This window comes from Emydura macquarii, unplaced genomic scaffold (genome assembly GCF_026122565.2).
Source record: "Emydura macquarii macquarii isolate MOO-44397 ecotype Brisbane River unplaced genomic scaffold, CSIRO-AGI_Emac_v2 contig_3114, whole genome shotgun sequence".
NCBI lineage: Eukaryota > Metazoa > Chordata > Testudines > Chelidae > Emydura > Emydura macquarii.
In genome coordinates this window covers 3,329,148-3,401,236 of record NW_027133251.1, presented here as the reverse complement: position 1 = coordinate 3,401,236, position 72,089 = coordinate 3,329,148, and positions in this window count along the sequence as shown.

The window sequence follows — 72,089 nt, the reverse complement described above, 5'->3', positions numbered from 1 at the left end:
ATCAGCCAATCCTATTCTCACACTAGTTTTCTATCAGTTTAACTCCATTGTAATCAAGTTGGGGTATGTGAACTCAGAACCACGTTTCATGGTTCTTACCCAGGGCAAGATGGGTGTGTGTTTTAGTGACGGGGAAGGTAAGGGGGCAGGTGATTGTTAGATTTATTAAAAATTATTTAAACCATTTCAGTCAGGTGCTCTTTTTAGCTCTTTTTGCCTTAATGTTAGCTGTTTTGTGGAGTTTAGTATCTTCTCCTTTCAGAGGGTATTGAAGTGTGCAGCACCGTCAGCTAAAAACCAAAAACAAAACAGACACACACACACAAATATAACTTGAAAACAGTATTTGTTTCCCCATAGATCATGGGCTCCAGGAGTTAAAACCACTCTTTTGAATGCTTCCAATTACTACTATTTTGTAGGATTTGAAGAGAGGCTTTCACTCGGGGGGGGGGGGAATTCATGATCTGATTCAGATTTCCACCAGAATCATCCTAATCTTTGTGTCTTAGCACAGATGAGCCTGAGATACGCGTTTGGATCTGGCTCAACCACCTACCCATGGCTCATATCCATTCATAGAAATAGGTACCCCAAATGACTTGTGCAGCCGGATCTGGATTTTAATTGTGTGTATTGTCATGGCACAGGGAATCACAGTCTTCCTTATGCAGGAGGTGCTTATTAAAGAAACCCACTACAGACACAAACAAACTCATTCCCACACTATTTGAATTCCAGCTTTGTCTCCCTCGTTTACCAGAAGCCACTCCCTGTCTGGATCTCTTTATAGCACACAGAGACACACAATAAATTATATACTATAAGTAAACATATCATTGCTGGTTATTGGCAAATGCTGTCCCCAAGGGAACAATCTGGTAGAACCTTTACCAGAGGAAACAGTTTCCTATCCCCCAAATAGTGGGGGTTGTTCCAGTGTGTAAGGGAGGGACTCAGGCTCAGCAAGATACATCAGTCAGTGAAATGGCTGCTTAGGAGAAGTGATGGAACCCCTAGTTTTTGAGTCATTTAAAAATTGGCTGGACGATGCACTGCAGTATGTAGGGGTTAATTTTGCCCTGGCTGAGGAGAAGAGTGAGCGTATGGCCTAGATGAACTAAGATGTCTTTTCCATCTCTAATTGCTCTGATTCTGTGAAAGGAACTGGGACAAGGCCACTGCAGCAGGAGACCTGGGAAACCCACTGATGGGGAGGGTTAACACTTGTCAGTCTTAATCATACTGTTAGAATCCTGTGACACATGGGCTACAAACGATACAGCTACAGACAGCTCACGTGATTCTAGTTTTCCCCATTGGCACAATCTCTTTATGACTTTTTGTGTTAATTAGCTCTCCTGCCCCACTCCTCGGCAGAGCTAAATCTGTGATGATTGTCACTGAAGGAGCAGAGACGGGCTTGTGACTGGCCCCAGTGACTTTGCTCTTCTTCAAAAGACTGGCTTTCTAGGCAGCAGCCTTCTAGTTATCCTTGGATGAACAGAGGCTTCGCTGCACATGGGACAGAAAAGGGTTCTCCTCTCTTTGGACCAGATCCTGGGAGTACTGAACACCACAGAAACTGATTGAATAAGGCCGTCTGTCTCTTTATGTTGAAGAATGAAAAACTGGTCCAGTCTTTATGATAATCAAAATAGGTAAATAAAATTAATGATATAAAAATAGACAGAACAGGGATTAGTTATTTCTAGTGCTACTTTCAGTTCTTCAGGCCACTAAGCACAAGGCTTAAACCATAGCAAAATTCAGGGTAACTATTCAAAAACAAATCTTATCATTGCCAGAAGAGTCTGGGCAACAGGACAAGCTCCCAAGGAGAAATGTGAAATCACTTTCTCTGAAGATACTCAGTTCTGGACTGGACAGCTATGCATCAGGGTGATGTAGACAGAGATCAATTAATACCCACACAATGGGACCACAGGTCCTGGCTTTTTTACCTTCTTCCTGACTAGAGCTGGTCAGAAAAAAAAGTTTTGTTTGGTTTTTCCCTGTGAAAACATACAACTTTTTTGGGTGAAAAATCAAAAGCCAAAAACTGAAAATTTCAGTTTGGAAATACTGTAACTCTGAGTCCTGGGAGTTGTAGTCTAGATATCTCTCATGCTTCCATTCTCCTTTACGGTCTTTCTTTCTGGGTAGACTGCATCTCCCACAAAGCACTATGGTCTCCCATTTTGCTGAGTCACGGCAGTGCATCAAAATCCCTAGCCAGGGTGCATCATGGGAGACGTAGTCTTGTTGGGGAACATAGTCCTTGGAGGAGAATAGGGGTATAAGGTACCTGAACTGCAACTCCCCTGAGGCACTGGCATTATTTTCAAACCAACAATATTCAGTTTTCAGCTGATTTTTGGGGGGGAGGAGTTGAGGGTGTTTGGGGGTGGAGGTATGAAAAGTTGAAAATTTCCAGAGGAAAACAGCCACTTTTTGCAAAAGAATAATTTAGCATAAAACGCAATTTCTCCTCCAAAAATATTTTCAATAGAAAATTTTCAACCAGCCCTCTTTCTGTCCTGCAGGGAGTGGGGAGCATGTCTCTGTATTACAAGAACTCAGTGTTATGCAGCAGACATCTTCCACAGGCAAGGAGCGATGATTCAGTGACAGGACTAAAGGAACTCACACAAATGACTCCATTATTATTCATATTGTAGTAGCATTCAAGGGTCCCATTCTGCTGGGTGCACTACAAGAACATAGAAAGAAGAGTCCCTGCCCTGAAGATCTTACAATCTAAATAAGTAAATTAGAAAAGAGGGGGTGAAAAAGAAAGATTATCACCCTATTTTGCAGATTGGGGAGCTGAGCACCAGAGAGAGATTACAAAGAGCTGATATTCAGATTGCTGTGCATCAACAAGTCTCATTAACTTCAGTTTGACTTTTGGACATTCAGCATAAGAGTGCCTTGAAATTTTTGACTGGAAAGTAAGGAGAGGCAGGAAATGTAGTTTCAGCAAAACTAACTCAATTTTATTGAAATGTTCTCTTTTTCAGTGGAAATTCAAAGCAAAGAATCTCAGTATAATTTTTCAACAGGTTTTGGCTTCCTTTTTAATAGGAAAAAAAATCCTACTTCCTCTGGTCCTTAGGTGTCCCTCTTTTTTCCCCAGTGGAAAGAAAGGTTTGGATTTTTTTTCAAAGGAAATCAAACATCATTGAAAAATTAAAAAATTTCAACCCCCCAGTTTTTCCTTTTTTTTCTAAATTTGTCATGAAATATACTTCCGTTTTGTTGAGTAGTTCTGTAAAACACTTCTGCAAATCTCTGGGCCAAACGACTTTGCATAGGTCACAGTGGGAGACTGGGTAGAAAAAAGAAATGAACCCATGTCCTTGGTCCAGTCCAGTGCCTTACCCATGAACCCATTCTTCTTCTCTAACAAGTCTATTATTAAACTATATGACTCAGTTTACCTTGCTTTAAAAACAGGAAGAAGTAGTAGTAATATATTGAATTAACATCCACCATAAAACTATAAACAGAGAGAAAAAGCAACCTACAGCAACTTCTCCCAGTCCCAAACCAACCCTATTACAAGGAAATGGGACATTCAGGCAAAGATTATTAAAAAATAATCCATTGTGTAATAATGGCAAACATTTCACACCTCACATGGCAGAAGCAATAAATCCCATTGATTCCTCCAAGGCAATTTACAATTAAACACTGATTTGCAAAAAATAAATAAATAAAAGCGAAATTCATTGTACCGCCTTACACCAGCGAATCAAAGCAATTGGAGTGGAATTGAGAATAATTGCCAGATGTGTTGCTTAGTGCTCAAACCGATGCTGGTTATTTACAACCACCACTGATGTTCCTTATTTATGCCTCCTTCTGGCCTAATGTCTATTGCCATTCAGTTTTCTATTATTTAATCATCACCATCTGAAAAAAGAAGTTTCCCTTTTTTTTTCGAGGGGGAGGGTGGAAGGCAACATTTTTTAAGCCCAAACATTAGCCCATTGCTCCTGAGTGACATGTTATTTTGAGGTTCATCAGACGATATCAATATGAGCATTGCCTTCAATATATTGACCTTTTACATATGTGCAATTGATTTGATACTGCTTTAACTCCTAGTATAATGAATATTTGTTTTCCCCTCTCCTCTTGTGCCTCTCTTCTGTGGCCGATAATTCTGGATGGAAATTGACCTTCAGTCTTCAGCATTAAAAGGGTTCGACACTTCCCAGGGGGACCCAGAACAGTCACAAAGTTGCAGTTCATGTAGGGAAGCACAAACACACAGAATGTTTCCAGGTGAAAGGACCCATGGATGATGATTTTTTGGTTGGGTTGTTATTTTCAGTCCCATTGTAATCCGAGTGCTCTGTGCTTTCACTGGAGGTAAGGACAAAGTGGGGAATATCACCAGAGGGACTGGTATCAGAAGTGGGGTAGACAAATTAGGACATCTAATCCATCCCCTAGAGTAGTATATTATGTTATCTGTTCTAGTGTTTAAATGTGCCACTCTATGAAACATCCACTGCTTCCCTTATTGCACGTGCTGGTAAAGCTCAGTGTTGAGAAGCTTTTCCTGATATCCATCCTAAGAAGCAGAGGAGGAGATATATTGATTTACATCAGCTGAGGTTCTGGCCCTTTAATTTTTCCCCGCACTCAGTGTCATCCCAATACTCCTGGTTGTGACCTCCTTGAACCACCCTAAGCAATTCCTCTCCCTTCTTGGTGTTGCTCCCTTCAAAGAGTCGTTGGTTCCTTTTACCATTCAGTGCTGATTACTGTAGCATAGAAGGGAAAAGACCCCTTGTGCCATCATGTCCTGAGGGAAGATACCAAGTGGGAAAGAGTTAGAAGATTAGGAGAGTGGATGAGAAGGGGACACAACGCATGAAGCTTTTAAAGATGAAAATTTTGCCCCTCTTCTTCCCTCAGGGGAGGGGAAGAGACTGATGATTGCGCTCAAAAGGATGGACCCAGCCGCACCAGATGAGCCGGTCCGCTCCCTCCCCCAGGTGTAAATTGGCATAGCTCTATTGACTCAATGGCGCCGCACTGCATTATACAGGCTGAGCCTCTGACCCACTGCTAGGGCATGAGGGTGTCACAGCAGCCAGCAAATCTGCACGTGCATAACATCAGGGTTAGAAACCAGAAATCCCAGTCTCCCTGACGTCAGTGGATGCTTTGCCGCTGCCTACGCTGGAGCTAGGATCTCCCTCCAGAAACACAGAACTAAAGGAGAACCCTGGAGAGAGGCAGGGGTTAAAGGCCAGCCACTAGAGGGTGACATGGCCGCACACGCTTGAGCAGCTCTCACATACTCCAGTACATGACGGCGGTGCTGTTGGATTTCTTAAGAGCCAAAGGCACTCGGTGCCTCACTGGATCAGTGCCCTTTGCTGGTCTGTTACACACACATGCAGGGAGAGATGCTGTGCAGTTGCTGCCTAAAAACTGCAGCGCAGCTTTCAATAAACACACCGTGTACAACTCCCTGAATACCTCAGGCCCCACTGCCTGACCGCTCACCGTCATGTGCCCACAACAAACTAGGACACTCAGCTCCTTCTATCACTTTAATCTCTTGTTTCATTCATTCTGCTTTTTAAGCATTCAGCGTTTCATGACAGTAAACGTGCTGGCTTCCTGCTCATTCGGTTATAAATGTATCCTGGGTGTGTCAGAGTTTATTCGGGCACAGTGGTTATTACCTCCTAAAAGGGAATCACTTTCAAGTTATCTACATATCTCTAGGAGCTATTCTCCACTTGTCACAGACATTAAAGCGCCCATAATTCTTTTCGTAAGTGTGTTAAACACAGTGTCTTGGCCAAACCCGAACTCTGTTCCTTGTGTTCTGCCTCCTAGATTTACCCTTTGTGTTTTCAGTGGGAGAGAGCATTTGTTTATTTCAGGTCCTAAACTGGTGTGTAGAAGTATTGGAGTGCATTGTTAAACAGGAGCCACCCCTCCACCCCAGAGATGGCAGCATTTCCATGGTGGACAAGTGATACTTATCTCTCCAGCCCAGAGTGCCATGCATTGGTACAATACTGAGTTGGAGGACTGTAGTGGAATAGGAGGGGTGTTATTTTGTTGGTTAATTATTTGCACTTTCGGTCAAGCGACCTTAACTATTTATAGTTACTCATCAAAACCAAAAACTGAAATGAAATGGACTGGAATGGAAAGGTGGCCTCTGGGTCACTTTCCAGATTCTGTTTCACAAGATGCAATCTTCCTCGATTTCCAAAACCAATTTTCTCCCATCATCTTATAAAAGTAAAGGTCATCCTGTGAAACATGATATCTCGCCAGCCGTTGTAAAGGAATGTGCCCTTCCCCAAGAAAGGAGGGTTCATTAAATCATACAGCTGACCTGATTGTTGAAGCCTTGATTGGCTGACAGCCAAAGCCAAGAAATCCATGGGGAAGGGGTGAGTGCCACCCTTGAAATAATACGCTGCAATGTCTGGGGCTGAGAGAGGGCATTGGAGTCACAATGTGATCTGAAGTAACACGAATCTGAGTTGTGGGGGTGTGGATGCTTTATTTTGCCATCAGGGAGAACAGGAGAAAGATAGCCCTGAATTTCCTAATTTTGCATCCATTCTGGGACACCGCTTCATTATTAATCACCACCCACAGTATTATTTAATGACATCTCTTTGCACTTACCTAATTCCTTCCTCCCCTCACATGATCCCAAAGCACTTTGCAAACTATGAGCCAAGCTATCTTCACCTACTGTCCAATTGCAGCCACTTCTGAGGTGGAACATAGCAGCTGTGTGAAACAATTGCAAAAGGATTTAAAGCCTGTTGAGTTCTGTTTCAAACCCCAACTGCAAAGTCCATAATCTGCACCAAGAGGCAAGGGAACTGGGCTCTAGGAATAAGCCAATATTTTCCTAGGAGTTGGAGCCACATAAAATATGGAGGTTACATTTGGTTTCATGTTCCACCCTCAGATCAGGCCAAGCTCAGTGACTTGGATGCAGATGGTTTGCTTTGGGATGGCGGGTTCATTAACCCCCAAGCTCAGCATGGAGAAGAGTGTGACAGAGGAGTCAAAGATCAAACCTATGCAGTTCATTGCTACTGAGCCCGCCTAGGAGCCAAACCTGCAGTTTCACACCGCTTCAGGGCCGGATGCTGCAAACACTGAAATACGTGGGTAACTTGACTAATGCAAACATACCCATTGGCTTCGATGACGTTACACACGTGACTAAGGTTAAATATGTGCACAGGCATGTGGGGCCTTAGCAGTAATTTTCCATGGCACTGATATCAGCACTAGGCTCATTCTCCAAACTCTTGCAGGTCTGGTTTTAAACCTTCCACTTCTGCTATCAAAGGGCAGAATGTATAGATAAATCTATCTATCTATTTACCTATCTGTTTTTAAACATTTTTTCCACCTTGCACTGATTTAAATTTTCACAATTGCAAGAAATTCTGGGGGGCATCAGACATAGATGGGAATCACACAATAATTATTTAATGACCATAGATCTTGAGATTCCAAAAGTTAAAGCTTTATAAGTGATAAAACGCAAGTTGTCAACATCATGTCAAAATAGGTGTCCTGAAATCAGACACTATTAAATCCTCACACAGCATTTTTCTTCGTTTGCCTATCTGTAAATTTTGACAAGCATCCATGGAAATATTTTTTTCATCAGTTTGTATATGTGCAGGGAAATGGATGTTTACTGACAATTAGCAATAAAAATCCTGCATCTGACGAAGTGGGTTGCAGCCCACGAAAGCTTATGCCTGCAGAAATTTGTTAGTCTTTAAGGTGCTACAGGACTTTCGTTGTTTTTGCTGTATACAGACTAACACGGCTACCCCTCTGGAATAAAAATCGAATCCTTCCAAGGCTACAAATGGGCCAACCAGTCATTCCCTGGGATTTTGATTTTGCCCTTTTGGTAAAAAGTGAGAATGAATCCAGGTTTTGGGAATCTGAAACCACATCCCGGTGTATTTTATACCACCACCTCTCACCACCATATCTGGGTGCAGTGTCTCAGTGCTCGGAGAAAGGGCAACGTTGACTAATATATGCTATCTATCATACACATACATTAAGCATTAAGTACACATATTAAGTATTAAGATAGCAATTATATAGCTCCGATTAGCCTGTACCTTTATTATAATCCTGTTCACTTATACTAAGTATCCCAAACCACCTTGCATTAGTTGAAGTAAGATTTGGCTTAAGTAGATAGGAAAAGTATCAGTATCTGGACATAGTTTTATCCTCATAGCAACGGAAAGAGAGTTACCTTCACAATCCTATTTATCCTAGTACAGACCTCAGAAGTGTCTTCACACCTCTTTAGTATCTGAAATGCTGGTACCCAGAGCTAAAATAAGGAACCAAACAACAAGTTAGGGAACTGGGACCAACCGATGGGTTGGATTTTAGTGGTGTGTAAAGAGATGTGTCACTTCTAAAATCATATCAGTAATACCAGCTGCATAGGACTGCTCTTCGGAGACTGCTAGCATCCAGAATCTTTTTCCTGTACCGTATCAATGAATTTGACCAACGTTGGGTATTTGGCAGTTTTGACTGAGATATTCCCATTCCAGTTCTGCAGGTCCAAGAGGTTTGCCTTTTCTGATGAGCAGTCTAACTTTTGGCTACCTATCTGAAGCAAACCCATGGCACGGCACCTCTTTTCCCTTCCCCGTGGGCTATAAGGGACAATATGCTTTGGCAAGGAGCTGGCTAAAGGATCTCACTCATAGCTCTCTTCCACCTCTACCTGCCACGACTTTATGGTAGAATACCTTTATGAAAGAAGCCAGTTTTAAATTACTTGCATATTTGGGAGAGGATATCTCCAGTCTCATTTTCTTTAAACACCTCCACAGAGAAACAGTCTCTTGGAAAGGTGGGTGGAAAGCCCCACCGGATTACAAATGCGCTGACATTTGCTGCCCGGTTCAATCTATGTCAGCAAACATGGGCTGAAGGACACTGTTTCATCAGCCAAAACAAAGCCTTTCTGAAGTGCAATTTATATTCCTTTGTTTTGATTCTGCTAATCCATTTAAACCAATGTATTGAGCTTCCGCTTTACAAACATCCTAATGAGAGGAACACAAATACTGACTCACCTAGCTCAGGAATAGCAATAGCAGCAGTGCACATTTTGTTCTGGATTTATTTTTTCCCCTTATATTTTTCGTGGAACATTTTAGGCTGGGATGTGTTTTGTAATCCCCTGCAGGAAGGGTTCCGAAAGGGCATCTGATCTTACAAAGGGCACTGGGTTTTCCACCCAGCGAACTTAAATTCCTTCGCAGACATTGTGTAGAGTCCTCCAGACTCGCACGCCTCAACTTAGGCACCAACATCCATATCTAGACACTTAAGTAAATGCTGGGATTCCTAGATGTGCTGAGCACCTATAGCGCACTTGCTGAGTGGCTGTTGCATCCCTCCTCTAGTGGCGGGTTTACAGAGGAAAACAGCGTGTCGCTGCTGCCAGCCTGGGGAATCAAGCCGTAGAAATCAGTGTTGAAGGCCCCAGGTTCAAATCCTAATGACGACTTGGTGTGAGAGGTTGTTATCCACACACCGATCCTGTTGACTTCATGCGCTCTCTCATTAATTTAAATAGGCCACTTACTTTGGTGCTTAAATATATATTTAGGCACCTAAGTTTGAGCAACCAACTTTGAAAACTTTGGCTGAATGAATTAAATGTCATTAACCAATGAATTCATCAGTTACAGGTGGGAATTTGGTGCACAGAAAGTATAACTGACCTAAGATGGCATTTGCAGCAACCCCATTGGAAATGGGAATGTAGCCCCTTCCCTGATCCATCCAGGACTCCCTGATCCATCCAGGACTCTCCTAGTTGCATCACTGGGCATGGCTAATGGTGCTAGCGACATTCCCGAGCTAAGTGAGCTGAGAACACTAAACTCCGTCTCCGAATAGCAGAGCAGAAACATGCACTTCCAGATTGGATGTGGGTGTTGGAATTTGATTCCTGCACCCACCCTGTTGAGTAAATCAAAGCCACACACATGCCTCCTGCTATTTTATGCAGACTTTGGGAACTTTGGAGAATATTGATTGTGGAAAACAAGAGTTAATCTGGAGAGACAGACAAACACACACAAATAAAATGCATTTGAGTTCTAAAAAAAAAGTTAGCCTCATCCCATTGAACTATTGACAAGGCTGTCACAAATATCTCCTTGTCTCACTGTAAATAAACAAGCTTAGTGCTGTTATTTTAGAATAAAAGGCTGAAATAGGTTTTGTATTGACTTTCTAATACTCGCTCCAGAGTTGGAAGAGGAAAATTAAAGCTAATAAAGTAAAAGTGCAAACCATAAAAGTGGAGACAGCTGGTGCATAGTAAACTGCAAGCCCGACTCCTCTCTGGTCGGCGCAGGGAGCCAATAGCAGAATGTGGTAAAGGCTAGCAGAAGAGAGAAGAATTTGAGGCTGCCAGTGAATCCCCGTCTACACTTGGAATGATAGCCTCAGGATGATACATCTCGGCCTGCGATGGTTCAAATCCCAGTGCTCGTGTCCTGGTCTCGGTGGGTGCACTCGACAGCCTGCTGGTAGTTCTAGGCTGTTCAAAGGGACGTTGTTGACTTAGTTGAAGATCCACAGCTCATGGGGTGTTCCTCTTGTTGGGGCAAATTGGGCCTTTCCTGCCCTCTCCAAGTGTCCACCTCAGGCAGAGGTGTAGCTGGCAGTGTGAATTCAGTGCAGGGTCCTAGCCAGGTCTGGTCTCTTCTCTTCCCAGAGAGTGCATCGTCTGTCTCTGCTACAGTCATGCTGCTTGTCTCTCAGGACTGGTCTTTTGGATCTTGGTCAAAAGACACCCCCTCCTTAGGGTGCATTAGGAAGCCACCCAGCTGTCTCTATACACCTCTTCCCAAAGCTCTTCCTCCAGCATCTTGTAAAACCTCTCTTGGGCACTCTCCTTGGCCCTTTTGTTTCCTTCTAGTGCCTTCACTAGAAAGACTCATTAGTTACCCCACGCTGAGGAAAGGTTGCTGCTTATATCCTTGTCCCATTTCCCAGCCTGCTTTGCCTCTAGGTAGGTTTCTGAACTACAAATCCCAGCAAGCCTTGGTATAGCAACAAGTTAATGCCCTGCAGTCAGGAGCCAGCACACCTCTTACACACCTATTAGCGTTACTAAAACGCTGGGTGAAACTAGCTTAGACAGCCCTAAGAGTAGGCCTGTGACGAGCCAGACCCTGCCGGCATTCTTATTTCTTGAGCATTGTCCGCATGTTTGGCGCTGGACCAGAGATAGGATAAGATACGCTCCATGCCCCAAGAAGCGAAATAGTTGAAATAGGCAGGCCTCACAGCTCAGATGTGCTGAAAGAGTATGATTTAGAGTCTTTTTCTTTTTTTTAAAAAAAACCAAAGCAGTATTGGGTAGTTGCTGAGGGGTTCTCGTGGAGTAGGAATAGGAGAGAAGGTGGGTACTTGGTTCGATTTCCAGGTGTAAGCAGCACATGTGACGGAAGGCAAGAAATGAGATTTGGAGGTGATGAAGGGAGTAGCAGGGGTAGGGGGGAATGCCAAAGGCAGAATGAAGAGAGTGAGGGATGCCGGGGTGGGAGAGAACTGCAGAGTTGTAGGCATGGAACAATGCGGCGAAGAATCTTGAAAGCACAGCTGAGGAGCTTGAACTTGAGGTAGAAGATGAGGGGAAGCCAGTGGAGGGATTTGTACAGACCTGATCTGAGCAGAAGGTGAGGAAGGTGGATTGTACCAGGAACCAACAGCACTAAGCTTGGAAGAACCGATGCTCTAGGGAATTAAAAGCCATGCGTCATGACATACATGACATGGGCCAGCCTGTATCCATGCCACTATAGGTCGTCCCAGGAACTAACCTTTGCTGCTGCTGACCAACCTACATCAGTTTGAATCAAATCAAAGTATCCTCTAGACTCAGGGTTGTTCAGATGTCCAGTCCTTCCTTGTTCAGCTACCCCATCTCCCAATAGCACTGCCTCACAACAGCCAGAATGCTCTGCTCAAGCAGTTAGAAGGTGCAACATTGGAAACATGCAAATTATTCATGCAATTGCTTCATTTGAATCAGCTTGGTTATTCTGGCCAAATAACATTTGAATAAGTTTTTGCCTTTTCTTTGTGTTTTCCTTGGGAGAGGGATGTTAGATAAATCGAAACAAAGGGGCACATGGGCAGAACAATTCAGAGGCCCAAGAAAGAGTATTATAAAAAAGGCGTTTCAGTGAGCTGCAGCCCTTCACCTAGTGGAGATGGATTGGTGCCCATGGGCTGATATTACCCTGAACACATCCTGCTTTAATGGAAGACACCATCTCTCCAATGCGTAGTAAAAAGATGGAACTGAGTCTGGATGAAAAGGCTCCAAGTGCCTGGAATGGTAACATGGGGGGAGTCCGGGCACAGTGTGGTGAGTAACACAAAGAATTGGTTTCCCCTTCCCCAAGTTAGGTGCGTTACATATAACTCCTCGCCCCATTTGTCCAAAAGCACTAAAGGCACCTCACACTGAAACAGACAGGCGCTGCAAATCAGATGTATGGAGCAACTGTGTTTTAGAGCATCTTCTAAAAAAAAGAAATCGTAACAAGTAAGTACTGAGGGGTCTCACTGAGTAGGAATAGAAAAGAAGGTGGGCACCTGGTGAACTAGGACCAGGAGAGACTTCCAGGGATAGGGAGTATAATGGCCACAGTTCCCAGCAGGTACCAGAGGGAAGAATGTGGCTTTACGTCTCCGAAAAGCCGCCTCTCCACAGTGCCGGGGTAATTGAATAGTTGGTCAAAATAAGTTGCATTGATGCATGTCCAAAAAAATTCATAAATGATAAGGCCGGAAGGAACCACTGTGATCATTTAGTCTGACTTTCTGAAATATACATCTATACACAATAAAGGTAATTGATCTAGGATGTTCAAAGGCACCTATGGGAGTTAGGCACCCAACTCCTATTGAAAGTCCATGGGATTTAGGAAGCTCACTCCCATAGACTCCTTTGATAACCCCAGGCTTCATCTCTCTATATTATTGGTAGACTGGACGCAAAAGCCCTAACTGTGACATTGCCTGTGAAACAATGTAAGCCCATTATCCCTGCAGCACTGGGCTAAAAGTGCTTCACCAAATAAACCAAAGGGTGAGGATTGGTATCATTCACAGCAAGCCATTTTTCTTGGGCTGAAATCACATGCCAGGGTTGAGAAGACGGGTACTTGAAAGAGTATTGATCTGACTCTTTACATTTACACTTAAGGCTTAATGAGATCCTTGCTTCTGGCCTGCTCTTTATACTCCGCCCCAGTTGTGTGTATTTACTACCAGTTTGCAACACCAAGAAATGTTGTCCGAAGTCCTGTGTCTATTTGGGATGTTTTTGGTTTCCCAGCAGGAAGCAAGGGTTATTGTTTTGGCTCCCCCCCCCCCCCCTTCCCTTCTCCAGGTTGCTCCACCTGGTCTTAAACCCTGCACCAAATGTTGATCTTTGAGATTAAGGTCAGTGAAAATCCTCTGAGAGGTTTCGTTTTGTTTTTATTTGAGCAAATGTAAAACATGAATTAGCATCATGACTTCCATGACCACATGTAACACACACACACGGGAAGTTTGGCATTGTTATTTGTGTTAGAATAGCATCTAGAGGCTGTAATTTAGGTTGGGGACCCATTGCACTAGGTGCTATATATAAGCATAGTAAGAGATAGCTCCAGTCCTGAAGAGTTTACAATCTGAATAGACAAGACAAGAGTGAAAACAAAAGCATAGAGATGTGGTGACTTGCCCAAGGGCATAATGTAGATCAGTCACAGGTAAGGAATAGAATCCCGAGTCCCCATTTAGCGTACGATTCGCTAGACCACACTGCCTCCCTTAGCACAAATAAATCTAAAAATATATTATTTTAACCAGCCTCATGGCCTAGCTTTCTTATGCATCAGTTCCCAACCACTGGCAAGCTTGTTCTTCAAACTGTGATGACTAACACCTGGAGTTCCCTACCCGTAACCCAACCCATTCAATGCATTTTTATTTTGTATAACATCTGTTATGCAAACTGAATCCCCCAAATCCTAGGATTAAAATAGAAAAGGTGAGATCTGAAAACAGATGGAGATTTGATCATGTGGAGAATTCAGATAGGCCCTCCATCTGGATCAGGGTAAATAAGACAACTTTCTTGAAGTGAAGGCAAGGTGGCTCTATAATTGGTGGCCTGCCACAATTTTTGTAGCTTCCGCTGGACTGGGTCTAGTTACCCCCAAAGGATTCCAGGGTCATGCTGGGAAAATGGCTCTTTCTAGGGTTTACAGATGGCTCAATTCGCAGCACTAGTCTGGAGAGAAAAGAGAATTTATGTTTGCAGGTCAGGTCAGGATTCTTGCATGGAGGATTCCCAAACCATCCTGCATACTTTGCTGCCAGAAATTGCCCCAATCCCTGGCATGTTATGCCTAGGCCATTGGTAGTCCTTAGCATAACGTGGGTTAGGAACTAGGGGGAAGGGAGTACATACCAGTGGGATTCAACTGCATAGGCATGTAGCAATGGGAGAGGCACAGACCAGGAGCTAAGAAGGAAAGATAACCTTACCACACTGTGCACTGCTCGTGATGCACTAGCGCTCACTGCCCACATAGGCAAGGCCACCCCTGGCCCATGACCAATACGGCCCCTCAGGCACACGGCGAATTTACATTGGAGACCGTTCACTCTGACAGTCTGGGCTCCTGATGGCACCAGCTCCTGGAATGCTTTTGAAATTTCCCTGCTGCCCTCCTCCCTCCAACTAATAAATCTCTTCTTCTTGCATTTGTTTAATCAGCCGGATGGAGTGATTAAAAGCCAGGATATATGACAAGCCTGTCTGCTTTTTTTAAAAAAAAGTTTCTCTTATAGGCTGATTTGGCAGGTTAGTGGAATGTATTAACTTCCACATGAAGTCGAGTATCTCCTTTGGATAAGAAGGTGTCCGTGAATGCTATTTTTTTTAAAATTATTATTACAAATTGAACTGGCCGCCTGTTGTCATCGGTATTTTAAGTATGAATTGGAGTGAAATTTTGATCACACTGCATGTAATGAGAAAGCACCAGGAACTGGAATTTTAAATACCCAATGACTTTTTTATTAGTGTAAAGCCATCTTCTCCAAAAGGCAGTGATGTGTTTTGTCTGTCTCTCATCCCATCTGTCCTTTCCAGACAGGCGGTCATCAGAAGGAATTTGACGCCGGACTCCTGTTTTGATAACACTTAAAACTATTTAAAAAAGAATCCCAACAGACAAGAGCTACTAAGTAAGTGGTTGACTACTTACGAAGGACAGATCTGAGTCTGGCTGGGTTACAGGGGAGCTCTGCTAACATAAGCTCTTTAGAGGCAGGCTTTGCTGAGATGCGGTGGCATTTGCACGTTCATTTAAATAATTTGAACAATCCAAGAGCCCCAGATATTTAAAATCTTTGGGCGCCCTGGTTTGAAAGCAGAATGTTCTGTATCTGCAAAGCACGAAAGCCTGGCTATTAATAATTCATGTAGACAGCAATATGCTGTAGGCTAAAGTCTTGATACGGGTTTTGGCCAGGCGTGTGTGGAGTGGGGGTGGGAGTTTGGTTGATGTACAATAAACTCTCGTTTATCCAAAGCCCTAGTAGCCAAACCTCTGCATTACCCGAAGCCTCCCTTGCTCCCCGCTGTGAGATACGTGCCCTCTGCAGCCGCTATCTCATGCTGGGGGGCCAGATGCATTTGGATCATGCAGGGGTTAGGATAATAGAGCAGAGATCCTCCCCAGCCAGGAGTGCTAGAAGAACAACCCTGGCCACGCAAGAGATCACCCTGCCATGCATGGCTCTGGTGACACCCCATCCCTGCAGGCGCAAGGTGCAGAGAAGGCTGCGCTCTTGATGGAGCAAAGCAGACTCCTAGCCGAGGGTTGCTTCTGTGCCCAACCAGGACCACAGCCTCCTCCCCGCACTTTGCGCCTGCAGGGATGGGAGTTGCCAGTCGTGCTGCCAAAGAAATGAGTGAGCAGAGCTGAGCAGAGACCACCCGGACCACAGGGGAGGCTTTCCCGGTGCTGAACAGCTGAATGACTCCCTGCTCTCCCTCCGGTTATCCAAACGCCTGATTATATTGTGTATATATATACATACATATGTTATTATGTATTCATTATACACCTGAATATATGTGTACATACACACACACACGCAATATGTGTACATACACACACACACGCAATAAGAAAATAACTGTCTCTCTTTGCAGCAAGAAGTACTCAGTTTTATTCCTATTTCTGACTCTGCCACTGATCAAACCCCATGGCCTTATTCAAGTCATTTAACCTCTCTGATATCAATTTGTAAAGAAGACGGTCTTGTGGTTAAGGCCCTAGACTGGGTTCTACTGTCAGATCTGCCACAAGCTCATTGGAGCTGGGACAAATCATGTAGGCTCTCTGTGACTCAGTTTCCTTGTCTCTAAAGCTCTGAGGATACTATTCTGGACCCAGCTGGTAGGGCTGTTACGAGGGTTAGTGCAATAAATTTTGGCTGAGTGCTTTGACATGGACAATACTGTAGAACTTCTCATTATGTTTAGATCCAGGCAGGAAGGCTTTGTTGCTTATGGAGCTTTAACCTTCACTGTAAATTTCTTTGCTTTTGTCCTTTTCTATCCCAACTTTAAGGCCTGATTTTGCCACCTTTACTTGCAAGAGTAACCCTGGATCATGCTAATGGTCTCTTTGGATGCCATGGGAAAGCTCCTGTGACTTTGGGCAACATGAGTGAGTGTGGGTTGTAGGATCAGACTCTCTAAGGCCAGAGTCGATATGGGTCATTTTGAGGTCTCTGTTCCACCTCCCTAACAGAGCATTGACACTGCAATGCTGACCCAGAGCAGGTGCTGTATGCTCGAAGCAAGCGTCTTTCAGATGAACTGTGCGCCCCCTCCCCACCCACCACCACCAGCTCCCTTCTGCCCTTCTCTGGTGGCTGCTGCCTAAGAAGTTAAAAGGTCCCGTGAAACTTACCCAAAAGAAATGTCACCTTGGCGTCTTTGCCAATGTTTCCCTCTCAGTGTAACACAGGGCCTGATATCCAGAGCTGAGTGAATGAGAGCTGCCCAGTTTAACTACGCACACAGCTAGACTGTGTCCTTGGCTTGTTCAAATGAATAGATGAATAAGGGCCCAAACAAGCATTAATTTTGGATAAGTTCTCTGGTCTGTTTAGGAGGAGCTTAGACTAGATGATCCCAGTGGTCCATTGTGGCTTTAGACTATGAATCCAGACACACACACACACACACTTTCTTGAGTTGTGTGTTCCAATATAGCAATGTCTCGGTACAGTTGTGTAGCCTTCACACCCTGCTGCAATGGGGCTTTACAGGAACTCATTGTTTTTCAATGGAAGTGGAGAACCCACTGCAGGGAGGAATTTTAAGGCTCCAAGATGATAGGAACTTCTATAATTCTTGCAGCCTTTTCACAGAATTCCTGCTGCTGCTCCAGGGTACAGCTGGCTGTCTTATTGCTATTCTGATTCATTTCCCCATTTCATTCCATGCTTACACAGCCTGAATAGTAGGTGTGTCAGCATGCTTTGCTCACAGCCCTATTTTTAGGAATTTGGAAGTTGCACAACAAGTTCCCTGCTGGACTTCCCCTCCCCAGAGCCACCCCCTCTCACACACTGATCAAAAGGCCAATCCAGACACTCCCTGATTGCTTTCCAGCCCCCAGATTTATATCTGCAATTTTGTATCCTAAATGGAAACTTGGTGGAATTCAAGTCTTCAGATCCTGCCCTTAGTGCCTGCCTGCAGCTGTTTACCTGGATGAGAGAAGAAGAGCCTGTGGCCATCAAGGTAGCATGAAAAGTGACAACATCTAAATACTTCCACACATGATTTTTTTCCTCTGACTTTGATTCAAAACCCCTCAAAACCTCAGAAGCATTAATGTAGTTAGTGGGTTGTGAGTGTGACATGTGGGGGCCACTGGATTTGATTCTTTCACACAACTGGCTGGTAAGTAATTTAGTGCCAGTTTTGCTTTGAATGGGACTGGAAAGAACCACACGGAAAATAGCTGGTCTGCTTGCAGCTTCCAGAATGGGGCTGCTTTCCTGCTCCGTCTTTCATGGGAGGGAGAAGATTTTAAATAGGGAGGAGTCTGGCTGTTCATTTGTGCAAACCACACAGCTTGGTGGAAGCTGCCATTTTATGTGCTGGAATTTCATACCTTCCGTGCTCAGCAAAAGGACCTTCCCCCCCCCTTCTCCCAGAAAGGACATTTGTGTGGGGTGAGAAATGACCAGAGGTCAGGAAATATGTGGAGGATACAATCTCTTACACAATCCTGGGTGGGAATGGAGCTAGAATAAGAATTCACCCCAAATCTGATCCCCAATTTAAACCCAACACTTCCTTGAGGCTGACACATTAGAATAAAATTGTTTATTTCCAACATTGCAGGTCTCTGCACTTCTTGGTCTGCACTCAGCCAGACCCAGAAACCAATGCCACAAGAAAAGGCATTTCTGTCTCTGGGTTGAGGGGCAGTACTGGATACACAATGTGGAAGCCAGAACTTCATCCAAATAACCAGACCTAACTGGGTTGGATTTGGGTCTAAGCGTTAAGATGTGTCTTTGAATGGGACCACAATTCTGACCCTTTTGTGGTTCATATGCTGCTGGTCATATAGGGTCTGTTGTTAGCTTCCCCAGTGTAGATTTATGCAACTAGCGTAATATAGGGATCAAACTGATCGAGGTGAAGATGGCAAGGACTAGGCCATGTGCAACATCAGTCCCATCATAAGGTTTAGGGGCTTCATAGACCATGTGCTGGCCCTCTGCTCAGGGCCAGTTTCACCCATCAGAGAAATATTAATGGTTAAACCACAGGACTGAGAATCTGCTGATCTGGATTCTGTTCCTGGCTCTGCTGAGCACTGAGTCCTCCTGGGACCATTACCCCATCTGTAAAATGGGTACAACAACAGTTAACAACCTCACAGGTGGGATTGTGAGGCTGAATTCAGCAGTATCTGTATAAGCACTTTGGGATCCTCGGACGGAAGGTGCCGTGGGCAGATCCCAGATCAGTCGGGACTGGAGCTCTTTCTAAAGGAGATGCACTGAACGGATCAAACAGAAATTATGGGCTTGGTGGAGAAATTACTCAGTCAAGTTCTGCAATCTGTGTTGTTCCAGAGGTCAGACTAGATGACAACAATGGTCCTTTCTGGCCTTAAAACATGAATCAGTGCATGGCACCTGCTGTGCCTGGCTTTTCAAACGGATAGTACCGTGCGCTGCATGGGTAGCTGTATTATCTCTGCTCTGCCTGTGTGGTGTCATTTCCTATTATTAGAATCCAATTGTATGTTTGTAGTCCTAGCAAATGAAACCAAGGTATGCCCTGCAAGGGCCTGGCACAATATAAGCTCTATGTCATGAGATAACACTTTGAATTTCCTTGCTCTCCTCCACCTTTGCACTCCCGTAGCACCTTTCAGCGGAGGCTCTCCAGGTGTTTTGCAAACACGAATGCATTAAAGATTCATGGTTCCCTGTGACACAATTCCCATTTCACAAAGGGGTAAAACAAGGCCCAGAGAGGTTAAGGGCAAAAGATCCATGCTTAGGTACTTAAAAATAATCCCGTCAATCAATATTTAGGTATCTTAATCAGCGGTGCTGACACTTAAGATAGGACAAGAAATATGTTAACACTAGCCTACGGGCAAGACTTCCGTGATGCTTTGCACTTAAGATAAAGATGTCTAACGAAAAATGAAATTTGAATGTGCCGTAACCCTTAACTTGAGAACCGCGTCCCGTTGTGCAGTACTGGGAGGCAGTGAAACATGATCATGAATAACGTTGGAGAAACCTGTAGAAATGACCACAAGTAGCTTTTCCATACATAACAACATTGCAATTTTCAGGTTCACTAACCACACACACACACACACACACACACACACACACACACACACACACACACACACACACACACACACACACACACACACACACACACACACCCCTTGCCAGCACCACCTCTATGACAAATCGCAGAGAGGGAAAGACTTTGAAAGAAAACTCAACACACAACTTCACAAAGCACCCCAGCTGGGATCCCCCTCCCAGCCCACCTCTGAGGTGGACTGGAACCCACCCAAGGAAGCCAGCCAGAGTGAGTCCTAAAATATCAGCTGGCCAACAGGAGTAACAAAAGAACTAAAGAGAGAGAATGAAGCGAGCGCTCTGAGGAACGAAGGGAAAGGGCGAAGAAAAATCCATGCTCGAAGGCCTTATAAATGCAAATGGCTTGGGAGAACAGGTTTAGCAGCCCTACGTAGAAGATTCACTTGGTGCACCAGGGCACTTGGATTTGAAATCACAGCTCTAGCGCCCTTCCGAAGCTGCTCCCTGCATTTGCGTTTTTCAATCAGCGAATTCAGCTTGTCTCTTTTTATCTCTGCATTGGATGTGCCAGACTTAAATGAAACCTCGGCGAGAGCAGTGCTCCAGGCCTTTGAAATCACTCATCTCTCATGCACCTACCGCTATTTACTTATCAATTCCCCCCTCCCCCGTTTTTTCCCCAGAAATTCCCACCCTCCCTCCCTTTTAAAAAAAAAAAACATCCTGTAAGTCAATCAGTTTCAAATTATTGGTCCCAGAGACAGATGTTCGGTGAGTCATTTAGCTGCACGAAGTTCTTCAGACAGTTTGCTTTTCCACCTCCTGTTCATTTAAAGGATCTTTTGAGGCTTATTTTTCCTTTTCAAAATGTCTTTAACTGCCGAGCGCTCGCTCCCACTGGGCAGACTAATGATGTTGGACACAATATGTGTGAACATCTCTTTAGAGGCTATCTCCCGTCGGCAACATTCTTGCCTATAAAATCATTGTTTATTTAGTCCTTGGGCCCAGGAACCATCTGCAGTCCCCTAGGCTCCTGTTGTTTTTAAAGTCCTATTAAGTTTCTCCACTTCTCCTCAGAGCATTATTTTATTTCTAAACAGCCACCGACAACTTCCTGTCAACGCAGCTTCTGCCAGGCAAATTAGAGATGACAGTTTCATTCTTTTGACTGTGGCAGGCTTGCATCTGATGTTATTTAATGCGAAAACAACTGTTATTTATCTTAAAAACAAAATAAAAAGAAGAATAGGGGGGATAGCCAACGGACCTTACAATAAGAAGCTCAGGCAACTTTAAAGCATGAAGGGTTGGAAGGCCCTACTTTATGGTCATGACAGACGGCAATCAGTGAGTGTTGACTCTGTGTCATTCCCAATCTCTCTTCCTCAGATGGGCTGAAAATTTGAGGGAGGTTGATTTTTTTTTTTTTTTAAACCCTCCTTTTCTGCTGAATAAGCGTTTACAGCTCAATGAAAGTTTCAGAATTCAGAGCACGACATGACAGGGAGGGAAGCCACTTGTGCCCTGGTTTATGCCAGCATAGATCCGGTGCGAATCTGTTTAATCCAGTGTAGCTACTCTGAATCGACGTCAATATAACAGAAGACGAAATGTGGTCCCCTTTGGAGGCTCCAGCGTGTGAAGGATCAGAACGCCAGTTTAACTGGCCTCTGGGGGATTCCCTGGCACAACAGGAATCTCCTGGTAGCACAGAGACAAAATGCATCTCCATTGGAGAGGCGAGTGCCAGGGCATCTCTGTGCTGTGGTTATCCTCTGCCGCTGGAACAGCCTCTTGAGACCAGGGGAAGCTGGACATGACTTTATCAGGACTAGAGCCATCCCTGGCCATCTCCAGCACGCAGGGATCCCAAAGGTAACCTGCAGCTGCCTTTGCTGTCCTGAGCTGCACCGGAGGGAAGGTTCTCACGGCTGGCCAGTGGAAGCTGAGAGGTTGTTGGGAGAATCTGAACTGACTCTCTGCAGCCTTCTCCGTGTCCGGCTGGGGGAGGAGGGAAAGGGCGCAGCTTGCTGCAGGTGGTTTCTTCCATTGCATCCTTCTGGGATGGGCCGAGGCGGAGGAGCCAGTCCCAGCATGGAAGCCATGGTATCCGTGGGGAACAGGAGACTGGGCGGCACTGCAGAAAGGGTTAGTGCTTCCTCTTCCCAGGATCCAAGACACTTAGGTATGTCTACACTGCCCACTAAGCTGAGGTTCTGACTCTGGTTTGAGCCCGAGCCCCCTTCTGTCCACACTGACAGTCTGACGGGGGTCAGCACTCAGGATCTGGGTCCCAAGGCCCTGCTACGTGGGTCAGAGCCGAGCCCTGCCGGGACTCAGGCCCACGCCCTGTCATTTTGCAGTGTGGACACAGCTGAAGTCTCAGACCTGAGTCAGAAGGTCTGCTTAGTGCACTACGGACACGTTAGCGCGGCTCTGAGGCCCGGGTACCTCCGTCGTAAACCCGGGTTAACAGTGCAGTCAATGCTCAAGCATGGGCTTGGAAACACCGAGTCCATGAGCCCAGGTCCCGCAGACCCAGATTTACAATGCCATGTAGACATACCCACACAGGCTGCAGTTCTAAAGCTCTCCCACTGAGCAAAGGAAACTGGGGGAGATCAACCTTCTGGCTTTCCCAGGTCCCTCTCCCCCCAAGTGGTTGATTTTTATTCAAAGAGGCTGTCTCTGTTTTTAGGAGAGCGCCAGCTTTATTAACAGATCTCCGCTTTTCTGGAAAGTATTTGGGCCTGGTTTATGCACTCCCAAACGCCAGCTGTTCAAACTGAACACAACCAGAGGCTGGGTTGGAGGTGCTTCTCTGAAAATGATCCCAGCAGAGGCTGTGCTGAGAAAGATGGAGTCAGGGGACCTGGATTCTGTTCCCAGCTGTGCTACTGACCTGCTGTGTGACTCTGAGCAAGTCATTGTCTGTGTGTGTGTGCCTCTTTCCCCTCCCACCCTGTGCCTGCTTTGTCTATTTAGATTGTAAACTGAGACTGTCTCTCAACTATCTGTGCGTGTAGTTCCTAGCAAAATAGGGTCCTGATCTCAGATGGAGCCTTTAGGGTCTGTTGTAACAAATAATAATAATTTATTATAACAACCTTTGCCTGGTGAAAGGGACCTTGTGTGCCTCCCCCATCATATACTGACAAAGGATGTTAATATATATATATATATATATTGGAGGCCAAAATAGTGTCCAATATCAGCAAAACTGAATTTCACAGCGGGGATAGAAAATGGATGAACAAAACCCAGTAAAGGGGCAGAGCTTATGCCCTAGGTAAGCTTCTTCTGGATGCCACAACATAGATGAGAGAATTTGATGATCCCTTGTCTTAAGCACTGTCCAGACCTTTTGTGTTTCTGTCTGAGCTTCTATACCAGTTCTGAAAGCGGGGAAGAATTTGGGGAGTGGGAAAGCAAAGGGTGGAGAGGAAGGATGGTTAATAGAGCTGGGCGAATAAGTTCAGTTCATTGGCAGGTTTGAAAAGTAAAACTAAAATATCGTTTGGGGTCGGACAGAAAATGAACATTTGGAAAATTTTGGTGGATCAGAAAGTTGGAAAAAATGTCGTTTTGACAAAATACAAACACTAAGGTTTGATTTCAACAATTTTAAAATGTTTTGGGATTTTTTTAAAAATAAAAAACTTGAAGGCAACCTTGAAACAAAAAGTCATTTTCAAACCAACAATTGAGATGTTTTAATTCTTTCAGGGTCTTTTTTCCCCCTCTGAAATGAGCAATTTGGCAAAATCAACACGAATTCGCAAAATGTTTCTCTGTCCTCAAATCGCCATTTTTCAACAAACAAAGTTTTGACTGAAAAATTTCACCCAGCCCTAGTGGTTAAGGGTCAGGACTGGGGATCAGAAAATCTGGGGTCTAGGCTTGGCTCTGCCACAGATGGCCAGGACAGAATAGAAGAGGTGACCTGAAATGACCTTAGGCAAGTCACTTAACCTCTCTGTGCTTCAGTTTCTCCACCTGTAAACTGGGTGAAACAACACTTCTCTAATTCACAGAGGTATTCTGTGGCTTAATTTATTAATGTTTCTTAATCCTTTTGGGATCTTGGACAGAAGACAGTAATCAAGTAGAAAGTACATTTTTATAAATTCTAGGAGGAAAAACCCCCCATTGGAATAACGTTGTGGCTGTACAGTTAAACACCCACATGACAGGACATGAAGATAAGGCTGCATAACTTTATCTCTACCCTCTTTTTAGTACGCATCACAGTGAAGAGTTTAGAGCAGATCCTCAGCTGGTGTAAATCAGCGCAGTTCCACTGAAGTTAAAAAGAAAAAGAAATTATATTGCATTGTATTATCTAAGGAACAGTATAATTAAAGAGCATTGAAGGCTATGCTGATAGACACCAGCTGGGAAGCTGCCCCTTTAAATCTTAGAATCACAGACTATCTCTTAGATAATACAATACAACTTCATACAATTGTCTCTACAAATTTAGAAACAGATGCCTAGTGTCTTCCAAAAACTTTGTTACCTTCTATACTTACATTATTTTTACGATGGAATTGGTCCAGTCTATCCTTATTGCTTTAGACAGTTTATCTTCTCCCTATGCTTTGTATTTTATTAATCCAGGCTGCTCCCATGTAGGCTGCACTTGCTTTTTGAACAGCAGGGCAACCTTACTTAGGGGAATATGGCAGCTTCATTACTTCGGAGCTCATTTAGTTGCACACTTAGGTGGCCAATATATACCAGTAAATTTTCAGTATCGTTTTATGTGGCTGCTGTACTTAATCTGTTTTGTACTCTTCTATTCTGTAAAGGATTTTAAATCATCCTCATTACTGTAGTAGCAGAGCACCTCCCAGTCATTCATTAAGTGACATGACTGACTTCAGTCATGTGTGATTCTGTCTCTTCTCTTCGGGGGAGAATTGTGTGTGCTCTGGAGCGTTTGGGTAGGGTTTGGTTTTGTACACGTTGCTCTCTTTTTCTATTAAAGAAGGCAGGTTGAAGAAGTGTGCTTTACACTTGGAATGGAAGGTGGTGAGATTTGTGTTGGTCTCCAGTTCCTGTGGGGCTTCGTTCCACAGCCCCAGAAAAGCCCCAGCTCCTGTTATGAACCTTAGGCGATACAGAGCTTGACAAGGTGATTCAGAGCCTCTAGCTCTCCAAGAACAAAGCACCTGCTCCTGTAAATCTCAGGATATCTGCAGGGCAGTCATCTATGCCAAATGCAGGCTGGCCAAGGAGCACAGGACCCGGGCGCCTTTCCTGTGCTTCTTAGCAGACCTGGAGATTCCTGACCCAGTCGGTCAGGTTGGGGGAAGCCCAGAAACGGGGGTCGCTTTGGGAGAGATGAAGGGGAACCACTGGAATTGAAACCAGATGGCTGTGGAAAATGGTATGCCCCGAGATGTTAAGAATGGGCCCATCATGCAATCTGTATTTTCAGTAGCCCAATTGTAAATCCTGTAGAGTCATTGCTGTTTTTATTATCATAGGATCCAGATGCCTCAACTGAAATCAGGGCCTTCTTATGCTAGGTGCACCACACACACATAAGGAGAGACAATTCCAGCTCCGCAGATATTTCAGTTAGAACAGGGTGAACAACTGATTTTTAATTTTGGTTCACTGGCAATTCTGAAGAAAATCATTTAAAAAATGCTGTTTGGTAGAACGAAACATTCTGCTTCTATTTTGAGCAATGTTTTTAATTTTAAAAAATTAAACAAAATTAAAGGAAATTTCAACATGAAAAGCCATTTGGAATAAAAAGAAATCAAAACGTTTTGAAAATGTCTCAATTAAATATTTTGACAGGTTTCTCTGAAGGTTTGGTTTGGTTTTTTGGGGACCGAAACAGGTCAGCGAAATTGACATGGATTCAGGAATCATTTCAGTGTTACCAAAACTGTATTTTTCTCTTGAAAAAACAGATTTGGTCAAAAAGTTTCACCCAGATTTACTTGCTGTCTAAGTAGACAAAAATTAGGAGGGGAAATAGAGGCAAATCAAGGTACTCAACACTGCACAGAAGATCACTGGCAAAACTGAGATGAGAAGCTAGGACTCCTGGCTCCTTAGCCAGCACCTATAGCTCATTTACCATACTGCCTCCCAGGAGTTCTGATGGGCCAGCTGCCTGACAAGTATGTTTTTTTAATCTGTTCATGCACGGCATAGCCTCAGCCAGTTCTGAACAGGCTGCCTAGAAAGATCTGTTTCTTAGGGCCCAAAAGTGTCATCTTTGGGGTAAAGCTTTGCTTATATTTTCTCTTTTTTTACAGCCCAGATTCAGTAATAGACAACACTGTAGCCTGATTGTTCTTATTGGCTATTGAAAGAACATTGCTGTGCTATTGGCAGGTTGATCCTACATCCCTTACTCCATTTCATGTAATCTTGACATGAATAATCCCATCTCAGTCAAGTGGTTTTTTTTAAGAGGGACCTAAATGTGGGCAAGATAGTGGTCTTGCGGATTAGATCAGGATATACAGGCTATGTGGCAGAGATAGGGAGAGTAGATACAGTGGGCGGGGAGAGGGGTGCAGTGGTTAGAGTGCTATTCTAGGACATGGGAGACCTGGGTTAAAACCTCTGCTCTGCCATCAGATCCCTGAGAAGCCTTGGTCAACCTCACTGTGCTTCAGTTCTCCATCTGTAAAATGGGGATAAATAGCCCTAACTCACAGGGGGAAGGATAAATCCATTAAAAATTGCAATGTCCCCAGCTACTATGGGAACAGGGGACAGGTACATATCTAAGAGAGAGCAATGATACATTTTTTCACTAGTGGATGCTGAATTTGTCATTGGGGAAAGCACCCTGTGGCACATGGCGCTACGAAGTGGTGGTGTGCTGATTGGATGAGCAAAGTGAGACTGTTCCCCCAGGCTACTGACAAGCTGGCATGCCCTCAAACAAGTTTTCCCATATGTGAAAGATGCCTCTGTGCACCACAACCAGTTGTTTCTTTTCTATGGAGTGGGGGGGGGAGCGAGGTGGAATTACTTTAAACCAGCAATATTGAACCAAGACAGTATCTGGATGTGACTGCAATTAAAACGGAAGGTCTTTTAGATGCAGGAAAGAAATTCCAGCTCACATAGTCCATGGAGAACGCAGCATTTTGTATCCACAGAGGCAGGCATACATTATAAATACATCTGTAGCTACTGGGATAGGTGTGAAAATGTAATTAACTCGAAACCTGTGGTGTTTAAATGGACTTTTAGGTGTTTCTTTTTTTTTCCCTTTCTTTTTTTTTTTCCAATGCCCCCCTCCCTCCTTATTAAGTTAAGTTTAGATTTGTGGTTCTTCTAACTCCCACTGGCACAGTGTAATTTAGCAAAGGTTGTTCCAGTAGAATTTGAAATTAATAATTTCAAATAGGCAAATCAATGATATTTAAAAGCTCCCTCTTGTGTGTTTGCACAATCTGCACAGGTATAAAAGCTAATCACATCGTGCTAGAGAAGAACATCTCTCATAGGTTTTAAGCAGAGCTTGGCAGATTTGGGGGTGAGGGGGACATTGTCTTTCATTTGAAGTACGTGTGTGTGTGTGTGTGTGTGTGTAATTCAATATTTCTCATTAATTTAGTACCCATGAAAAGTAACAATCTGTTTAACCATAGGGAGGAACCAGCAACACTCTTAAAAGGTCACATGCTTTTGCGTAACTATGACAACACCCTCAATTAGAGTAAAGGGGCCTGAAAGGAAATGCGGTCAATTGAGGGCAAAAAGGGGCCTGGTAAATAACAAGGTTCCAGAGGACAGTGCCAATGGGGGATGCAGTGAAGTGAAAGATAATGGACTGGCTGTCTGGTAGAGTGACACTCTCTCCTTATCCACCAAGCAGGTCCAACGTGTACAGCAGCAATGTAGGTTTCCTTCACACAGCTTTTGCCCAACATTCCCCATCTCTATGGACTCCGAGAACAGTTCAGTCTCGGTGACTTTTCCGTTGCTGGCGGTGAGATGGCTGTAGGAGGTGGATCACTGCCATTGGAAACTGACCGGAAAACATCACCTCATTTCCAGGATGCCACTGTGCCCCCATCAGATCATAAGGGCTTTTAGTTTCTAATCGCATGGGCACGTTGCCTGCAAACACATGCCCACATGGGTAACTGTGCCTCTGAGTAGCCCCATTAAAATCAGTGGGACTGCTGATGTGACTATAGTTACTACTGGCATAGTTACTTCATGGCTAGGCTGGATTGGAAACACTTACCTAGGGCTACAAGCTCCATATACCCTGGCCCAGATCCTTAGTGGGTGTAAATTGACATACCGCCATTGACTCTAAGGGAGCTCTGCCAATTTACACCAGCTGAGCGATTTGACCCAAAATCCCCAAGTGTGTGGGCTCATCAAATCTTCTTTTTTTTCATTTCCTTTTAATAAACAAAACAGGAAATTGCTATTTGGAATGTCTGCAAAGACACAATCCTGGCTAGTCCCGCTAGCCTCATTATGGGTCTGATCTTGCACCCACTGAAATCTTGACTTCAGTAGGTCCAGGACTGAACCTTCCAGATCTATAGTAAATTCCATCCCCCTGAGACCTAGGCGTTCTCTTTTTAAATCACTGTATAGTACAGTAGACCCACTTTACAGTGACTTTGGCTGAGAGTCCCGAGTTACTTCAGTGCTTCGTGTGAATATTTTAGCTCCACTTTTCATCCTCCATCCAGCAGAGCACATGGAAGTCAATGTGACTACTCGTGCTCAAAGCTGTGGTTAAAGTGCTTTGCTGGATTGGTGCCATAGGACAGCCACTGACATTGGTGGAACCTCTGTTTATAGTATTGAAGTTTTCTTTTTTCTGGGCAAAAGAATGAATTCACTACAGAAGAGTTCCATTTATTCTGATGTCAGGAATGCGGAAACATGAAACTGGCGTAATCACAAATGTTAGTCCTGCTAGAGAAGTGGGGGACCCCTTTACCACTCTTACTTCTTTGCAATATTCTTTTTCTAGTGTCCCTCAGCTTGGATCACACGTCCCCTCTTTTGGACTGTTGGAACTATAATGGGGTTTTTGATCACCAAGACAAAGTAAATCCATAGTCTTTTGTTTTGATGTCTTGGAAGCAGTTCCATAGTCTGGGTCTGTTGTCCAGAACAGAACATAGGAATTGCCAAACTAGAATAGCACCTGTGGTTCATAAAGTCCATCATCCTGACCCTGATATTGTCCAGGACTAGACGCTTCAGGAAGGTGCAAGAAACCTGCAGAGGGTAATTTGCTCAAAGGAGGAATTTCTTCTTAGCCCCCTTAGTGGCTGGCTTCTACTATGTAGCATGAGGATTTGTATCCCTTTTACATGTATAACTGTGGATGTTAGTATCCTATAAATGTGTAACCCTAACCCTAAATGTGTAATAATTTCCTAAATCCTGCTAAGCTCCTGGCCTTAATTTCTTGTGGCAATGAGTTCCAGAACTTGATTGTGCGCCAGGTAAAAAAGTATTCTGCCATGAACTACAGGACACCAGTTATTCACTAGCTGAGTATTTTTTCCACTGTGCTTCTGCATTAAAGGATCCCATTCGTATTTATAGAAGAAAGGACAGCTGCTTGTGCTATGCTACTCTTTCAAAAAAGTTCCAAAAAGGAGGAAGTCGCTGACATTTGTATTCTCCTTGCAGCATCTCTTAATAATTTAATTCCCATTAGAAGTGCCTGTGTTGTAGGGGGAAAAGATTTATAGAGAGATTTCACTCCAGGTTGGGTTTTTGTCTTTCTGTGTTTTCTTGGCATTTATCATGAATGTTTTAATTTGGATCTAAGTCTTGCTACCATCTGGTCATTATTGCAAAGAAATATTCATTTTCTCTGAGTGACATGGGCTTCATTCATCATGGAACTAGCTGATTACCCCTCAACTTTATTTTCCCTTTACTGGAGGTGAAGTCTAAAGACACTTCGCACCGACTGTAACATTATTCAGTGAAGTTTGCAAAGTTAATCACATCCAGTACTTGTGCATTGCAAAAATAGCAGCCCTGATCTTTTCACTAGCTCTGGCTGGACAGGTCCCTGGGTCTCCACCGAGCTTCTCATGCAGAACCAGTTGCAGCACTGGAGACTGAAGCAAATAGAAAGGGCTAGAGATCATCTAATGATCAAATTCACCTTCAAATATTCAGCCATAAAATGCTGCCAAAGGCAAAGTGAAACCCAGAGGATCGAGCCAAATGTTGTTCTCACCTGCACTGTGGAAGCCAACAGGGGAACAGAAGTTGGCCCAGAGAGTAGTATGAAAATTCCCTGCAGCTGGTCTTTGTTCCACAAAGGAACCAGTCCTACAAGGTCCACATCCTTGAAACTAGTGGTGGTTCTTCATGCAGAAGGTTTGCAGGATCAAGCCAGGAACTTTGGGGAAAATGAGATAAGTGTTGCTTTCAGTCATTTTAGCCCGGTCCCTTCACTATGTAACAGCCTTTGTTTTATGCATGTTGTTACCCAGCAGACAGTGCTAGACGGCTGAGAACATGTGTGGGGCTCAGAACTGCCCTTTGGACTGTGGGATGTGTGCGGCTGTACAAGAATACATCCTTGTGCCCCTCATAAATAAATTGCTTTCAGCTGCTTTCTTCCCCCTCGGACAAACTTGGTCTGGTTCTGCTTGACAGTTCGATGGACTGATCTGTTTGGCAGGGTCATGTCCTTCGTTGCCAGGTGATCCTTGTGACACTGCACTCTGGTGGAAAGGGGGAAGGATTCCGTGGTCTGGCAGTGCAATGGATGTTGGATGCAGACCAAGGGCCAGATTCAGGAGTCATGCATAATGTGGTGCAAGTTAGACCACCAGCCTAGACCCTTTTCCATTTGTGCAGATTCTCTAGACATACTTACACTCTCCTTATTGATATACTCAATAAGGCCAAGTGTGAGTTATTCCTATTTAGACTGACTTACCTATTGGCAGAGCAGGTGAACCTGCAGGAAGTCAAGTTAAAGGAGGGGGGCAGGACTTGACCTACAGTACCTTATATATCATCTCTAGTCTTGACCTCTGACTTGATATCTGGGATTAGCCGGATGGAGGGAAGTACAGCTTTGCCTTCACCAGCAGGGGTTACTGTGGTCATGGCAAGATGCTTATACTGTCAGGCGCACCCCACTCCATCATGTACAAGCTCGTTTCAAATGGAGTAGCCAGCGTGCTGGGCAAACAGAAAAGATGACATACCAACTTTGTTCATTTCTGAGCTTCAGTTGTAATGCATTTTTTTGAAGTAAGAAATCCCATTCTTCCAGCACAGCAAAAGTTTTCAGAGAGAAAGAGAGGGAACATGTGTGTCTTTGCTGACGGGGAATGCTAAGCACTCTGGTGCACAGCACACTCAAAATACAGAAGCATCTTAAGGAATTCATTGTGGATCAAAACTTACCTCCACACCAATCCTCCAGCTGGGGTTTCCTCTCGTTCACAGTGGTTCTACCCCAGTGTAATTTCACTGACTTTTAGTGGAGCTGTTCCTGATTTACACTAATGTAAGTCAGGGCAGAACCAGGGCCTTGGGTTTTTGACATCCAGGAAAAGAGAAGAGCACCAGAATCATCCAGGACCATAGTTGACAGAGAGAAGCTGGCAGGTGGTGAAAATAGAGGAAGCCCCAGATGTTGACAGTGTGCTGAGGAAAAGCTACCTTTCCTCTTTAATGATTGCACCAAGTGTTATTTCGCTTTTTCCGGAATTCATTTTGTGACAGTGTCTGCCCGAAGAACATCTGCTCCCTCAAATCCAGACCTACTTTTGGAATAAATTATCAATATCTGGCAGCAGCTCATTATTAATGGCTGGAGTTTTATAAGATTCTCCCGTTTAATAACACTGAAGCCAGTGGCTGGCATTCCTCCCAGGTAGACTTGTGTTTGTCCCTTTTATTTTTTTATTATTATTTATTCTTTTCTGTTTTCTCTTCAAATATGAATCTCATCAGATGATTTCTGCCATGGCTCTTAGGTCCAAAAAAAAAAAAAAAAGCCATTAGTATCCTATAAATCAGAAAGAAAAACGACATCCTCAAACTTAAAAGACTCCCCCGAGTGTTTTGCTATTATTACCTGTACAAGGTTGCACATGTGGCTTCAGAAATATCTTCTTCCATCAAGAATCATCAGGTAGCACGATTGCTCACTTCCATACAAGAGACAAGTTTTATTAACTTCCTTTTCAGCATATCCCCTCGTAGTTAATGATGCAGCACACCTTTGAGGTGTCTTAATGTAGGCCGTTTATCAAAAACTGCAACTGCGTATAAATAGGACTATGTTCTTTCAATATGATAAATCCCAGCAAGTGTTGGGATGTTCTACATCTCTCTCTTAAGCATAGTAGCTTCCTTTAATTGCGCAGTTTGACTTTCATAGCAAGTTCTGAAAAATCCCCTTCCAGTGCAGGTCCCCTCCGCTATGCATATACGCACACGAGAAAAGTGCTAATTATGTCTATGTTCATTCTCCAATTCAGCAGTCCATTCCTGTTCAACAAAGCATGGAAGCACGTTCTAAAGTCCCATTGAAATCAACAGGACTTAAGCAGATAGTTAAAGTTAAGCACATGCTTTAAATGCTTTCTTGAATTGGGCTCATGGGATCCATTAAAGTAAGTGGCAAAACTCCCATCAGCATGTACGGTGTAGAATAAGATCCTAAAAACCTGATTCTGCTGCCTTGAGTATCATTTATGTGTAGAGGAATTTGCCAGGAATTTTTCAACTAAATGTTTTTCACACTCCAAAATGCTAATTGGTCCAAGCCAAAACTGTTTGTGGGCAGGTTAGACGAAACATTCAGCTTGAAAACTTGTTCTTAAATAAAAGTTTTGAGAGTGTCAAACCATCCCATTCCAACATGGTTGAACCAGAAAGCTTCAGGTGTTTAAGTTAAAATGACTTTTCATTTAGAAATGTTAGTAAATTTACACTAAAAATGGGTTTTAAAAGGAGGTGGGAGGGGAGGTCAAAATCAAAATGAAACGCTTTGGAATTACCAGAATGAAACGTTTTCATAGACCCAAACCAAAATTAAAAAAAAAAAAAAATCAGCTTGTGAAAGTAGATTTTGGCTTTTTCATTCAAGATGGGAAAAATGTTATGGGATGGAAAAGAGGTTTCTCACTCAGTTCTGTTTATGTATCAAATCCTTTGACTTGAATGGGATTGTTCAACTAAGGAAGTGTATTTCAAGCAGAGTAGGGGTGGTTGCATTGGGGCCTTAAAACCTGATTGGAGGCAGCCGACCCTCTGATAGAAGTGGGCTTTGGATCAGGCCCTAAGTAAATGCAAAGTTTCAGGAAAAAGAAAGAATGTCAGGAAATCTGGTTGCTAAGCAAGTATCCTAGCACTAAGCCCACTGAGTTTCCATGGGATCTGTTAAGAATTGAAAACATGCTTGGTGCTGTATGAAATACACATAAAGGCAGGCTTTCCAAGGGGCTATCTAAGGCCTTGATCCTGCAATCAGATGCATGCAGACGGGCCCCTGTGTCTGCCCAGCCCTAGAAAAGTCTGGGTGGGGGGTCCTGCACTGTCCTGGGGATCCATGCACGTGGAGGCAGTTGCAGGGTTGGCACCTTTGAGTTTACAATCTGAGCAAGACAGACACAGATTACACAGGACACGCTGGGAAGCCTAGAGGAGGAGGTCACCAGGATTATATCTATATATCTACCTATACAAGCACACAGAGTACTGCTTGAAGGCTCAGGGCCTTCGATACACAACCTCGCACCTCTGAAAAACAAGATCCCCAGCGTCTCACGCTGGGCATCCCAAAATCTGAACCATTCAGAAAGCTGATTCCCTTTTAACAAATGTTAGTCGTCATGTCTCCACCTCCATTTCTCCATCTGTAAAGCCCTTGTCTCACACGGGGGCTGTGAACATTAATTCGTTAATTATGTAAAGTGCTCTGAAGATGAAAAAGTGACATCTTAGTGCCAAGTTCTACTATTCAGAACAAAAATACCAGATTTTATTGAGGGGAAAAAAAAAAGATGATTATAGAGTTCAAATAACAGTGGATGGGAAAACATAAAAAAAAGTCTTTGAAAACCTGCTTTTGCTTTAACTGATTCAAAAATCAGGGGAAATGCTTCTATCGTTGCAAGACTGCGTTGTACCAAATTTGCTAAAGCCAGCGTAAGTCTTGCGTGGAAAGATACACATCTCCCTCTTTCTCCAAGTGTGTTTTATAGTGTCCTCACTCAGCACAGTGCATACCTGTCATTGAAGTCAATGGAAGATAAAGTTAAGCAAAGTGCTAAGTCTTTTGCTGAACAGGGATTAAGGCCTGGCTTACATTGCCAGCGGCAGTCAATAGTATGTCCCATCGGCTTACTAACTTTGACCCACCACGGTGTCTCCACTTCGCTGCACCGATGGGAGATGCCCTCCTGTCGATACAGACTTACACTTCTCACCAGGTGGGTTTACAGCGTTGACTGGAGAGCACTTCCGGGATCGATTGAGCGGGTCTCCGCTGCCTGCGACATTGATCCCGTGACATCGATCTGGCAGTGGGGAAAGGCGCCGTTGGACTTTGTTGGGAACCGGATGAAAATTCTTGGCTAAGTGCTTTGTAGAATCATGGCCTATATAATGAAAGAAAAGCACAAAAAGGGGATCACCAGCTACACCAAGAAAAGTCTTGACCAAATTTCATTTAGGGTTGCACTGATTTTTAGGACAGTATTGATAAATCCTGGCTGGAGTTCTTAGGGCCTGCTCCAAAGTTGATTGAAATCTATGGAAAGGCTTCCATGGCACTGGCTCAGGTCCATACTGAATTGCAGTGCATTAAAAATATCACAACCAAAAGATTCCTGAAGTGGTTTGTGAAACAACAGGTGAATTCTGAATTCTGCTGTAGGAATTTATCCCTTCATTGAAAAATGTATACCCAATGTTCAAGTGATATCAAAACTGAAATTAAAAGGAGTTTTGAAAAATTCCCCACACTGTACATGGGTATGATTTTTTGCAGGGGAGCGGGTCTTTTCTGTGTCCTCTTTATTCCATGCTAAATTTAAAACATCTTGAGAATGAAGCAATTTGTTAGAATACAATTCTTTCTTTCTTTCTTGTACGAAATGTGAGAGGCTTTAGTGTAAAAATGGCTCTTAGGAATATCACACTCCGTTTTATTTATGGTACATTTATAATAAGGATGTTCTTTGTCAATGTCTGAGAGATTTATTTATTGTATCTCACTTCTGAAACTGCTGATATTGATTGTTTCAAGAGGTTGCCTTAAAGGAAGAGAAAAAACCCAAACAAACCAAGAATGAAAAGAAATGACCATGTTGTTATCAATTACTTCATAATGAGATGTGAGTGGAGAATTTTAAACATTATTTGTAGCATTACTGTGGAATAAACAATATATTTACGGGAAATTATTCTCCAGTGATGAATGGTATGGTTTAAAATGTAGTCTGCACTAATGGGGAGTCTCTTTAAATGGCAGAAGAACAGATTCCAAACCATATTTTTTTAAAATGAAAACAGACTTTGCTGTTTATGCCGCAGACCGAAATTAATGAATCGCCTTTGCAAATATGCAAGAAGAAAAATCCCAAACCCTTCAAAAATATTTCAAGCATAACATTATTTGCTGTAATTTTGTCCCATTCCCTCTCACTATATTCCTTTCTCAGTCTTTGGCTTTCTGTGCCCCCCAATCTTCTTTCCACCGTGCGAATTCAGTAGAAATGATTCTGACTCTAGCTTTCCCTTCATCCACCCACGCCCACCCACCCACACCCCGCTCTCCAGCACACACCCTCATGTAGAATAGAGAATTGAACATTAGTCACAGCAGTTTCTAGAAATGACAGACAGTAATTTACCATTTCATTGTGATTCAGTGCTTTGGACAGAGGCACACATTGCCTGTCATGCTGTGTTCATCACCGACTGTGGAAACAAGCGTTGCTGTCAGACAGTAGACCCCTATAATGAGGGGACCTAGGTGTAACATAAAAGATTCACAGGCAAAGGACTTCTTCTGTAGGGCTTAAAAACCTCTAAAGCAGTATGAGCTAGTTAGAGAATGAAAAACTTTAGAAGTGATAGTCAGATATTTTCGTTTTATGTCTATTTCATATACCGGTAATGGTATCAATAGAACAATATGTAAACCTTTGTATGGAAAAGACGAAGTGAGCTATTTGCATTATCTAGTTGTGTTGTAGAGAAAAGCTAAAACAGGGTTGGGATGATGGGGGAGAAAAAACCCTTCTACCTATCAGCAGCACTGTTGGATCATCTCTAATGAGATTTCAGATTATTTTCATTTGTCTTCATTTCTAGCAAGCGTGGCTCTGCAGGGCATTTTTTCATAAAGAGAAAGCTAGAGGTGGCTATCAGGTTATTTCATGCATGTCATGCCATAAACAGCTGTCATGGGGCAGAACGTTGACACCCGAATTCAGCTTAATCCTCTCATCAGACTTCATTGGAAATAATGGACCTGATCCTCAGCTGATTTAAACTGACATAGAACCATTTTCTTCAATGATGCTAAACCAATTTATATCCACCGAGGAGCTGGCCCACTATATATATGTAGTATGCATACATTTCAACTTCAGTTCTATCTGTCTGTCTGTCTGTCATCCCTATGGGGTATCGAAATGCCCCAGAGTATCTGAGGTCATCCTCAAAAATATTTCTTTTTAATGCTAAGTTTCTTTTAGGTATTTAGCTTCCATTCAGTAAAGATCTGAAGACGAAACACAAGAAAATATTTGAGAGCACACATGAAAAAACTCATCTAATCTGCCAACATTGGCCTAAACTCATGGAATTCAGACAGCATTGCTACAAAGTTGCTGAGATCTGCTAGTAGGGTTTACCCAGACGGATTGCAACCATAGACACAGTTCACCCAGTAGGGTTTATCAGCATAGAATTGCAGACTGGCATGGTATAACTCTGTGGGTCTGTGTGTGGGCATGTTCACACATGCATACATGCAGGTCATACCCACTTGCAAGGGGGTGGGGGAGGATAGACATAAATGACCAAACAGGTCTTTTCCATCTCTAATTTCCATGGTAAAAACCCACACATAAGAAATGTCTGTATGCTATATGAATAAATCATTGCACAGTTTCCACTGACCAACAAAGTGGAAAAAACGTAGTGTGTGTTACACATGAGCTTTTCCAAACCTTTTGGTTTCTCACCAGAAATCAGAGCATTTACACAATGTCATGTGGTAAAGAAAAGTGCTTATAGTGCCTGTCATTTGAGCCCCATGGACAGCAGAACTGTATTACTAGTTGGCTGAAAGTACTTCTGGATGGAAGTTATAGCACAGGCTTTTATGCTTCTTGATTTTCACAATAATGTAAGTATGCATAAGATCATCTGTTTATTATATCAACATTTATGCAATCTTAGACATAGTGCTATAGAAATATGTCTCCCAACACAGTTTGGCATCTCATTTGCAGACAAGGTTATGTTTTCTTTTAGGAAGAGTTGCAAACACAAGCCAATTATTGGTACCAAGGTACATCTAAGGGCGTGAATGTTCTAATAAAGATGATTGAAATGTATCTGGAAGCTAGGGAGCTCTTGAACTTTTGTATTGTCAATATCACATATAAATCTGAATATCAGTGAAGCTAAATGGATTGATTGAATTACTTTGAGGAAGTGTGAGACACAAATCCAACCCTTTAGTTACTCTTCTTACACTTTCATTTACCTTACTAGAAACTGTAACTGCCTGATGATTAGAGCTTAAGATACAAAAGTAAGAGCAATATTTTGCTTTTTCATTACTTGAATCTATTAAACAGTAATTTGTTAATTTTCCTCCCTATCTTTGCCACACGTCAGAAAGAAATTAAAAAGAATATTTGAAATTGGAAACCGGTGCTCACTGAGAGGTTTAAAGACATTTGAAATTTGAAATATATTTTAAAGGTCAATTTCAACAGTAATGATGTTATAATGGTGAAGCTCTTAGCGAATGCAAAACACAAGATTAATATGTTACCAGATGGAAAGTGGCAGAAGCCTCTATTTTTGTGTGTGTGTGCCATAGGGTTTATAAGTGAAACTTTATATGAGCCATCATTGTATCAGAACAGATTTCATAAGTATAGGAGCAATCTGCTACACTTTGCACAGGTATAGAAGTTCCCCTGATATCAGTGACCGTGTGCAGTAAGTATGGTCTAGTGTTGTTATCTGAGGATATAGACCCAAAGTAGTTGTTGTTTTATTATTATTAACTTGAATTACAGAACTCCTGGAGGCTTCAATGAAGATCAGGACTCCCTTGTGCTAGGTATTGTAGAGACACAAAGTAAGGCCAATGCTTGAAGTTAAGCAAATACTTAAGAGCTTTGCCAGTTCAGACCTATATAGACAAGACAAAGGAAAGAGTATTATCCCCATTTTTGCAGATGGGAACTGAGGTGCAGTGAGATTAAACTACTCACTCAAGTCATACGAGGAGTCTGTGGAAGAGTGGGAAACTGATCCTGAATTTTTTTGATCCTCCATTCAGAGCCTTAACTACGCGATCATCCTTTAATCTCTTGGTTTTATTTCCAGTTCATCCAGTGTCTCATGAGGCCCTGAAGATGTTGTTTATTCTTTCTGTGTCTCAGTTTACCCATCCATAAAACTGAAGATAACATCTCTCTGCTACCTGATGGGGTGTTTTGAGGCTTGCTTAATGTTTGCAAAGTGACTTTTGATCCTTGGATAAAAATCACTAGGTAAATGTGAAGCATTATGAGAACTGATTCAGAATGATTGACCGCTGTAATCTTTCTTCTCATATGAAATCCAGTGTTTTGAAGTAACCCCACCATCAACAAAATGAAATTATTTAGAAAATATAGGCAGGGATTTTCAGTAGCACCTAATGATGATGGGCATTCTCATCCGGTCAAAGTCCCTAATTCCTGTGACAATCCCAATCTCATAACACAAGAGAGCTCACATTTTGGGCATGTAGTGGATGCTTTAATTGTAATGGATTATGTAAAATATCTGACCACACAAGCCAACCCAAAGTAAAATAATAAGCCAAAACATGAGGTATATTAAGAAAATATCATCACTTCCCATATTATATCAATATTGTACTTATACTATTAATTAAATGTCTGCAACTGAAATCATTGACAACTGAGATGCAAGAACTCAATAGACTTTTAGTGAAGTCAGCTTGTTTCATTCCAGAAGGATTAGACAAAGATTTATTAGATTATGAAAGTCTTAAACAGTTGCTGGCTTAGAAATGTTTCTTTCCAGGATGACTGTACAGTGCTAATGAACATGTTATATGGTATAGATTATGAGAAGTCCCGTTTGTCTCCACTCGTTTGACATATTTCCCATACAAATTAGAATAAAAACTCTTACTTGAATCCTAATGTAATAATAATACACAACTTCACAATGATCTCCAAAAACCTCACATTTGACAAATTCTAGCTTCTTAGCCTATTGGATTTTTCAGCTGAATTTAGTGCTGATGAAAACTGCAGGATGTAAAGCCAATGGTCTGGATTCTCAGTTGACATGAACTAGTTGTGCTCCATTGTCAATGGACCATTGACAATTTACGCCCTCTGACAATCCAGCCCCATCTCTGTTAATATCTCTAGAAGAGGTCACTGCAAGCTTTTCCCTTACTCCTCCAACCACATGTCAACCGCAAAATTGTGGGATCCCCCAGTGGGGCTGGACAAATGATTCAGTTTCCATCGGCCCTTCACAACTTGGCCCCTCAGCTATGATAGCCAACAATGTAGTCAGTGATCTTTGTAATGTGGACACTTTTTTATTAGGACCCTGGCTAAGACCACTAGCACACAGGCTACCCAACAGAGACTTAAATTGTTCAAAGACTCAATTTATATTTGTTTCTCTTTGAAGGCCTTCTGGGAAGCATCCTTGCCTCCTAATTTTTCTTTTTTCCCACTCCTTTCTCCAGGCCACATATCTGGGGAGATTATTCTTTATCCAACAGATGGAACGGATCTTCCTTTGGATCCATCCGCTTTCCTCCTAAATTGGCTGGAAGGGTCTCAATCAGAACAAGGTGGGCTTTTTAGCTACTGCTACTGCCAGTAGCTAAGGAATCTGCCTTCCAATTTCCCCAGGTCCTGTTATTTTTTTGTTGTTGATCTAATAAGCTTCATAGCAGGGCACTACCTTTCCATCATCTCCCATTCAAAGGGTCTTCCAGTGTTGTGCATTAAAGGTTTGGAGCTGCAGGGCAAGCCAAAAGCTGGGTCATATGTTTTCTTCTGACGTTCCCACTACTTCAATTTTGTCTATAAAGGGCAAATGGTAAATCATCTTCTTGAGAGTTAATGGAGCATTTCTGCAGTGGAGGGCAGAGGGAGAGAGTAAGAGAATTTAAAAAGTGTCTTACTATCCTAGCCAGTTGAAATTCTCCTTCCACTCACTTTCCTGGGATTGTTCATTGTTTTCCCTTTATTCTGTCCTCTCCATCTATATTTTATTTTATTAAATTGCTGGCGCTTTTGCTATTTCAATTTCAGATTTCTGCCTGTAACAATGTTTTGCACTTTTTATACATACACCCGTGAACTCTTTACAGACATTAATTAACTAAGTCACTCAACACCTATATGGTTTTAGGTTATCTGAGTCACAGGGTGGCCAAGTGATCGTATGTCAACCCAGTGGCAGTGCCAGGCATAGAACGCAGTAGTCCTGACTTTCACTTCCCTGTGCTAAACCTTTGACTCCACTGAATCACCTGCCAGATGAAAAAAGCAGTGAAGGAGAGTATTTATCTAATTTAATCTAACACTAGTCATCCATCGCTTCTCCCAGATTAATACACTGCCATAGTGAGCTCACCAGTAGATTTCATGCAGTCTTCTGCTCTTTATTTGTCCCTGTTTCTAGGAAATGCTGTTTGGTGGACATGGAGGATGGAAGTGGATTGTTGTAGATGTCATTCTGACAATGATGCGAAAGGGTTCTTTCGTTTCACATTCAAGCCAGATTCTGGCCTAATGGGTGGAATTTGTGATGACCTCAGACAAGTGCTGAATAGCGCAGCACTCTTTTCCTTTGCCTTGCTTTGAGATTATACACCCACTGGGGCACCTGTTCCCAGGGGGGTGATCAACATTTGTGATTCTCTACGCATACGTTCTGGCAGAGCCTTTTTTACCAAAATTAAAGAAACTGGTGGAGGATCACTGTGCTTGTTCATCATTAGTGTCTAGGGCTGTTTTGGGGATTAGATTCTCACTCACAGAAACACAATGTTCAACTGCTTTCCAAATCAGCATCAGCAAGCAATTTTCCCCCATGGATTCTGGTTTCTTAAACCATTCTTTGGAGCTATGAGCACTGGGATTAGATTCATTTATGCCACATCCCTATCTATGTTAGATACTTATATGACCTCCAATGTCATAGTATCTGAGCACCCCACCATCTCAATTGTATTTGTCCTCAGGAAGTGCTGTTTTCTCCATTTACAGGATGAGGACCAGAGAGACTAAGGGTAGCACTAGAAATGCTACATTGGTGCAGCTACAGCGGTGCGGGGCATCTGGTGAAGACGCTGTATGCCGATGAGAGAGTGCTCTCCCATCGGCATAAGTACTCCGCCTCTGCGAAAGGCAGAAGCTAGGTCAGTGGGAGAGTGCCAGTGTGAACAGTGCGTAGGTCACTGTAACTTGTCGCTCAGGGGTTGTCTTTTTCACACTCCTGAGCAGTATAAATTAAATTGACTTTAGCGATAGTGTAAACCTGCCCATAGGGTATGTCTACACAGCATTCTAAGCCCTGACTCTGACTCAGGTTTTAGCCCAAGCCCCACATCTCCACACACTAATCACTCTGATGCAGGTCTATAAGCACTCAAGACCTGGGTCCTAGGATCCTGCTAGTGGGTTGGGTCAGAGCCCGAGTTCTGCTGAGACTGAGGTCCAAACCCCATCATTTGGCAGTGTGGACACAGCTCAAGCTGCAGACCCGAGGCACAATGTCTGCCTAGTGCAATATGGACGTGAGACTTGGGTCCAGCAACTGTAAAGCCAGGGTTATGATGCAGTGTAGGTAAAATCAAGGGTGGGCTTGGAAACACTGAGTCCACAAGCCTGAATCCCGCTGACCTGGGCTTAGTGTGCAGTGTGGACACACCTTGTGTGTCTTGCCCAAGGAAGTCTGTAGCAAAGCAAAGAGTTGAAGTCGGGTTTCTCAAAACACAGGCTAACACGTTTAACCTTGGACCCTCCTTCCTGGTGATTTTCTTGGGATTGCAGGGAGCGGCGGACAGCAAGCATTAACACATCTTGGACCATCCCACATTTGTTTCTATATTATCCATTTGCCTCCAATTTCTATCCTTTCCCCTTCATCTTCTCACCTAACTAATAACTGTATCATCCTCTCTGATGGCCTCTAAGTGCATTCAGACTGTCAGTGGGATTTTATTTTATTTTTTGGCATGGTTAAAGGTCTACCCTTCCAAACTGAAAAAGATACATAAAATCAACTCAGACAAGTTTATTTCACATCCCTCATTTCTAACACATTTTTCAAGCCATAAGATGCTTGATCATGTTTTTCTCTCTCCCCTCTCCCACCATTAACAAAAATAAAATACGTTTTCGAATCAAGATAAAGCCATCAAAGAACTAACTAAACATGATTAGAAAGGACCTCTCCTTAATGGGAAAAAAATCATGATTTAGACCTGGCTGCTTTCCAAATATCCCTGTGCAATCAACCAAAGAAACACATTTTAGAAAACAGAATTGTAAAAGTAACTTTGAAGAATTGGTTGCCATAGAAACAGATCTGTAAATACTTAACTGCAAACATTAAGTGACACAGTGATTTTCCAGAACCCAGGATGCCTTAAAAGGATGGTAAATTTCACCCAGCTCTTTAAATAATCAACTCGGCTGAGCTTTGATTTTTGTTTTCTTTTTTTGTCGTCTTTTCACACCATTCAGTACAATCGCATCCCTGTTCTCAGGCGTATGTGATAATAGAAATGCCAGAATTGTTTTATAAGAGAGAGACCTGATCTTTTATAGAATGGGGGAGCACTGTGGAGTCTGAACATATAACCCAGAGTCACCCTCTTTCCCTGTAACTGCAGGATCAGGAGAAAGCTTGATTGACCACAGCTTTTCATTGCAAGTAACGCCCAAGCCACCAGCTGTTTCTTGTCATCTACCAAGGAAGAGTCAAGTGCAAGGAAATAATAGAATGTGACGGGGTGCACCAGGTATTCTCTGCTCCGTATTGGAGGCCCCATTGCCTTGGCACACCTCACCCTATGAAGCTGCCCATTTCAAAGAGAAGAGCAGTGAGCTCAGACCTCTATGTGTTGGCTAGAAAGGACTGCAAGGATCAGTTGCTCTTCTCTTCCAGAAGGGCATCTTCATAGGGCGGGGTGCACCAAGGCAGTGTGTACTCCAGATGGGGGCAGCAAATGCCTGGTGGGTCCCATCACAAAGGATTGTGGGGCATTTGAAATTAAACAACTATGTGCATTCATATGGGGCCCAATCCTAATGCCCTCACTCAGTGTTAACGGGGTCCTTGCTTAGCCTGTATTCTCATTGGCTTCAATGTGAATTTGATCTGAGATAATGACGGAGCAAGGTCCGATGCAAGAATTTGGGCCATGCACATTGGATGCATCTCCTCAGACTTCCAGTATGGCCCTTGGTTTCACAACGCTTGAGTACCTCTAATGTTAGGCCCAGTCCTGAAGTCCTCCTTCAGGCGCAACTGTTACCCAGTGGATGTTGAGTGCTACATCACGTAGGCAGCATTTAGCAGCCTTATTCAGAGAGCTGCACTGGCCTCTGATAAAACGAGTGGTCCTCAAGGTGCAGGTTTTAACCTCCCAAAAGCCGAAGTCGCACAGGACCTGATTACCCAAAAGGCACTTCTCTCTCTCCATGCGGCATGGCCACAGTTGCTATTCGTGAAGGCACTTGAGATGGTCTCCTGACCAGATACAAGGGTGCTGCCGGCAGGGCCTTGTCTGGGAAAAGTCCTTGATTCCGGAATTCTCATCCGTTCCTGCTCTGCCAAGATTCCAGATTTGCGAACCTTCTGGGCACCCATATTTTCTCACAGGCATTAAGGGAATCTCAGATGGCCATAGGTGGAAGGGGGAAGTGTGAAGGGTAGTTTAGGTGGAGGGGTCTCATGATAAGGTGATCAACTCCACTTTGTGCATGTAATCAAGAATCATCATGGTTAAATATCTAATCCCATAAAGGCATCAAAATACTAGTGTCTGTGTAACTGCCTTAATCATCTTCCTCTCCTTGAATCCTGCTAATGTGGATTTTGTGACTGATTGAACTCATTGTGTACATGAGCTATTTGGAAGTTCTCACTTCATTTGCAGTGGCCTTTGGGGAAGGAGGGGTCTTTTTGAATGCTGTCTGGATGTTCTTGTGCAAGGGGAAACTACTGGATGAGGAGGAAGGGTCATTTCATTAGAATCTCTGCTGTGAACCAGTTCTCAGGTCTGCACCCTGATTCCCTGCTGTTCAGTGACAGCCTGCTAGCATTGCAAACATGAATTTAGTTGCTGTTCTAGGAAGACCTTTAATAACCTGCTTGTTTTCAGCATACCGGTTGGTTTTTAGGTTTTTTCTTCCCTGTGGGCTGGCTGTGTTATCCCATTGAAAGCTGATCAGTATTATCCTTTAAGCTGATTTTTCTGCCCAGCTTGGGAAGAGGGGGAAAAATAGTAGAGGCCAGGGAGGCAAAAGGGAAGAGGAGGGTAAAAGAAAAGATAGAATAAGAGGCCCCTGATCTCTAGAGTTATCTTTAAACATTTTATTCTCCAAAAGTCCAGCCAGGTGCAAGAAATTCTGTTCTCTCTATCTAGTCTTTGGGATTACTGGACTGAACAGAAAAACAGACAGAGGGATAAACCGGGCAATAGATAAGTTAGTGGTCAACTTTTTTTTTAGAGGAACATTTATTTTGGATGGCTGAAAAGTTCTAAGCATCAGCACTCCTTCCCCCAACCTCAGTCACACACACAAACACACTCATACACACACCAGGGAAGGGGTTGTATAACTGGGATCGCTTTGACAGAACTCTATGTAGTCCAGTGAAGAAATGCAATCTTTATTCCTTTAAGCAGATTGGGAAATATTATACAAGTCTCTGACAAGAGTAAGGAGGGGAAAATTGACCCCACATACACACAGACATGCCACCCTTTTATTATTATGGAAGGCAGATCAGGTTTAGGGATATGGGCAGCGAAGGTAGATATCATTTACAAAATCAACAGTGATGTCATCCTCGGTGTGGTGCTGATGTGTGTGCGGTAGGGAATGGTACTGCATGTCAGTTCACTTTATCACAGCCTGGGCTCTCGCCTTGTCACTCAGCGCTTGCCATGAATCTAAAAAGAGGTTGGCCTTAATAACTTCACACAAGTACTGCATTGCCAGTGACTTTAGAGATGGGTGACAGCAAGGAAAGAATTATAATGAGTTGCTGCAAATGCCGCCTTCACACAAATTACAGTTATTTTCCTCTGAGCCCATGTAACTTGCAACACTTGGGGTATGTCAGTTCAGGAGCTGAAGGGACGAAACAAAAAGCCTCTGTGCTCTAGTCCTGCATCTTTCCCCATTTTTTGTCAGTCAGAGAACTGATTTTCCTACTGGGAACAATATATGTTAAGCCAAGAATGTAACTGGCTTCTCTGCAACTTGGGGGAAGAAGAAAGAAAGAGAAAAAGAAAGAAAGAAAGAAAGAGAAGTTTTGATGGGCTTGAATCTGAGCACACCGGTCTCTCTCAAACTCTTCTTTTTAATTTTTTTTTGCCAGCATCTATCTAGCCATTTCCCTCTCCATATTGAATCTAGACCCCATTGGTTGCTTCTAGGGTCACTTTTAAAGTTAGTGAAGCTTCATTGCCCATCGTGTCTCTCAGGAGAAGTTAACCAAAGCTTCTTCCAAAGTGTACGTTGGTGGGTGTGCCCTGTTTAAATGAAGCCTACCTGTTTATCGTAGGATTTTGTACTGAAGTGTGGTTACCCTCCACTCACTACCTGTGGCATGCGGACAATGTTGATCCACTTGCATGCTTTTCGGTTGCTGTTTAATTCAAGTTAAGTGCAAGCAAATAGGCTAGTCATGTGGTGGTCTCGTGAGAAGTTGCCAATGTGTAGCCTCATCGTGATGACCCTGGGTGAAGGGAGGAAGTGCCATAACGTTTGTCGATTGCATCGAAATGGGATACCAGATCGCACACGTTTTGTCACCCTAGGATTACCTCTCTGGATACTTTTTCATCAAAAAGCTTCCCACAATTGATGTGAGATTAATTTGGTGGTCTTGTTGAACTAGCCTATCCTGCATATTGCAGCTGGACCCAGGTGACAGTTCTTGCCTCTTTAGACATATGATATTACAAACAACAGGATAGGTATAATAAATAGTGTCAGTATGTTGCCATCAGCACAGCGTGAAAGGAGAACCGTTGTTGTAATCTGGAGTTCTATGAAGCATGCTTTTGCTCTTCACCATGGGCCTGATCCAAAGTCTGCTGAAGTAAATGAGATTTTCTTGACTTCAGTTGATTTTGGATCAGGTCCCATGGGGCAAAAGGGTCATCTCCTGATTGCCACATGAGTCAAGAGTTCTAATCCTAATCTCTGATATTGACTTGCTGTGTGACTCTGAGTGAATTGCGCGACGTAGCTGTCCCTCAGTTTGACCATCTGTAAAATGGGGGCAGTCTTATACACCTGCCATAAATATTCTATTCCATAATGGAGTTTTAAAGCTTTATTAATGTCAGCGCTCTTGCTGTTCACTTATTGACCAACTCTCATTGGTCAGGATCAACTGAAAGAGTTGGTAACACAAAGTGGAATGGTTTCAATTGTAATGGGATAGTTCTTAAATGGGAAGAAGAATGCTTGCGTAATTTAGGTTTAGGTTAAATCAAGTGATCTGGGTTGTATTCCCGTAGGTGCAACAGGCGTCTTTGTGAATTTGGGTATATCTCTCTCTGCTTTAGTTTCCCCATATGGAAATGGGGATAATATTTACCTATTTCTGAGGGGGGGGGGGGTTATGAGGTGAAAATAACTGATGCTTATACAGTGATCTGAGATGTAAGGCACCATAGAAGTGACAAGGTATTATTGAGGTGGAGGAATGTTCAGAAAAGGAAAGAAAAATAGTACATTCTTGTCAACATAGTCTGATCCCTGTGCATCTTTGTGTCACAGCTGATTATTTACTGGTGGGGAAAAACTTGTTATCCCTGTTAGCACTGCAGAGTCAATGCAGGCAAATGGGCACTGCCAGGCTTGCAATCTAGTCCGTTCCAAAATATGAATTACAAGCAGTTTCAGGTGCTATGCCTGCCCTTGAGTCTCTCTGATGACCTCTGTTCTTCTACAAGCACGTTTTCCTAATATTTTAAAGTTTTTTCTCCCCTGCTGCCATGTGAAAGACCACCTGCTGTCTAATGCAGAATGGCCATCATGGTTTTGTCACCGACAGAAGTATGGTTGTTAAATTTGATTGTTTCCCTTTAAGAAAAATGGAAGTGGATTCCATTCTGCTGAGCGTAACGTCAGCGCGCTCATCAGCCAATTTCCCAGCACAGCATCTGTATAATATTACAAATGATGTAAAAGGCAGGGAGAACCCAGCTTAGCTGTCAGATCACAGGTGGACTTTGCGGGGCTGACAGTTAGAAAATTCAGCTTTTAATTTGCAAATCGAGGACATTGTGCATAGACACCAGTGACTGACCGTAACAATGACGCTCACAATGGCATTGTTATAGACACTTTTCTGGCCATTATTGCGGTTAGGGCCAACTTCACAGGCGAGTCTAAGGCACTGGTTCTCAACCCACAGCCCGTGGATTGCTTGCGGCCCAATCAGCACACAGCTGTGGCCCATGTGACATCCTCAGGGCCAAACAGGCAGTATATATATATTTTGTGGATGCGACTCACATAACACAGAGAGAGCTTGCATATGTGGCCCACAATGGCAAATAGGTTGCAAACTGGTCTGAGACCTTCTCCCCAAGAAACTTGAACTGGTTAGATAAACTGGTTTAGTTAAACCACTGAAAGCCCCTACTCAGACTCTCTTATTTCCATGTGAGTGACTTAGTTCAGTTTAGCTTAAACCTGTTTCTAAATAAATTAAACAGAAATAAGAGCATTCACACAGCCTTTTGCTTTCATTTGACTCAATCAATTTTAATAAAGCTGAGCTAAAATCAGAATTTCAAGCCAATATTTTGACTTTTTTTTATCATCAACCAGAACAAAAAGTCAAAATATGGAAAGTCTTCACAAAAAGAAAAAGTTCCAAAATATGTTGATTCAGTAACTTTTTAACATTATGTTTTGACATTTTCAATTGATCCAAAATGTTTAGAGATTACTAATAGAAACATTTAATTTTGAATCAGTTTGACATTAAACAGCAACTGCCTGATTGTCCCGGTGCCTCATGGGAGATGTAGTCCAGGAAGGGAGCCCAGCCTGTAGAGAAGAATGATGAAAGAATAATGCAGCCCAAATGCAATTCCCACGAGAAATGGAATTTTGATAACAATTTTGGTGGGAAAATTTCGTTTTCAATTTAAATTTTTGATGAAATTTTTAAACAAAATGTTTTGACCAAAAGTGTCAATTTTAAAAATATATTCATACCTTTTGAAAAAATCCCACCTTTCAAGTGAAATGGGGTCCTTCTCACCAAAACAAAACAATTTTTTAAACAAAAAAACCAAGTATTTTGTGCAAACTTTTCAACGAAATGAAATAGTTTTTTGTTAAAAGTTTATGCTTTTTTTTCCAGCCAGCTCTACTACTATGCTTCCATGCAAAAGCTGCTTTATATTTTGTACAGCCTGGGATAGATTATAAACTGTGCGTGGCAAGGAGCATGACTTATTTGGTGCTACTGAATTTATTAATATTGATAATTAGTATTAGTAATTAAATGCATAAATAATTAATGCAATCCTCAGGCTGGAGTGAATTCAATGATTAGGATCTCTGGTTACTTGGGTTAGAGTCCCTGTATAAGTCTTGTAAAACAAACTCATTTAGGATCCCAAAATAGCTTTGGGTGAGGTGGGGAGTGGGACTTCACTCGTGGGACTTCACCCTCTGACCTGGCACGATACCATCTTTTACTTTGTACGGAATGGTTCGATCAAAACATCTCTGTCATATTGTTATCTTGACCCTGGAGAGGACAGTATGTCCTTCTTATCTTTAAGGAATGAGCTTGTACCATTCCTGGTATCAGGATGTTCTGGCATGTGCTTGCGTATTCTGCGCCTAACGTTTCTTTAGGAATGTGTATTTCTGCAGTACCAACACTGTTCTTGTGATTTCTGATTTCTGCTAACTTTGCTTCATAATAACAGGGCTTAACGGCTGCCTTAGCTCAGCCCTCAGACCCAGACTTCAGTCCCTGGCCCATCATACTAGGCCTTGTGTCTTAAGTTCTCACTTTCTACTACAGGGAGGATAGATAGTGATATGTTTATATGGATGTGTATTGGGAGAAGTGTGAGGAAGGGTTGATGGGGGGTGTAGAGAGAGAGGGGTGTAGTCTGTATGGGAAAGGGAGGTTGGAAAGGGGCATAACCCTGAGTGACATGAGGTGTAGGTGGTTTACGAGTGAGTACGTGTGTGTGTCAAAGAAGCATCTCTGAGAGGTGTGAGTCTATCTGCTACACACACCCAGTTCCTGTCCCATTTCCATTCTTCCCCAATACCCTATTAGCCGTGGGGTGAACACACTCTGAGGTAGTTAGATGGTGCACGCCAAACCTGGGTGAAAACTACACAGAGCTAAGCCTTGGTCAGACTTTGTTTTGAAAGGCAAAGGCATCTTTGTGGGTGATGGGGACTCAGTAGCTATCAAAATGATCACCAAAATGACCAGGGAAAGACCAAGAAGTAGCGAAAGCAGAGTTCTTTGATGCTGGATTAATTTGACAGACGAGTGACTGCAGCCCAGGACAGCAGCGCCTGTACTTGATGTCACAGATACGAATTTCAGCATTTTTCTTCTCAAAGAGCGAAAGGGGAAGGAAACAAGAAAGACTTTGGTGACATCTAACCTCCTGATCCCTAAAGAACAGAGAGAGAGAGCTGTCATATGCAAGGAGGTCAAAGATCCTCAGACTGCTTCCACCCTCCCTTTGGAGAACATCTCACTCCAGCCTGTGTTTTGTAGAGAACCAAGAGACCTTGCTACAAAGCAAACCCATTAAATTCTCGCTGAGTGGATTTAAAACACCTTTATTTACCAGCAATGGTAATAGCTTCTCGTTTGTATTGATTCTATTGTTAGCTATCGGCAAAGGAATCTCATGCTTCAAGACATAAACTGTTCATGCCTTGAACAGGGTCAGGAGGGAATTTCTCCCTGCCTTTATATAGAGTGTTGTGCAACTGGCCAGCTTATAGAGGTGGGGTGGAGATGTCACCTTGTTGGGAAACGCTTGGTATTCTCCAGGAAGGATGTCAGTCATACTGGATCAATGTGATCTGTTCTGGCACTGCAAATCCTAGTCTCCTATTTTAATACTGACATCTCTTTCACTGCAATAGACTGGGCCACTGAGATAGCAACTTTTAAAAAAAATCTCTGGGATAAAATTCACTGTCCTTTAAATTTGAATATCTTTTCTCCTTTGATGGACTGTATCCTGCCCTGGTAGGGAGGACAGAGTGGGCCAGATTCTGATTGCAGTTACACTGGTGTAAATCCAGGCCTGGTAATGGAATTCCTTCAGGTGAGAGCAGAATCTGACCCAATAGGTCTTTTCCATCTTTAGCTGTTGTCATACTACCTCCAACCATAGTCGCAGCATAGTGGACTACATCTGGATGGCTTTTGTTTTTTCCCTGAGCTCCTAGAGACAATACAAAGGGGTCGATTCTTATGGGGTAGGGTGTCTTGATGTTGAAACCCAGTTACGCTTACCCATTTTGGCTTGCAGTTTGGTACTGTATTGGTTCCAGTGTCTCCTATCTACCACCCGTTGAAGTAGTTTTAGAATAGGCTAGCTCTAAAAAAAAAAAAAAAAAAAAAGAAATGAAATGAAATGAAATGCTTCCCCCCCCCGCAACTCTTCCCTGGCATGAGTGCTTCTCAGATTGGCAGATGACAGTGAAATGAATGGATTTGACATTGAAGTAGTCTGTCTTTTTTTCCCAGAGGAGCTCAGGGAATTCAAAGACCCTGCTGATGGTGTTCAAGTCTGGCCTGCAGAGATCCTCTGGCAACTCGACACTATCCCTTGTATCTCTGATCAAGCCGATTATGGACTGGGGCAGGTGATAAGGGTCATTGCGGTAGCTACTGAGTCCCCTTCACCTGACTCCCAGATTCTTTTCTGAAAGGTCGCCAGCCTGTGCCCATTGACATCAATAGGAGTTTAAGCCAGTGGGCAAATATACCAGATGGGGAAGATAAAATAAAACCAAAAACTACAGTTCTGTCCATGGCCCCTTCCTCAGGGCTGACTTTAATAAAGCAAAAAGATCAAAAGCAACTGAGAATACTTGGCCCCAGCCATCAGAAGCCACGCCCTCCTTTCTAGGACCTATTCCTGCAGCCATTCTCCCTGTGCTTTTATAGCCGCACCTCAGATCATAGAATATTAGAGTTGGAAGGGACCTCAGGAGGTCATCTAGTCCAACCCCCTGCTCAAAGCAGGACTAACCTCAGCTATATCATCCCAGCCAGGGCTTTGTCAAGCCTCAGCTTAAAAACCTCCAAGGATGGAGATTCCACCACCTCCCTAGGTAACCCATTCCAGTGCTTCACCACCCTCCTAGGGAAAAACTTTTTCCTAATGTCCAACCTAGACCTCCCCCAAAGGCAGGGAACCTGGGTTCCTTGTAGCCCTTTATATGCGAGGTTGAAGGAGAACCATTAAACTTTCCCACGGGGACCATTGCCATTGATCTCAATGGGATCCAGACAAGTTCTACACAGCGCTGAGGTGTTGCGCAATAGGGATTGGACGGCCAGCCCTTTAACTGGTACATGCTAGGCAACATACGAATGACAAGAGAAACGGCCAACATATTATGGCTAAAAACACGTCAAAACCTTCTGCCAATTCACAATATAGCCAGTCCCAAGTGTTCAAATACCATGAGGCAAGTCTCCCCCCGAAATCATCAGATTGGCTTAAAAATCATGAGATTGAAAAAAAACAAAAAACAATATTTGGATTTCATTTTCTCTGTGTCTTGTTTTTTTGAGTCATCAGGGTGCACTCACTTCATGCTTTCAGTCTTATCTCTGCAAACAACCGAGCTAGAGACGTATTTTTTTTCTTTTTTTAAGTGAAGTCTGAGATTCTCACCCATGATGACAATGCTCCACAATGTGGCATAACCCCCAAATATCCAGAGACTCATGATAAGGTCATCAGGATTGGCAACACTGCTTGTCGATACAGCTGTATCTACTGTTTTGTTGGCTTCTTTGAAACGAGCAGGTAGATTGGTCCTGCTTTGAGCAGGGGGTTGGACTAGGTGACCTCCTGAGGTCCCTTCCAACCCTCATCTTCTATGATTTTTAAAGAAAAATGAAGTCTGAGTAGATGTAAAAATCAGCCGATCATCGCAAAAGGGAAAATTGCAGAGAGCTGGTGAATAGCGGCATAGATCGTGTGGGCACATGGGGTGGTCTGGTCTGTGCAAATACATATGGGAGATTTGTTGTAGAATATATGACCCGATGGTCAGTTTTGGCACCATGGCTGCTCACAGAGGTCACATCTGACAGCATACAGGCTCCTGGGAGTCAGTTTTGGCACTGGGAACCATCACGAAAAGAGAGGAGGGTGACTTTACATCACCCTCAGCAACATGTAACGCTTATTTCACTCGCATTCTAAGTAGCATGAAAAGCAGCAGCGGCTGAATGAACCTTGTGCTCCTCCCAGACAGAATGACTGACTTTTTCATGTACAAGAGCCAAAAAGACAGTAAGGGAGAAAAGCCAAAGCCTGTAGGGCACTGCAGAAAGAAACCAGCCTAAAGGGCCCCAGGGCTTAAGAAAGACCTTTTGAATGATCAATTCCCTGATGTTGTTCATTGATTTTTTCCCCTGGTTCTCCCTTATCTTTCCTTCCCTGTTGATATCTCTTTAATTGATTCCTGATTACAGATTACACCAGTTACAAACTCTTATTTGTTGAACAATGGAGCAGGCACCATCCCTGCCTCCCTGGGAAATGCATGCCAGTCTGGATAATTTCAGAGGGTTCCATATGAACAAGTTGTAGAGACCTTAAAATGATACTGGTGATAACTGGTATTTAAAAAAAAAAAAAAGTCTACACAGATGTCTTCTCCAAGCAACTACCTTGTTTACATTCCCCTTCCTTTATAATCCTAGTAAAACCTGTATCCTGCAAAAATTACTATAGAGTTGAAGTTGCAACTGAGATCAGAATGTGCTTTTTGGACTCATTATCAACTCCAGCTCTGTTTGCAATGCTTAGCACATACATTATTTAAATTAAACTAACTGCATAAATTATTCAGCTTTTTTTTTTCTTATCTTCAACAGACACCACTGAAAATTCAGTACTAGCCAGGTTATGCCTCGCTGCTAGTGCAAGTCTGGTCAGAGAGGAGCTCAAAATATACCCCAGGAACCTATAAAATGTTACCCCATTAAATGCCAAATATTCTGCTTTTGGATGCATGCAAATCTGCTCTCACACTTTGTGGAAATCAAGAGTGACTCTGCTGTAGTGGATGGAGTTATAGTGGTATAAGTGAGATCATTCTCAGGATGATTAATTTAGAACCTGTGCAAGGTTACTGCATTAAAAGCCAAATAGTCTTCCTTTGGGTGCAGAAGGGGGCTTCCACTGAAATCACTTGCAATCTCCAGCTAGGCATCTGATAGCGGAGTTTATTCCCATGTAGTGAATGAGCCAGAGCAGAATTTTTTCAGTGATCGTTCCTAGATTCCTTGCTCCATCGTCACTTGTCCAGTATGAGCTGACAACAGTAAAGGATTAAGACCCTGTTCTTTTCTAAAGGAGATCCTACTAGGAACACAAGGAAGGTCTGTTCTCTATTGTCTTCTCCCTTATCATCAGTTGCCTTTCCAGCCCTTGGATCTGATGGCACCTTAAAGGAAGTTCATGGAGGCCTGAAATGTGTCAGGGAGAGATAGGTCCGTAGATATGTGCAAGCAGAATGCTCATTTAGGTGCTACGGGACCTTTGTGGATTACTCTTAGTATCTGAAATCTCACTTAATTTAATTTCACTTAACAACATAAGGACATCAAAACGGCCATACTGGGTGAGACCAATGGTCCATCTAGCCCAGTAATCTGTCTTTCGACCATGGCCTGTGCCAGATGCTTCAGAGGGAATGAGCAGAAGAGTGCAATTTATCAAGTGGTCCACCTCCTGTCATCCAGTTCCAGGTTCTGGACTTCTTTAATAGCGTAAATAAAACAGCCTTCTGGTCTCCTGATCATGTCTTTGTGTACTTCCATTGTTTGTGATGTGCCCAAAACAGGGCTCATTTAGAACTCATACCTGCCTTCTTTATGTTCTTGATGGCATTGTTTTCACATTGTGGGAACCAGTTGGTTCTTCAGGCTCACCCTAGGACATCCGTAGAAGCCCAGGGAAAGCTAACAAATAAAGGAGGCAAAATCAGAACTCTGTGTTTCAGTATTATTACAGTTATCAGGGATAGGTACTAATCTGGGGTACAGAGGGCAAGGTACCTGAGTACTAAGTGAATGGATAAAAGGGTGTAAAGAAGAAGGTTATCGTGAACCTAACAGAGATAGGTCACACTTCAGGTGACTTAAACCAGACAACAAGAAGTGTGTGGCCAGTTCTCTCAATTTTATTGCAAGTTGTTGGGTTTTTTTCTGATAGCCCCAGCTCCTGGAATCACGTGAATAGGTGAGAACATTATTTTTTTTTAAAAAGTTTCTTGGCCTCTATTTGTGGAGAAAAGCTGGAAAACATGAACCCATAAATCTCAAACAGCAGAAGGCAAATCAAACCACTCAAAAGTTATTGTTTTTAAAAATCTGATGATTTTTAAAACATTCTCTTGGTTTTGGGGTGTGGCCTGATTCCATAGTTTTGAAGGCGTGGATTGGCAATAATGTGAGAGGGTGGAAGAGATGTCGCTAACAGTTATAAAAGATAGATGCTGCATCTTGTTTTCTTAGACCATGGGGGGGGGGGGGGGGAGAGAGAGAGAGAGAGAGAGAGTGTGTGTGTGTGTGTGTGTGTAAAGGGTACCTTGGATAAGGCTATTCGTTTATTGGCTTTCAGACTGGCCTGTACTGGACAGATAAACATAGTCACCCTGGTGATATTGCATTTACTTCTTCCTTATTTACTTGGTGTCTTTCATTTCACTTTACAGGACCAGGCTGAAATTGACATTTGTTTCCCTTCACAAGCCATTCCCTCTCTCAATGCTGGGTCTCTGGGCGCTCAGTTAAACCAGACAGTGGAATGGACTGGCTGTAAATAGAGTGTTGATAAATTGGGTAGATAATGCAGCCGGGGTCTGGTTTACCCCAGTGCGCAGAGTAATAAAAAGTCTCTTCCGCCTCTGAAAGGTCATCGAATTGACAAGGGGAAAGATCATGAGGATGTATCTTTTGCAAGATGCCTGCCACCAAACACCACTTCCCTGGGAGGTCTGAAGTGAATGTTCTGAAGACATCACACTCTCATGCCTCCTACTCCCTTCCCTGCCCCCTCGGGTGTCGTGATTTGACTGCTGTCCAAGCCGGGAAGACTCTCTGGCATAAAAGAAGCCTGAGTAATGATGCAGCCACTTTCTGACCTGATAAAAAGCCTCCTGAGCTGCTTGAGTTGAAACTCAAATCAGCACGGCCTGTAGGTGAGAATCGGAGTGACTGTGCTGATTTCTCAGTCCTCCTCTTGGACCCTTTTAAGTGAATTCTGAATGAACCGCTGCTTTATTCTACTTGGCTAGGAGGCTGTTGCAAGAGTCAGGGAAAGTATGGGACTGCCAAGGGTGCATGACTCTGCCTGACTTCTTTAGACCTCCGAGGCAGGGAGAGAAATCTAATAGCTGATATATAACACACCCTCCAGGTGTATTTGCAGAGTGCTTTAATGTATATGTTCATCGTATATGGGAGATCAGGTGACACACACACCTCCTAAGCTGCCCCATTCACTTCTGCATCACCTTGGAGGTGCCAATTCGCTAATGGAACATCAAAACTTAGAAGAATATTATAACTTGCTTCTACCCCACAGAAGTCATAGCAGAAACTGGCAGCAGAGGTTAGCCTACACAAGTAGTTAGAGAGGCCTCCAAGCTCCGGGCTTCCCCCAGAATCCTGCCCACAGTGAACTGGTACCAAGAGACCCATTGTCCCTTCCAAGCAATTAAAGAGGACACACTATATCTTCAGAACTGCTGAGCCAGTGAAGGGAGGGACACACGGTGGAATAGGTTTGGAAGTTGCCCAAAATAAAATGTTGATTTTAAAATCTGTCAGGCCTTCTCTAGACTTGAATTTTCTTTTGTGTTGTGACACTTGTTAATTGATTGCCAATCACCACGTGTTACACCAAGACTGAAAAGTCAAGTTTAGACCAGACCAAAGTGAAAATATGGGTGTAATTTCTCCCTGCTAGACTCAGTGGCATGAGTCGTTTAAAATTGGAGTGGTAGCGTGGGAATAGACAGAAAGCAAGGATCTGAACTAACCATTGGGTAATGCCATTGCTACTTTGTTAGGAACAACCTCTCCTGCAAAGAGGTTAAAGGAGTGTGACTGATCTATCTTTCTGCTAATCTGTTTTAAGTATGATGCCCACGAGTTATAGAATATTAGAACGAGGAGCAGATCTAGAATTCCAGTTAAGTAATGCCTTTATTCCATGCCCCGGTAATACTGCACAGATCTCAAATGATGATGCTTTGGATGAGGTGTCAATGGGATTTTTGCAATTTCTCTCCGAGTTGATGGGTTGATTAGGTGTAATGCTAGTTTAATACCTGGGAACAGCAGCACTGTTGGTCTGTTACCAGCAAAACTGTGAAATTCTCAGATTTCTTTATAAATCAGGTGGGATGCTGGGAATGTTACAACTTCACATTAAGAACTGGCACGTCCTGGATCATCAACTCAGTGCCTTGCGTTGTTTTCGGTCACTCCAAATTTGAACTGACACAGACTTGGAAACCTCGACTAGATGGGAATGGCAGAGAAGCTGCCTGAGATGACATGGTTTATATTTGATGCAGGAATGTGCTGTTTTGGGAAGATGAGAGCGTGCTGACTGTGGGGCGCTCCAAGTGAGCAAAAAGGTTGCCCCATGAGGAGGTGATGTAATGCATTTATGGTGCTGTTGAAGCTGGCATCACAAAGCCCAGGCCTGCAGCCTCTGCCCTGGGCAGTACCCCACAGGGTCTTTGACTGAGACAGGACAAGCTCATTATGTGACCAGATTTATGCTCCTTACAAGATTGTGATCCCCATCCTGTTCTGACCTGGGTCAGCCAGCTCGTGCATCTGGTTGGAGTCTCTCTCCCTACGCACGACAAAACCTTTCCTGTATTCTCCCGAGCCCCATGGTGGTAGGGCCCGTCATTGCCGGCAGACGTTTAATAACAGCCAGCTATGAGAAGAAGCAACCATGTTGCTATTTGCTGTAGCGGCAGCGCTCTGTGTGCTGAAGTGAGGTGAGAATCCAGGCCAGTCAAGGCACTACTCTAACAGAAAGAATGGTTCAACCCATCTCCTCACAGTCTCCCCAGCCACCAAATAACAGCTGCTTTCTCCCAGCAGAAACCTGAGGTTGGGCTGCAGTGGAAACATCACTGGCCCTCCTCCTGGAGTAAGAATCCCCTCCCCCATCAGTGATCTAGTCCATGAGTTCTCCGTAAGTAAAATCATTTCACTGAAGTTTTCCAAGAGTCACCGAATCCTAAATGACTGTGGGAAGAAAGGTAATGGGGCCCTCAGTACCTGACCCTCACCTCGGCCTTGTCCAGTGGGCAGGAACTGGGTAATGCTTTCGGCTCCTATCGCAAAGCAAGTCGAGGTTATAACCATAATTTTCATAATTGGGTTTTAACATACATAGAAACCACCCAGCAGCGATAATAGCTGTGCACCAGAAGTGCCTTAAGATGGAGGAGAACAGCGCCTCTGAAGTGTTAAGAATCCCAGCACATTTATCTTAATAACTTTTATTACAGCCTGCCAGTTTAAACCTAATGACTAATTTATTGTATAAAATACCAGCAATATATTTTTTGATTTTGCTAATTAATTATCTCAGACAAAGGTGATATTTATAAAACTGCCCAGAAATGGTATGTGCATTAAAATTGCCTTGCAGCAGGAGATGAAATTATTACTAATATGGGATCAAATTATTACTGTATTGACTTAGTTACTTTATTACTTCGTAATGGATTTCTTCATTATTTTCTCCAGGACTGTAGCATTCGTGATTGCATTAAACTCTGTTAATCTATGCAAATATCATTAGAAGCAACCTAATAACCACGGCAACTTTCCTCAATTTCAGCGAATGTACTAAGTACTTTCTATGAGCATTGTTCTGTTCTGTTAGTGTGATAGGATTAGCTCAGCATCTGAATCCTTGGGACTGTGGGTAGGTCAAAATGCCTTATGAGGATGTTATCCCTTGAGGACCAGTTAAATTAGGGAGGAAGGGTGGTCTTGTGGTTCAGCTACTGGTATGGTAGCAGATTGGGGTTCAGTTCTTGGCTCCCCCCATGTGATCAGGGACAAGCTACATTTTCAGAAGCGGTCACTGATTTTGAGTGGCCAACTTGGAACACTCTGGTCCTCCATTTCAGAGATGCTGAGAAATCACAGTCATGAATGCTCAACAAATCAAGCCCAGAGTGCGTCTCTGTGCTTTTGAAAACGTTGGCCTTCATCTCTCTGTGCCTTGGTTCCCCATCTATGAAATTGATCTAATAAAACCTCCCTACTTCACAATGGGCTCGGTGGAGATACACACTTTGGAGGATCTTGGATATTATAGGGGTAAGACCATAGAGAAAAAATGTGTAGGGGGTGAACCTATGTGGTTAAATTAGTATCTTCACCTGAAACACAGACTCAAGTGTGAAACTGTGTTGAGTTTTATATATATGTCTACCACTTTTTTTTTTTTTAATCTCCTTCTTTAGCACTTTTGGATTCAGTCAGGAACAGAAAGAAAAGCATTAAAATGCCACAGGAAAGGTTAGTCTCAGGAGAATTTCCAAGCTCAGTAAAAAAATCCCCAGAAAAGACTGGAATTCTCACAAAGAAAACCTGTTCTCATCAGATCTCCAGAGCAAGTTTGAGAACAAAGGATCTTTGCTTTAGAGTCAAGATAAAAATCTATCCAGCTTTTTCTGGTTCAAATTCAAAAGAGGATGGCAACATCTGAAGTCAGTGTTATCTGATGATCTTTTGGTCAGCAACCTATATTTTTATGGGAGGCAGGATACTGGGCAAGATGGACCATGGTCCGCCCCATTATGGCAGCTCTTATGTTCTTATATGAAATCGGGTGATGGGTTGTTTCTATCCAGTTTGCAGAGAAATGTTCATACCACAAAAAGCCACCTTCATTGACATAGCAGGCCCGGAACTGAATGATCATGGAGACTCCGGGTTTAGAGACACTGATGAGGAAAGTGAATGAGGGAAGCTTGAATGAATGCTAGCAATGGTGTGCATGTTGTCTAGGGACATGGCTCCAGTTTCTATCTGCCAGTTCTCACCAGCACTAAATCCTCTAAGACTGATAGATAGGTGAAGGTGTGGATAGAGGGACAGATAGAGGGATAGTATCTATCTATCTATCGATCGATCAGGTTAGGGTCTCCCCATCTGTTATTTATGATCATAGAAGATTAGGGTTGGAAGAGACCTCAGGAGGTCATCTAGTCTAACTCCCTGCTCAAAGCAGGACCAATGCCAATTAAATCATCCCAGCTAGGGCTTTGTAAAGCCAGGCCTTAAAAATCTCTAAGGATGGAGATTCCACCCCCTCCCTAGGTAACCCATTCCAGTGCTTCACCACCCTCCTAGGGAAAATGTTTTCCTAATATCCAATTTAGACATCACACCTCGGCAATTTGAGACCATTGCTCCTAGTTCTGTCATCTACTGCAACAGAAATAGCCTAGCTCCATCCTCCCTGGAACCCCCTTTCAGGTAGTTAAAGACTGCTATCAAATCCCCACTCATTCTTCTCTTCTGCAGATTAAACAAGCCTAGTTCCCTCAACCTCTCCTCATATGTCATGTGCTCCAGCTCCTTAATCATTTTTGTTGCCCTTCTCTGGACTCTCTCCAATTTGTCCACATCCTTTCTATGGGGGGGGCCCAAAACTGGACACAGTACTCCAAATGAGGCCTCACCAGTGCCGAATAGAGGGGAATAATCACTTCCCTCAATGTTGCTGGCCAATGCAGCCCAATATGCTGTTAGACTTCTTGGCAATAAGGGCACACGGTTGACTCATATCCAGCTTCTTGTCCACTGTAACCCTCAGGTCCTTTTCTGCAGAACTGCTGCCTAGCCTGTCAGTCCCCAGTCTGTAGCTGTGCATGGGATTCTTCCATCCTGCGTGCAGGACTCTGCACTTGTCCTTGTTGAATCTCATCAGATTTTTTTTGGCCCAATCCTCAATTTGTCTAGGTCACTCTGTATCCTATCCCTACCCTCCAGGGTATCTAACACTCCCCCCCCCCCCCGCACCTTAGTGTCATCTGCAAACTTGATGAGGGTGCCATCCATCCCATCATCCAGATCTTGATCAACAGTTTATTCTAGAGCCATGTAATCTAGAATGTACTTTTCAGCTATCATAGCTGCCAGATCTTTGCTGAATTATTGCTCTTTCTCTCTGTTCACTAAGGGTCACCATGTCATCCCTGAATGGCACCTGCCGCTTTATATTCAAATTGACCTTAAAAAAAATTACAAGGTCCAATTACAAGAATAACTGAACTCTGGGTGCCCTTGTTTTGCTCTATCAGTGTGTGCACCAAAGCCGAGAGGTAGGCATGCTTTGAAAATGCTAAAGGCTTCAGTTTTTGATGAAAAGCTGTGTTCTGAACTATAAACAGCCAAGGCAAGGTTGAGGTGGTGACGAGCGATTCCACAGCTTCAGGGGGGTTACTGAAATTTTATTGTACTTTTTTTTTTTTTTTTTTTAACAATGAATATATCTTTCCAAAGTCTGTGTAGAAAGCAGCTGGTGTGAAATTCAGAGCTGCCGCAGCATCAGAACAAGCCAGCACCGGCAATGGAGTTGGATTAGCCATTTGCACCTCTGTAAATGGATTAACAAAATATGATTGTTTGGTGTTTGGCTGTCAATCTGCATTTGGCTCCGAGAGCGTAATTTTAACTCGCAATGTGTTAAAAAGTAATTCCATAGATTGAGGCAGCCTTGGACCCTGTGAAACTTTCAGCTTTGGCTGATGAGCTGACCTTGTTTTGTTATATAAAATACTCTCTGAACAGTGCTTTGGAAGCAAAGGAATAGTTCTAATAGTAGGTGGTACTTATAGCGGCTAGAGAAGAAACTTGTCTTTTTGAAGATGAATGGCTATCATTCACGATTACAAACAAACGGGGAAGATGCTGACAATAAATTACAATAATTGGTATGAGTTATTACTTATTAATTGTATTCCCGTAGCACCGAAAAGCTACATTGTGCTAGGGGCTGTACAAAATGGGGTAATAGTACTGCCCTCTCTCACAGCAATGTTGAGTATAAATGCATTAAAGATTAGGAAGCGCTTTGATAACTATAGATGAAAAGTGCTATATAAGAGCTAGGTATTATTATTCAGAGGTATATTCATGATATCACGGTGGGTCAGCTAAAGAGCCAAGAGTAAAACCAAAGAGTTGGGGGGCATGGATCACTTGACGATTGAGTGTTCTCTTCATTCCCTCTGAAGCACGTGGCATTGGCTGTTGCCGGAAGACAGGTTACTGGGCTAGATGGACCATTGGTCTGACCCGTATGGCCATTCCTATGTTCTTAAAATTGTTAATTAGCATCCAGCGTTCCTTGGCATTGAAAAGTGCAAGTGACATAAAGGACCGATGCATTTCAATGAAATCACCTGACCTGGTGCCGTCTCAGCCCCTTTGCCACCAGGGGCAGGAGGGATAGAACCTGCGTATGGTAGAATCTCCATCAGACCAGGCATTGCAGTAAGGGTGAGTGGGAAGAAGCACAACTCTCCCATTCCCCTCCCTCGTTTGGATAAGCAGTGCTCCCCCACAGCTCCCTCCATCTCTCCTGTGGAGAGAGCTCTGCCTCTTTCTCCAGTCTCCTTTCTCCAGTTATCCTGCTTCATCTGACAGAGGACACCAGGGAATACAATAGAGTGTGGGGGCTGCAGTTGTTCTATGTAGCAACACCTCAAGCATCATGGGATTTTAGTTCAGGGCTCTGCTGTGTTTAAGGCCTACCCCACTTGGGGGTGGAGGGAAACATTTAACCCCAAATTAGGGGTCACCCAGGGCTTCTAGTGAAGGTTGAAGTCTAGGCATCAGGTTATATTTTAGCTAAACTGGTCTGTACTCATGCAGAGTTTACAGCTGTTCAACACAAACTGTGATTTTAAACCACTTTAGTTAAACGGCTGCAAAAGGCTGTGGAGACACTCACCCCAGTTTAAACGTGGCTCATTTTACTTAACCTGAAATCAATTAGGAATAGGTTCAAACTAAGCCAGAATAAGTGTCTGTGCAGGGGTTTGCACGGGTTTCACTAACCCGGTTTAGCTGAACTGGTTACATTAAACTGAGTGCAAGTCAGTGCATAGACAAGGACTGATTTTCTAATGCTGATATCTGTGCAGTCATCTCAATCCCAAGCCCTGAGGCTCGGCCAGATCCTTAGGTGGTGTAAATCGGTATCTGTCCATTGAGTCAGTGGAGCTATACTAATTTACACCAGCTGAGGACGTGGCTCAGTTGTGCTCTGGTGGTGATCTGCATTGCTGAATCCCTTGCCTGGAATGTACACATGGCTTAGCTTCCTGCCAGACTTTTTTTTGCGTTGTCTGAATGCTAATTGCACTTCTAGGAGGAAGCTTGTATTAAAATTAATACATAATATAAAAAAAATAGAGATAATTGAACTGACCCAAAGTAACCTCTCTCCTTATGTCTTAAGCACTTGAGTTTTAGCACAAATCTCTTTTACTGCAGTGGCTTATGTTGTGCCACAAGCAAATGCAAAGAGCAATTAAACATTTAACGTGATTGTAAGGAAAAGAGAAAAGCTGCTGTTTTAGTGCATGAAAGAAAAAGAAAAGCAGCCCACAGAATATAATGTCAGACCAAGAGAAATGATGCTAGGGAAGGATCAGTTCAGTTCAAGAGCTTTGTTTACCCAGTATCTAGTAAAACATTTTGAAAAGCAAAATATTCGCTTTGCTGAGCTTCTTAACAGGATTTTCAAACAATCCTAATGTCATGAAGCTGCCAGGTGGATGCAGATGCTGCTTCTGGAGACCAAACAATGTGAGTTTCACACTTCCATTGTGCTCTTTACTGGAGAGGGTAACCTGGAGACATTTGAAATCCGCCTTTGAAAGAATTTGCGCTTCCATAAGCCCCAGTTACCCCGTAAGAAAAACAAAAAATTCAATCCATTACAAGTCTGTAATGAAATTCTTTTTCCTTTGCTCTGTCTGCTTTCTTTCCTTCCTGACACGTTATTTCACCTCTATTTAAAAGAAATAAATAGCCCAACCCATGAGTGATTTCAATGAACACAAACGTTTACAGCAAAATATTAATTTGTGGAAGCATTGTCTTTTTCTTTCTTTCTTTCTTTCTTTTCTTTCACTATGTCTACACTACAGATCCTGCCACCATGTCAGTCAGGGGTGTGAAGAAGTGTGATCCCTGATTGACATAACGGTGTTGGCAGAATCCCGCCAGTGTAGACACAGTTATTCTGGTAAAGCTGCCCTGTTACTGGTATAGCTTGTTTTTCTCTTTGAAGATGGTTTTATCAGACTGGTACAAAGCACAGCTTTCACAGGATACTTGCAGCTGAGTGCTCTGCCAGAATATTATACCAGTTTTCCTGTGTGGTACAGTGCTTCTATTGCAGACATAGCCTGAGAGTGATGTAAGCTTAGATAGATGGAAGATATTTCTTTACTGAGGCTTATTCAGAATCTCCGGACAATCAACTCTTACTACCCTCCACAAGCCATTAAAGTCTTTAAAAGTGATGTACAAAGAAAAATAAATTTTAAACCTGACATATCAATCTTCAACTAATTCCTTACCCACTTAAGCCTGATTGAAGTGCATCCACACAGGGCTTTGCATAGATTTAATTATATTATATTATTTGTTTGTTTATTTTATTACAGTAGCCCCTAGGAGCCCTATGCATGACCAGAACCCCATTGTGCTAGGTGCTGTACAAACACAGAACAAGAAGACAGTCCCTTCCCCAAAGAGTTTGCAGTCTATGTATGAGACAGGAGATGACAGATGCATGGAGACAGACAGACAGGAGTACAAGGAAACAATGAGACAATATTGAGCACCTAACTGATAGTTGTCATATTGATTCAAACCCACAAGTTTAGCTATGCTGGTGTGTCTTTTGTGTGCAGACCATTCCTGAAATAGAATGGTGACATCACAAGAGTAAAGGTTGAGCAACTGATTGAGGCAGGGGTTCTGAGACAGGTGGCCCCAAATTCTTTGTGTCTTAGGAATACCTAGTCACTTCAGGAGCTAATCAACATTTTGGAGAAAGGAAGCCTTCTTTTAAAAAAATGCAGCACTTCCAGCCCTATAAGAAAAAAGGTACTCACCTACAGAGCTCACCCTATACATTTTCTGCAACCCCCCAAATGGTTTCCCCTAGTAGAATCGAGGCAGAGCAGAGTTTCCAAGGTTAAAATCTAAAATGTATTTTTAAAATCTACAGCAGGCCCTCTTCATATGACCTATATTACCTAAAGACACCAACCAAGGGCCCCGGTGTGTTAGGTGCTGTACATAATCATAGTGAGAGGCACTTTCGGACTTGAAGAACATACAGTCTAACTAGACAAGGCGGACAAAGGATGAGAGGAGAAATGCCCAGTCAGCAGGTCAGAGCCAATAAGAGAACATAGATCTCTTGAGACCCAATCCAGCCCCCTATCCATTAGACCACACCGCCTCCCATGCAATTCAAGGGAGCAAACACTGGGCACAATCCCATTTTCTTTAAAAAATTCCTTCACAGGCTACCTTTAAGAACTAAGTTCTATAGTGTTTGCTCAAACCTTATTTAGATAGAACTCCTGCTGAAATCAATGGGAAATTTGTCCATATAAGAACCGTTGGCATTCATAACAACAGAATTCATACATTCCTAAGGCATAATTAGTCTCTCAATTTGCCTTCTAGTGTTTATTCTTAGACTGCAATATCAGACACAAAGCTCCACTTTGTCTGCTAGATTGTGCCACTAATACAATAAGGGTCTAATATATTAATGAATAAGGATCTGTAATATGCTAATATTTCTGCATCACATTAATATTCTATTAGACTAATGCATTATTATGCTAATATGGTCTATTAAAAATGCAAAATATAATTATACTCTCTGTATGGAACTTGTATTGAAACCCCATTCTTGCCCTAGCCCCCATTTATTTGTGTATATGTGTAATTCTAGAAATAGTTTTATCTGCTATGAAAAGCTCTGGAATATTCACTGGACATGTACACCTGATAGTTCCCACGCTACGGACCAAATCCAGACCTGGCTTACGAAGCCATAACTCCATGTGAAATGGGTTGAAAGAGCCAAGTGGATAGGTGCCTCATCTCTTCAAGTCTAAGGGATCCAAGGCTGTTCCACTTAAGGCCTAGACTCTGCACTTCCTTCAATGCAAAAAGAAGTTTGCCATTGACTCTGTTGGACACAGTCAACAGCCAAACTTCCATTGAATGAAATGAATACAGCATTGGCCCCAGAGCTCTTAATGCTCATTGATCCCCCTGCTGCAACAGGGAAGCTGAGGATTGAATGGACACGTGAATAGAACCATCCTTTCACTCTTAGAGCTGAAGGGATTGAGGCCCATTGACAGCATCCCCTTGCACTACCCATACTGCCTCTTCTCCAGGGGTCAACTGGGAGCTTCAGCCTCTGGGATTGTCGGTCCATGTCTTTGATGGGAGGGGTCCATGAGAATTTATAACTCACACATATAGCCAAAGAGTTCAGTGCCACTTCAGAAGAGCCAATTCACTCTCTTGGTTCAGATCCTCAGCAGGTGTAAATAGTTCTAGCTCCGTTGACTTCAGCCGAGCTGTGCCGGCTGAGTCTCGGCCCCCTGGATCCTGCAAGAAGAGGACTGGCCGCATCTCCCACGGATGTCGAGAGCAGCTGAGGACACTCAGCGCCTTGCAGCATTGAGCCCCCTCTGAATCCTGAGAGGTTGTTCTTAAAGTGCCTCCCGCCCTTACACACATCCCTGTGGCTGTGCACTCCTGAATAATGGAGTCTGAATGAGAGGTCTCCTGGAGTTCTTTACATTGCAGCTAAATGTTCACTTGATTGCTTTTAGATGGGCCAATTAAGAATGAAAAGGGAAAGTGAACAGCATGGTTTAAAAAAAAGAGCCTGGTTTGCCAAGTTTTCTGAAGCAGGAGCTCAGAATGAATGTGGAATATTCCACTTTTGGCTCTCACAAAGGTTTGCAGGTGGGAGGCCGAGGGGTTGTTTTGTGCTGTACCTTATCCGGACTTTGTGCCTTGCTCTTGTTTCTGTGTATTGTGGTGGGAGGGTACCAGTTGTTTGGCTGGTGGAGTGCCATACTTCACAAGAGACTCCATTTAAGAGATGACATGGAATTTGGGCTCAAAATGCCTCCGCTGCCAGTGATCATGCAGTGTTGTATTAAGGGAGCTATTTACTCATGCGGCTTTGGAGGTTTGCTTCATATTCAAAGCGCAAAGGAGACAAAGCTGCACAAAACTTCCATTAATGAAACCAGGGATCAGATGAAACTAGCCTTATTTCTGTTTTAATTATAAAACTTAAAGGTGGGCCTGGCTTATTAAGGTTTGTGAATCTGATGCCCCTTGGAAAGTTTCAGGCAACCCTGGTGTAATGTATTGATTTTCTGAATTGATGTGAGAATGACGTCATCTTCCAGGGGCTAGTGATTGTCCTCCCCTTGTGCCTTGCTCATGGCACTGAGCGTATCGTCAGTCTGCAACAAGCCAAACAAAGAGAGATGAATAAACAAATAGATCAATAATAAAGGTACTCTCCTTTAATGGAAGTTGTGGAAGCTTGGCTTTTGAGAATTGAAAATCAAGAGTCCCTGCCCCAGTTCCCCATGGGATGGATTGGGATGGATACATTAGTTCTGTCTATTATCCATGCAATGTGGATTTCCCACGTCAGGCACTGAATGAGTCTGGGGCCACGTTTCAAGCAGAGTTGTACAAAATCCAAAATTTTCAGTTTGGGGAATTTCAGTGAAAACATTCCTTCAAAGCAATGTCCAGCTTTACGCAATCTCAAATTAAATTTTCTGCAAAATGGCACTGAAATGGCTATTTACTCAGAGAAAATATGGGAGCCTTTGGCTCTTTTTTCTTGTTTTGATGCAGAGCTCACTTTGCTCTGAAACAAATCTCTTTCTTTCCATTCCAAAACAGTGTGAAATTAGTGATGTATTTTTCACAGAAATGAGCCCACTTTTGAATATGCAAAACCCCTAGATTTTCCAATAGCTCTTGGCATTCAAACAGCCCTTTAGCAAACTCTATTTGTAATTTTTCTTAAAAATCCACAGGCTTATATTCTAAAGTTTCCTATGGAAACTGGACTGAACCTCAGATGGTGTAAATCAGCTTTGCACCATTGAAGTTCAGTGGAGCTAGGTGAACTTACATCAGTTGGGGATCTAGCCCACAATCTGTATTAAAAATGACAGAATTTTTTCCCTTTTTTCCTTTTGAAAGATAACGCTTTTCACTGCAGTGCTGTTGCCCAGTAGGTTGTTTTCCTTCTGTAACGGCTCTGTTAGCAAAGCACAGAGACCAGAAAAGATGAGGAAACTAATGCAAAGGGAAAGGTTCAGGGTGCTGAAGTGAGCAATCTCCCCGTAACACTCCACTGTGCTGTTATTGAACAAGTCCATGCAAATAAAGGACTTGCTAGGGAAATCTGTCCTCAGGTTTCTGTAGAGACTCTGAGATTACATTTGTGTGGAATGAAGGTTTTAAAAATAAAGAAGAGGCTGGTTTCATTTTTAGACCAGCCGTGCAAACTGCTACCCACTCTGTTATCTCGGCAATAAACTCTTTTGATAGGCAGCAAAATATTCCCTTTTTTTAACCATCATCAGAGTGAGAGGAGGTAAGCAAACTTTGCGCCTGGGCTGGTAAAACAACATGGTGATTTTATTATGCTGTGTTAGACCCTTCTTACTTTCCATTTGAGCCGCCTAAAGATTGTTTGTTTGTGCTTTTTCCAAGTATATGTGGGAAAAGATTGAGCATCTCAGATTAACTCCTTCCAAGCTACTGCATTTGTGGCATGTGTAGTGCCCAGGGCTCCTTTGGTGATCTAGGCATATGAAACATACCCAGTAATGATGCTGTCGATCACAAACGATCATTATTTCTCACAAGAGCTCCATTCCATTCAATGTCATGGCATTTCCTCTCTCGTTCTCCTCTGATTTGCAGTGGTCTACTGCTTCCTCACTTTTGCTACTCGGTGAAATATCTTGACATACTTTGTGTCCTCTTCTGCTATTCCGGCTTCTGTCATGACATTCTGTACACTCTCTCGGGCCATCTTGTCACCGAGCATGATCAGAGACGTACAAAAATACCCCTCACTGCCTCGATGTTCATTTATGAACATGTCGTGTCTGTTTCCCATCTGTTTAAGTGGGGCTTTTATGTGGTTGTTGAGGTTTGCTGTGAGACTTCGGCCATTTTTTAGAAGTACCTGAGCTACAATGTAGAAGATGCACACATCATCTGCGCAACAGAAATGCTTGAGTCATGTTATGATCAGAAGAACTCTGCCCTTCCTGCAGCTCCCCATTATTATTCTTGATCTACCTATTTATTCATCTCTCTTTGTTTGGCTTGTTGCACGCTGACGATATGCTCAGTGCCATGAGCAAGGCACAAGGGGAAGACAATCACTGGGCCAAAGAACCTGCAGCCTGATTCAAAGCCCTCGTGACATACACTGTGTTCCCTGTGAAGGTCTGAGTTTGCTGCTGCATTGCCCTTTCAACCGCGGGTGTGAAAAGACATTACCTCACTGTGATGGAGAAAGCTGGATTTTAATTACAGGGCATCTGGTGAAAGCTCCACAGACCACGATTTCCTCTCCATAATGCTCTGTCTTTTGATGGAGAAGCACTTTTCATCTCTTCTTTGTTCTTTCTTTCCCCTCAGTCCAAGTGCAGGCATGTGTAAAAAAAAAATCAGGCAAAGAGGAATGCATAGCTCTCGCCAGGCAAACAAAGAACTGGAGGTTAATTAAAAACAAAAGGCAGAATCACAGACCACCATCCTAACACACACACACACACACCCTTTCGCCCTACAGGTTCATTTCTGAGTGAAGCTAGCCATGGCCAGAGTGGAACAAATAACCCTGGAGGAGGAAGTGTTTTGCAGTCTAGAAAGAAACAAAGAAAGAAAGAAAGAGTGCAAGCCCGTCAGTATAATCCTAGCGGCCATTTTGACTAAGCCTGTTGCTTCTTAATTAGTTTGTATTTATCTTTACTTTGACAGGTCGTCTTTCCCAAACGAGGGGACGTGGTTAGGATGGCACGGGGGGTGGAGACAGAACTGTACGTCATAGACCAGGGACTGCTGAACACAGCCCCTCCTTGTTGTCATCTGCCTTTGTCTGTCACACTCCGTCCATCTTTCTTTCTAAACTGGTTGCCAACATCTTTCTCATTCTGTTCTTTCTTTTCTTTCAGTCAGTTGCTGATCTTTCTCTCCTCTTCTCAGTCTCTTTCTCACTCTCCATTTGCTTTCTATCCTTCCATGTTTTCTTCCCTCATTTGCTCCATCTCTCTTTTTCTCTCTATCCCTCTTGCTTTTCTCCATTGCCTTCCTTCAGTTCTTTCACTCTTCTGCCCCCTGTCGATCGCACAGCCATGCATGAAGCTGACCCAGGTTGTATCTGTTTGGTGAGGTACTAATTGGCACCCATCAGCACCGGGAAGAAAGACTCAAACCCTCTGACAACCTTGCCAAGGTCCATCCCAGAGTGCAATGTTGGCTCTGGCATGGACGGCTTGCTGTTGGCCGCTGGGAAATGCATGAGAAGCACTTTTTAAAAGGAAGAAAGATTAGGGGCCAAAAACGATCACAAGGAAATGAGAGTCTCAGCAAGAGAAGTAAACCATCATGCTCAGCTGGCCTTTATCTCTTGGCTCCAATCCATCTGAGAGTCCACCGGTTTGGATATTATTCAAAGGGAAAGATCACAGGCCAATTATGAAGTAGTGTGTGCATTTCTGCAGCCAGGCGAGTGGTGGAGAAATTGCTCCATCCTGGAGGCAGTATTTATCAGTGTTTCAATCACCCCTGGTCATGATTGTAAAAAATGGAAGTGTCTCTCCACTGACTTTCTTATTTCAAACTCAGACCAAGATCCTTAGATTCAGTCTCTCCATTCCAGGTAGTTAAAGTTTTATGCCTCTGGTCAGATTACCCATACACAAACATCCCTCCCATTAGAGGAGTAAACTTCTAATGAAATATTTTGCACATCCTTACTCCTGCATTATATCCCACCAGTCAAGTCTTGACAGGCCGCATAAGTCAATAACGATGCAATATTAAAGGGTAATGACACAACCACGCGGAGTAATGAGAGAAAGCAATTTCTCTCACTATTTAGCCATTTACCAATCGATTGGATTTAAAGCCATCAAGTCGAAATCACGGGGAGCGGGCTGTGACCGAGGGGGGCTGACGCTCATCCCTGTAATGCTGTGCGTTCTGCTCGGCTGGCTGACAAAAACTGTATGAGCAAACATACTGAACTAAATACCACTCAGTCTGAAGACAGATGACGGCAAATGAAAGAACTTGGACTGAGAACTATGGGGATGGTGAAGAATCTGGGGTAATGGGCCAGTAGGAGAAGAAGAAGGAAATAAGGTAGATTTTGCTCCAGTCCACAAACATGGGACGGCAGATGAAGAACACTATGAGATTCCTTTCTGTAGTATGAATAACATTGTCACATCCATTTAAATAATTGACCATAGCAGAAATAAAAGGGCAGCGTCCAAAGCCCTTCTCTCCTCCATGGATCTTAAAGCACTTTGCCAACATTCATTAATTCTCACAAGCCAGCCTATGGCATAGATAAATTCAAATTGAGAGCAGAGTTGTGACTGGAAGCAGTAATGTTCACGTTGCAAATGTGAACACTTTACCTTTCGGGAAGCAGTGTGGCCTAGGGGATAGAGGACTAAAGTGGGGCTCTGGAGACCTGAATTCTGTTGCTGGCTCAGCCGCTGGGTGACCTTACCCAAGTCGATTCACTGCTTTGTGCCTCAGTTTCCCCATCTGAAGAATAACAAGAAGGGTTTCTACAGATATTTTAGCAACAAGAAGAAGGTCAGGGAAAGTGTGAGCCTTTCAATAAATGGGGAAGGCAACAGACAGATGATGTGGAAAAAGCTGAAGTACTCAATGCTTTTTTTGCCTCTGTCTTCACAGACAAGGTCAGCTCCCAGACTACTGCACTGGGCAGCACAGAATGGGAAGGAGACGAGCAGCTCATAGTGGTGAAAGAACAGGGTCAGGACTATTTAGAAAAGTTGGATGTGCACAAGTCCATGGGGCCGGATGCAATGCATCCAAGGGACCTGAGGAAGTTGGCTGATGTGATTGCAGAGCAATTGGCCATTATCTTTGAAAACTCATGGCAATGGGGGGAG